General features: G+C 37.4%; 3 protein-coding genes across 4 annotated transcripts in view; 1 reads left to right on the top strand and 2 right to left on the bottom strand.

Annotated features, from left to right (window-relative positions):
- Positions 1-25,779, bottom strand: part of ptprna (protein tyrosine phosphatase receptor type Na) — a 37,034-nt gene extending 11,255 nt beyond the window's left edge. The window contains exons 1-17 of one of the 2 annotated variants that reach the window (XM_079619168.1): positions 25,433-25,779; positions 21,922-21,972; positions 16,839-16,949; positions 16,066-16,159; positions 14,559-14,712; positions 14,167-14,476; positions 13,611-13,736; positions 13,368-13,399; positions 12,551-12,822; positions 11,944-12,030; positions 11,674-11,753; positions 11,320-11,384; positions 3,018-3,227; positions 1,345-1,557; positions 873-1,020; positions 325-398; positions 120-197 (exon numbers count right to left, since the gene is read on the bottom strand). In XM_079619168.1, the coding sequence (XP_079475294.1) occupies positions 120-197; positions 325-398; positions 873-1,020; positions 1,345-1,557; positions 3,018-3,227; positions 11,320-11,384; positions 11,674-11,753; positions 11,944-12,030; positions 12,551-12,822; positions 13,368-13,399; positions 13,611-13,736; positions 14,167-14,476; positions 14,559-14,712; positions 16,066-16,159; positions 16,839-16,949; positions 21,922-21,972; positions 25,433-25,508 (2,181 nt within the window). In that variant the 5' untranslated portion in view covers positions 25,509-25,779. The remainder of the gene's footprint in view (positions 1-119; positions 198-324; positions 399-872; positions 1,021-1,344; positions 1,558-3,017; positions 3,228-11,319; positions 11,385-11,673; positions 11,754-11,943; positions 12,031-12,550; positions 12,823-13,367; positions 13,400-13,610; positions 13,737-14,166; positions 14,477-14,558; positions 14,713-16,065; positions 16,160-16,838; positions 16,950-21,921; positions 21,973-25,432) is intronic. The other variant, XM_079619169.1, reaches the window with a different exon arrangement.
- A 4,740-nt stretch (positions 25,780-30,519) lies between these two features.
- desma (desmin a) lies at positions 30,520-39,601 on the top strand. Its single transcript, XM_079619404.1, has 9 exons — positions 30,520-31,925; positions 33,578-33,638; positions 33,832-33,927; positions 35,262-35,423; positions 35,536-35,661; positions 36,721-36,941; positions 37,031-37,074; positions 37,812-37,912; positions 38,518-39,601. The coding sequence occupies exons 1-9, from the start codon at positions 31,375-31,377 to the stop codon at positions 38,557-38,559; spliced, it is 1,404 nt and encodes a 467-aa protein (XP_079475530.1). The 5' UTR covers positions 30,520-31,374; the 3' UTR covers positions 38,560-39,601.
- Positions 39,602-41,538: 1,937 nt separating this feature from the next.
- Positions 41,539-65,517, bottom strand: tmem198aa (transmembrane protein 198aa). Its single transcript, XM_079617949.1, has 5 exons — positions 64,850-65,517; positions 49,719-50,004; positions 47,576-48,151; positions 44,434-44,681; positions 41,539-44,290 (listed from the first exon to the last, which is right to left on the bottom strand). Exons 2-5 carry the CDS (start codon positions 49,885-49,887, stop codon positions 44,138-44,140), a joined length of 1,146 nt encoding a protein of 381 aa, XP_079474075.1. The 5' UTR covers positions 49,888-50,004; positions 64,850-65,517; the 3' UTR covers positions 41,539-44,137.
- Positions 65,518-72,089: the final 6,572 nt, after the last annotated feature.

Here is a 72,089-nt window from a genome sequence, read left to right as displayed (position 1 = left end):
ATATATATATATATATATATATATATATATATATATATATATATAACAATTTTATATTCCAATATTTGTTCAGTCTAAATCTTAAAATGTTATCATTACACTCAACATGTGTAACTTACCTGCCAGAAATCAGCAATAGTGTGTGGTAAAGGTCCTTGAGTTGCGATATAAGCAGGTAAACGTGGATCATGATCAATCTATGGGTAAAGACAGAAAAATTAAGAGTCTTTCCTGTGACATGATCATATTTTATAGAGATAATGTGTTTTTCTACCAGTATTTACTTATCCAGTATATACAGTATATTTATACGTTGCTTCTTACTATAGTGCTGGCATTTATGTAGTCCTCTTTGGAGGGGTTGACCTCTGCCTTTAGTTTCACTCTCGAATGGTCATCTAAAACAGAGTTTTTTAATTAAACATACTAAATATTGAAAAAAATAAAACTCATTTTGGTAAACCTTTATTTGTATTCCAGTTATATGATATGACGCCTTTCCTAATACTGTAAAATATTGATCACCGTCTCTTATGCTCACCAATACTGCATTTATTTGATTAAAGATACAGTAAAAACAGTAATCCTGTTAAATATTATTACGGTTTAAAATGACTGTTTTCCATTTGAATATATTTTCAAATGTGATTTATTCCTGTGATGGCAAAGCTGAGTTTTCAGCATCATTACTCCACTCTTCAGTGTCACATGATCCTTCTTAAATCATTTTAAATGTCTTTACTGTCACTTTTTCATCCAATTTGACGTGCCAACCATTGCTGAATAAAACGACTAATCTTACTGACGTTTGAACGGTAGTGTGCAGCATATGAATGAGATCACTGAAATAAGTGTTGGCGCATTGCTCTTACAGGGCACAAAGTCAGGATAGCGGTTCTTCTCCATGTTGCTCTCACACTGGGCGATAGAGACGGAGCTCGGCTCAGCCTGGTACGAACACAGAGCCTCCCACTCTTTCTGCAAACGGTCCTTATTCTTCAGATGGTCCTCCATATATGCCTGAACACCACAAATGAACTTCAAGCATTTCACTGTCTGCTTATAAAAGACTAGTTTGTTTAATAATAATAAAAAAAAGAGTCAGGACACAGCTTAAACCTCAGAGCTGACCATATGGCTAAAATAAGACGTGAAGACATAAAACCCTGTAATAGTTCTCCTTCTTACTTTTAATTTACTGCAATTTTGTGCATGTTTAAACACAGACTCAGCTTGTGCAAGCAGGTACTGCGACCTATTTACGTATATGTGCAATAATTCCTGTTCATTCGAGTATGATTCTTAGCAGAGTAAAGTCTGAAATATAATGTTGTGGCTCTGTACCAGTATCATGTGTCCTGTGGAGATGTCCATGTTGGACTGTGCAGGCTCTTCGCTCCAGGACGGTGTGCTGCTGTGAGAGCTGGGACTGTGCTGCGGCCCATCGCTGAACTGAGACGACACGCTGCTGACTCGAGATGTGTCGGTCCCCCGCCGCCCGCCTGCCTCCGGACGGGTGAACGATGACTTGGCTGCCATGTGCTGGCGACACAGCTCCTGAGAGATGCAGGGAAACCTTATCACTACTGACTGAGCATTGATATTTCAAATGACATTTTTTCAGATCAATAATCATCACTGTACAATTACCACTATCTCTAATAGCCAAGGCCAGCGTCGAATGAATTTAAATGCAATTACAGTGCTGATTATATGCCAGTTACACCTGATTAGCGTTTGCTTTAGTCATCCTAAAAATGCCACTTAATAGTCCCAAGGACATCTTTTAAACTTCTTGATATAAGGGGAAAAGATATTAGACACTGGTAGAGATTTTGCACTATCGTCTCTATCGGGGTTACGCTCACGTGACGCTGCTGTGCTGAAAGCTTATCATTTGCATGCGTTTTTAAGCATTGCGTTTTAAAAGCAAGTGTTTTTACACCGTTGAAGCAACAGAGAACTCATTTCGCTATAGAGTTATTTTTGCCGCCTAATTGGGGTTAAGCGGTTAAATACACTTATGTTTCTTTGCAGGTAAACAGTCGTTTATGTCTTAAGCGAACTTCAACAGTTGAGAAAGAAAACGTATTCTGGATCCGTGCAGTCAGTCTTAAAGTGACAGCAGCCTAATATCCCTGCTGTCGTCTGTGTCATTCATGTCGATCAAACAACAAAAGAAAATCTCTCGCTGCTCTTCACTCAAGCACTTCTGTAACTTTAATAAGAATAAGAATAAGTGTATATATAATTTACACAGTGAAGACTATGCAGGTTTTTTTTTTTTATTCATTTCATTACATTGCTTGAATTTTTTCAGGTAGGTCTATTTCAGTTGTCTTTGTTCTATTGTAGTATGCTTGCAATTAATTTCTTTGTTCTTATTTTATCAATGTTAACTTGTCTTCAGTAAGCTTTTCTTTTTTTGTACTTAGACTAGTATTAGTTTTTAGTGATATTGAAAATAGTGACAAGAATTATGAAAAAAAAAATTGATATCATAAAAACCTTATTTAAAAACAAAAATAAATACATTGTGATATTTATAATTATCATGAAATAAAAGTACTTATGTCGTAATATAAGATTTTGGTCATATCACTCACCCCTACTTCTATACAATTGTATATATAAAGAATCTTTAAAAAATGTATCATGGTTTCCACAAAAAACATTAAGCAGCAAAACTGTTTTCAACATTGATAATAATAAGAAATGTTTTTGAGTATCAAATTAGCATATTAGAATGATTTCTGAAGGATCATGTGACACTGAAGACTGGAGGAATGATGCTGAAAATTCAGCTTTACATCACAAAATTAAATTTTAAAATATATTCAAATAGAAGACAATACTGTTTTGAAATGAATGAAATTAAATGCCTTTTTATTGTCACTATAAACATGTACAATGAGATTTAAAGATTTTATGGCAATATATATAAAAAATGTAAACATCCTTCTCAGAAGCATTTGCATTTGTGTTGAAGCTTGTGTGTGTTTAACAGTGTGGGCTACCTGGTAATCAAAGTGGGTTTCCACACCAGCTTCTGGTCCCAGACCCAATTTGCCAGAGGCTAACTGACGGGCGTGGTGACGGAGACAGGCGACCGCCAGGGCGACGATCAGCACCGTGCCCACACACGCCATGGCCACCATTGTGAGGATGACACCGCGCGACCCCTCCCCTACCCGTGTGGCCTGGGGCAAGCCACGCCCCTCGCTCCTCTATGATGAGGGAGAGAAAAATAAACAAACGTGAGTGAACATAATGCAAAGAGGGCGATGGCACAGAAAAACGACATGAAAATAAAAGCATTTCAGACATCCCAAGGAGCAAGTGAGGAAGGTGCGGCGTTCGTGTGCCTTCTCTGGCACAAAACTGTGTCTCTCGTCCCCTCTTTTGTCTCTCTCTCTGTTTGTGTAAACAAGTCGGATGTCATCATGGACTACTAATTACCCTGGCAACCCAGGCACACGCGCGCAGCCACGTGCCACCCTGAAATAATTAGACAAAGTCACTGACCCGCCCGCCCCACTGAATAATTACCAGCAAGTAAACAATTAAGGAAATCCCCCACACAATGGAGGGGTCAATCACTCTGAGGAGATCTCTTTCATACTCTCCTTTATTTTTATTCAATCTCTCTCTCTCTCTGTCTCTCTCTTTCTTACCCGTTTTCACAATCTGTACTTATAGCACATCAAGAGCACAAGAAAACGAAGGGACGCAATGATTGCTGATGTCACGCAGCCCCTCTGCCCCCGTGTCTCCAACCCCTGCCTGTTGGTGTTGCCATGGTGTCTGGGAGCCTCAGCAGGGGAGAACAGGCCGTAGCGCTGCCATGGCAACAGCAGAATGCTCAATGTAATTCATGGCCATCACGGTGAGCGGAGGAAATGAGAGACGAGAGGAAATATGCTATTGTCAAAACGCCTACGCTATTCAGTGAAATTACATGTGGTGTTATCTAAAGAAGCCACCTTAGTATGTAACACTGACAGAAATATAGATATAATCTGTGTCCGTTTTAATTATAACCTTTGGGTGTTTTATTATTTCGGTATATTTGGTATGTCTAAAATGAACAATTACGTTAAAATTTACATTTACATTTACATTTATTCATTTAGCTGACGCTTTTATCCAAAGCGACTTACAATTGCTATATATGTCAGAGGTCGCACGCCTCTGGAGCAACTAGGGGTTAAGTGTCTTGCTCAGGGACACATTGGTGTCTCACAGTGGATTCGAACCCGGGTCTCTCACACCAAAGGCATGTGTCTTATCCATTGCGCAGTATCCAGTAAACATAGTCGGTTATGTCTAAAGTTTCAGTATTTTAGATCCGTGCAATCGCTCTTAAAGTGACAGCAGCCTAATTTTCCTGCTAATGTGTTTTTAATGTTAATCAAACAACAAAGGACGAATAAATAAAATCACTCACTGCTCTTGACTGAATAACTTTAGTTACTTTAATAAGGATTCATTAATAAGGATGTTTAATTTATAGTGAAGAATATGCAGTGTTATTTTAGATTTGCTTGCTTTATTATATTTCTGTACCTGAAAACTACTGTCAGACCTACCAGGAAAAACATGAAAAGCACAGTTTATTTAATTTGTATCGTTGTTATATTGTATTTATTTGTGCTTTTGCTTGTAATATGATTATTTGTTCTTATTTTATTACTGACTGTTTACTTGATAATGTTTTAAATTTATATTAGTTAGGCTAGTATTTCCGGCTGTGGTTTCAGAATTGGAAAAGAGGATTGTGAATATTTACTGGTATCTGCAATGTTGTTGTCATTACTGCCTGTTTCTGCAAAAACAGTGTCATGGCCGGAAAAAAATATTTATGGCCAGTACACCTTTTATTAAGTCACCGGCCATTGGTGTAGCAAAAAGATACTTTTAGGCCCCGTGTGCAAGTATCGGGAAACCTACAGTACATACGTTAATGGTAAATAATATTTTACCAAAATTACTCAAATAAAAGAGAATATTATCTGTACTAAAATAAACTAAAGCTTCTATAACTTTTAATTACTAAAAATACATGATTGCACTTTATTTCAATGTATCCTTGTTGTAGATACATTTAAGTACTGAGTAATATTAATTAACTACATGTACTTACAAGTTACGGTTAGGGTTTGGTTTAGGGATAGTTGCATGTACTTGTGCATTATTTACTGTTATGCATGGTAAGTACACTAAATTAAAGGGTAACATTTTATTTGAAGATGACAGTTACACGTTGTACTTACTATAGTAATAACAGTAAATTATACATAATTGCAAGTAACTACTAACCCTAAACCAAACCCTAACCATAACTCTTATAGTAAGTACATGCAGTTAATTAATAAAACTCAGTACTTAAGTACAATGTAACTACGTCATCTTTAAATAAAGTGTAACCAAATAAAGTGTTACCAAATTCATAATCACACAATTGCACTTGCTTAAGTAAATGTATGCTTAAATTATGTCATCAATAATTACATTTATACTAAACAAAACTAAACCAGAGCTTCTGTAAGACGACTAAAAACACATAATCACACAACTGCACTTGCTCAAGTAAATGTATGATTGATTCATTTAATTGATAGCTAAATGTATAACGTAAAAAGTCCAAAAATTAATATTACTTTTATCCAGTATATAAATTATTATTTGGCATGGAAAGAATAGGGGATTATGGCAAAAAGAACAGTTACTTAATTCCTCCGTTCATTTAAACAATATGCCTCTCACATCAACCAAAGATGATCAAAGAATTTAGTGTACAATCCACAATATTGAATAATAGTTGGCTGAAGACAACTGAACACAATCTTTTGAGGCAGTTTGTATGCAATACAGAGCTTGACATATATTACTTTTTACTCTTCCACAAAAAAAAAAAGGCTACTAAATCTCTTGTCGAACAACATGTAGAACAAAACAGGAAAAAATGCAACAGGAACTTTCGACAATCTATTCTTACGCGGGCTATAATTTCCGCACAGACACCCACTGGCTGTTCTGAGAAAGTGGACCAGACCTTCGGGCCTTCAGAACGGGCACTGCAGCCGTTAGAGCTGAGCTAGCAAAAGAAAAAGATTGAGTGAATAAGCACTTAAGTCTGACCACAAAGAGGTTAGGACGCCTTCCCTTCTTTTCTGTCCTTTCTCGAAATTCATCAACTATCCCCCCCGCTCCCTGTCCTCCTCACACCCACTCTCCCTCTCTTTCTCCTTCTCTGTTCCTCACACGTTTCATTCTATCCCTCTTGTTCCCACTCAAAATTCGGCCTTTTCTCCTGAAAAGCTGTAAGAATGTTCCGGAGAAGAGATTGAAGGAGGGAGGGGGGTGGTGGCGTTGAAGCAAGGGTGCGCGACTGGACGGAAGGACAATGGAGGAGGAGATAAGGGGTGTGGGGCGCCTCACCTGCTACTCCAGAGAGGCCCCCGAAAGGAAGACTGACAGGCTTTTAGAATGGAGCACGGGAGCAGGCAGGAAAAATGAGCTGGTTTAGGACAAGAGGACAAAGGCCCCCCAAGGTCTGAGCGGAGCGGGCAGAGAAATGAGGAGGCAGAGAGAAAGCGGGAGAGAAGGCAACTGATCTCAAGGAGAGAAAGCATGGTAACAGGGAACGAGAGAGTAAAACTCTTGCGGCGGAGGGGTGAAATGGGTCCGGAGAGGGCGATACGTGAGGAATAACCGTACAAGTGAGGTCATATTTACGTAAAGAAAAGTTCAACACGTACTCCAGTCCACACACACACACACACACACACACCCACACACACACACACATGAACAAGTCGCCACGAATACAAATGTGCATTTGAATCACAATAAGCTGCTAGCCGAGAAGCATAATTCAAACATCTGTTCCTCAAGAAGCGGGAAAATAGGATTCAGGGTCCCAGGACCCCCTCCTCGGTCCCGCCATGACCCCTCTGACATCTACCGCGCCCTTTGACCTCAGCCACAGAAAAAAGAAGATACACACACACACAAACACACACGTATGGCTGTGTGTGTGTTTGTGCTTGTTTGTTTTTGGAAGATCTCGGGGGCAAAGATCACCGAAAGCTTCGCACTCTGAATCACAATAGGCAATTCGGGCACGGCCGAGATGTCCGAGTGAGAAATGAAGCGCCGAGACTCTCGGTGATCTAAGATTTCATCAGTCTGCCTGTCCCATTATGTATCTTCTGCTCCATTCACTCCTTGTCAATTGATTTCACAATTCAGCAGGACTCCTCTTATCTGATAGACGCGCTCAGACTATGACTCGTCAGAATTCTCATCACAGCCGTCGTCTCTCTCAGCATTAATATTGCACAGCAGAAGGTGTGCAGTTTTCATTAAGTTTCCTCTAAAAAACCTTCAGAGAGTTTATAATGAAAGATTTTTCTGTCCCTTGCAGCTTTTTTATCAACAACATTTGTAATAGCACGGAGTGTAACAACCGTTCATTTGATTTAGCACTATCTAGGTCGAAACTAGAAAATAATGAAAAGAAAGTTTTGATTTTGGGGATATTTTTTACTATAAAACCATATGGGTAAACAATGACATTTATTTCAGACAGTTTTATTACTGACATTTATTACTGAGACAGTTAACATGAAAAAAATGTCCAGTTAATTCCGGTCACTGAGTGGGTCATTTTAGCAGTACGTAATAAAAACATTTGATGCGATAAAACTTATTTTTAGACCTTACAATAATGCCTTTTTATAATTAGTACATGAAACCTTGAGAAATAGTATGAACTTAGATGCACCTGCAATGACTACAAACGGATTACATCATCTCACTCATCCAGCCTGCTCTGCCCTGTTACCACAGCAACCAGTCCACCTGACATCACTATTCAAGACAATTCTTAAAAACAGGGTGTAACAAAAATGTTCCATCACACACATTCGTGTGTGCGCCACGCTGCATAATACTGAAGGTGTGAACTGTAACCAAACACATGTGGTTAATTGTTATTTTAGTATAAATTTTTAGAGATCTGAAATCTTATCATCATTTTTCAAATATTACCAAATAGTAAAAGACAAATTTAAAGATAAACTATTTTGAGTTCTGTTATTATGGTAAGATATGATGACACAATATAAAAGAAGGTTTTTGTTTAAATATTTGTATTCAAAAAAGTGTATATAGTAGTGGTGTCAAATCGATTAATCGCGATTAATCGCATATAACATACACGTGTGTGTGTGTGTGTGTGTGTGTGTGTGTGTGTGTGTGTGTGTGTGTGTGTCTATATTATATTTTTACAAACTTGTATGTTAGATGCGATTAATCACGATTAATCGGTTTGAAAGCACTAATATATATGTTATATATGTATACAATTAAACATTTATCATTTTGAGCCTTGTAAAACTGGAGGGAGAGAGAGAAAAAAATATTTGAATATGTTTTTACAAGTTTAGTCTGGTGCTGTTTAGTAACAGTATGAGTGAAAGTGAAACTTTGAGTGCTCATGGTGCATTTTTTTATGCACATTTAAAGAACTGATAAAGCCTACAACATATAGTGCAAAACACTGACTTCCACTTAAAATACAGCCTTATTCACAACTGTGTCGCAGTTTGTGACTAATTCAAGGTGTGTATGGGTGTGCAAACAGAAAAATGTTAAGTTCAACAATATTTATCGAGCTGTGATCTTTTCAAAACAAAACAAATGATTAAATGTATTGCAATTGGAAATTTTCACTTTTCTTTAAACAATTTCCACATGTGGCAAAGAGAAAAAAATATTTTCTGAAAAAGTGCTTATGAAATATTCTTATTTTATTTGTTTTATTATAATTTTTTTGTACAAATGTTGACTAAATTAAACCAGGGCGCACGATTAATGGCATCAGTACGTTGATCGACTAATAAAGCGTTATAGCCTATGTCTTTATGCATACATTTTTCACATTATTCATAATGAAAATATATAATAGAGTCAAAAACATCAGCTAAACATCAGCGTATATAATTAAGCATCTCAGCATTTAAAAATGAAATAAAGGCCAACAGCCTCAATAGATCTGGTATAAAACAGAACTCACCGGCACACATCTCGTATACCTCTTTACATCACACGCGCCACAACACCACGAGCAGGGCCGTCTTCAATCTCACATTTTCAAGCCTCCTCAAAGTCCACGCATCCCCGGTCGAACAACTTAAGCAAAGCATCAAGCAAGCGTTTCAAAGTAGCCGGTGGTTGACGTGAGAAACCAAAACGGAGGGAAAGAGTGGCATACATGTAGTGCCGGAGCGAAAAGGTAAATGAGTGAAAATAAATGGGAAGGACAAGAAAAGGGAGGGGAAAGAGAGAATGTGCCTCCCCGAGAGCTGTGTCCGACTCATATGAAGGCCTCGCTGCCTCTCAGCCCCATTCAACCAATGCCGCCACTTGTCACATCAAACGTCGTTGCCGTAGCGACAGCTCCACATGTTGCTGATGGTGAAATGGTGGGGTGGGGGAGGTACTGATGCCCTGGATAGGTCGTCCGTGAGAGAGAGCGAGAGCGAGAGAGAGAGAGAGAGAGAGAGAGAGAGAGAGAGAGAGAGAGAGAGAGAGAGAGAGAGAGAGAGGAGGGGGGGAAATGGGCTGAAAGCAACAGGAGCAGGAGGGGGGTACAACGAATGGGGTGTAAGGAAAGTGCCATGGGCCCAAAAAGGGTTTCGTAAGTAATATGGTTTGGCAAGGACACAAACACTGAGCCTTCACATCTGGAATAAGCTGGGGACAATACGGGCCAATGATTTATATAATAACACACTTCAATGGGGTTCTATATAGAAAACATTCAATATAATGAGAAATGTCTTAAATGATTGCATAATGCTTTCATGTTTAACAGGTTATTTCAATTTTATGTAGAAATAAAGTATGTTTATGAGCTGTTTAATTCATAAAATGTAATTCAAATTAAAAATAAATTACAACAAAGTTAATCAATTGAAATTGAATCCATAAAATGGTCCCATAAAGGGAACCACTAGAATGTTCTATTATGAAGTGCCTGACAGAACCATATATATATATATACTGTATATATATATACTAAAATATGTCAAATAATGTATTAGTATATTATATATGTATCGTCTAAGAATGGACTACCGTAATGCATATGGTTTAGTTTGGATATTTTAGTTGTTTTAAACTTATAAAGGATTTTCAGGATGTGACGTTCAATAAATGTAAATGTTCTAGGGTACAAACAGGATTTGTCATCAATAAAATTTCAAGGCAATCTCAGTGGGAGTCCCACAATTTGGGCATTGCTATGTATGTCACCATGGGACGCAAAAACTTTAATTCATTAAAGAAGAGAATAGAAATGAAGAAAGAGACTAAAGAAAGAAAGAAGCACAGAGAGACTAAACAGCCTAAGCAGAAAAGCATATATCCCCATAAAAGGCGGACAAAAAACAGTCAGGTGCAAGCAGGTCTCATTACTGAGGCAGAGGGAGAGAAAATTATAAGATAAAGGACAGGGAGAGTGCACACACACACACACACACACACACACACACACACACACACCGTGCACTTCAGAGCAAAGAAAGTGTCACAGCCCACAATAGAACAAGAAAGAATAATTAAAAATATGAGCAGCCGGATGCAACAAAAGACATTATTCTGCATTCAAGGGCCTGCAACAGCTGTACAAAGTGAAAGGGGAGAGAACGAGGGAGAGCAGAACGCCTCAATATGCACCGAGCACAAAAGCCACCCAAGAAAGTGGGGGAGCGAGGGAGAAAGGGACGGGGAGGGGTCAAAGGCAGAGGTAACAAAAAGAGAATGGCAGAGGGGAGAATGGCATGGGACAAGAAGAGAAAGAATGAGTGAGGGAGAGAAATGAGGCACAGCGGGGAAAAAACGCACGAGGATTTGAGACGGGGGAACGGTACAGTGGGGACGGTTCGAGATGAACGGTGACGATTTCAAAAACATTTCATTTCAAATGCCCTCCTTGTTCGGTTCAGTGTTAAACGCCAAAGTGATTCATGAGGACCGAGAATTTTACCTCGGTACGTGATCTGTACATAATAGACGGACAAAACTGTAGAATCCATGAATTTCAATGAGAATGTTGCCTGTTTGCTTGATGAGGACGGCTATGTAGAGAATAATAACCTGTGTGGCCAATTCTCTTGCTGACTGACAAGAGAGAATGCCTTATTGTACCAACCGGTTCCCATAATCGCTAATCAATAGACCTGCTGATCACACTGAATGTGTGGGTTTTTTTTTTTTTTTTTTTTTTTTGTGGTTGGAGGACATTCTTACCTCTCCCACTCCAGTCTGGATAATTTTCAAACCTGTCTCGCCCTCGAGGAACTTCTTCTCAGCTACTGCAATATAAAGACAAAACATGTTTGTGAATGTGTGAATTAATCAATAAGTGCCTTCTCATTCTTTTCCCCTTTCATCAAATCCTCTCTCTCTCTCTCTCTCTCTCTCTCTCTCTCTCTCTCTCTCTCTCTCTCTCTCTCTCTCTCTCTCTCTCTCTCTCTCTCTCTCTCTCTCTCTCTCTCTCTCTCTCTCTCTCTCTCTCTCTCTCTCTCTCTCTCTCTTTCCCTCCTTTTCCTCAGCCAGCTGGATGTAAATTTAACGGTCCAAACGAGAAGGCTTGTCACTCACCGGCTTTATTGGCCACATCCTCTGCGCTGAGATTTAGAGAGTTCTGTCGGATCCTGAACGTCAGGGCAGAACCAACCACGCTGCACACATGGACAGAGACAAACGGCCAAATGTTTTCTTTTATTCTCACCCTTTATTCACCAATGTGTTAGTCTCTCCATCCAGCAATGCAAACACACACACACACACGCACACACACACACACACACACACACACACACACACACACACACACACACACACACACACACACACACACACACACTTTACCTGATGTTGATGAAACTGCTCGTGGAGAGATGGATTCTCTCTGCCAGGGTCTCTAAGAGTTTCACCCCATCATACAGACTTAAATGACTGGAGGGAAAACACAGGAAGACATATAATACACTTGTTTTATTATGAGCATTCAAATTGACAAATAAATGAAACACATTTCAAGGAACATTCAAGCCATATTGACAGAAATACATCAGAAAATCACCAGACACACACTGGACTCTGAAAGAGGAAAAACTGATACATTTCTATATTTCTATTTCTAATATAAAAATTGAAATGGTGTGTAGATTTGATGTGGCCACCTTAAATTTATTTTACATAGAATAAAAAAAAATCTATATATCTTGCCATATATTTATATAAAAACTGCTCATGTCTTTTCCAGTCATAATTGCATAAATTATTTGACATAAAATAATAAATTATTTTATACAGATTGGACTCACAAAGAGGAATTTCCTGATTAAATATTTTAGAAATAAGAAAAAAATATATATTGACTACAAATTTAAATTAATAAATATAAATATATAGGTAAATGAACAGTACAAAACCATAAAAGGTTTTAGGAGCTTGACTGTGACTCCTACTGTACCTCTGATTAGTGACGATGTATCCATATTCCTCTCTGGTGTTTGTCCCATCCTTAGCGGTTTTCAGGATGTTGGCGGTTTTCTCTTTTAAGTCCAGGTCTTTTGCTGACAGGGTGGGTCCTACACTGTCTTCCTTAGGCACAGTGGCAGGGGCCGGTGTGGATGCGGGTCGAGTAGGGGTCCGCTGGGATGGTGGGGTGGAGGGCAGAGCTGAAACAGGTGAGGGGGGTTTGGCTCCTTTTTGTGACACCTTTTCACTGCCTTCTACAATTGTCTGTCGAGGAAAACACAAACTGTTACGTGTTGGAAAAAAATAACTTACTACAAATTATTCTGCATAGATTTTTTAAACCTGAAAATGCAATGTACAGCTAATTAATTACTCTTTCTTTACAATAAGGTTCATTAGATAACATTAGTTAACTACCTTAGTTAACATGAACTAAGAAAGAACAATACTTCTACAGCATTACTCTTGGTTAATATTAATTTCAACATTTACCAATACATTATTAAAATCAAAAGTTGTATTTGTTAACATTAGCACTGGGAAGCAACATGAACAAACAATGAACAGCTGTATTTAACAAAGTTAACAAAGTTAACAAAGATTTACTAATACAGAAAAAATGTATTTCGCATTGTTAGTTCATGTTAGTAAAAAATACATTCCAAACTTTTTCAAGCTTTATGATAAGTGGCAGTGTTATTTAAATAATTAGGTGACTCATTCAACTGTGTGTTAAAAGTGTTGTTTAAAAACGAAACCAGTGTTATTAGTGTCTTTTAGCGTTTAGATGAATCATTACATGCACCTACCTCTTTTACCGTGACTGTCCCTGGGGATTGATCTGAGGAACAGAAAGATGAGAAAAAAAACATCACACAGTGCTTTTGTCCCCCAAATAATCTAAATGGCATTCAAATAAAAACTTGACGTGCATGATAATAAGACCAGCTGCAGTGACTTCCTCCTATATGATTCAAGCAGTTTTGACGATGCATATGTCTGCATGCATGCCATAAGTACACATTTGTTTGTGTTGTGATGCCACTTCATACCTGTGTTCTCCATGTTTTGTAGCAGCTGTAACACTAGAGTAAGTCTTTTTATCTGCTGAGGGCTCAGGTCTCGTGGGTCCACCCCAAGACCCTTTAAAAGACTTGCCAACTGCGCCAGTTTATCATCTGTAACACAAAGTGTAACACATTCAAGAGTTCATTGTCATATATCCAGGTGACGTTGTTGCACCATACAATGAAATATTAACTCTCCAATCCCTCCCAGCAAACACTAACATCAAAAATTACAGTATTGCATTTCCTGGGATTTACACCATGACCTAGTGTTATATTAGCGCCAAAAGCTTCTATTTTAGATACAGGAATCCCATCTTTGAGTTTCACAAAAACATATTTGCATTGTTAAATTTAGGGAAGGAAATCTGTGAGCAAACAAGTTCAAAATACACATGCAAGATACAATAAACAGCTCCATAATATGCATTTACCCCAAATTCAAAACTAAAGCAAAAATGGCACGTGCAGATTTTAATAGTGAATTGATTACTATGACCACATCCTAACATACCATCCCCCAAAAAGGTGCTCTACTCACCATCAAGTCCGGCAAGAGAACTGTAGTCCTGAGGGGGTTTCTTGTTGGTGCGCTGGGTTGAGCTGGGCTGTTCCTGTAGGGTGTAGTCCTCTCCATATTCCAAAGGGAAATCTAGATCCTCGTAGTATGGAGCGGCGGGGAGGGCTGCTGCCCCCCTGTGACGGAACGTGGGTTGTGCGGAAGAGAGGTAGAGAGACACTGCATCTTCCAGGAGCTGGCGGTCTCTGTCTTTTTGCTGGGATCCAGTTCGAGAGGGTGGTCGCTGGTATCCCATGCTGCTGTGAGGATGGAGTGAATGGGTCATGTCCTCCTGTTAGAGAACAATGAGAAAATTAGTCTTTTTTTTAACTCATAAATCTGGTTTTCCATGCTACTTTCTATGGCAGATTTACTTGTAGGTATGAGTACGGGTCCATTGGTAGGGCTTGCATCCGGAGCGAGGAGGACTGGTGGGGGTCTAAGACCATGTAATCCATGTAGCTCTGAGCTGGACCAGGCTCCGAGTTCGGGCTGGAATAGACCTTCTTAGCTGCAGGCTGTGGCGGCCTGAAAAATTCAGTCAGTCGCATTAAATCTAATACCAGAGATCAAACATCTGAGGTCCGACAAGACCTCTGATATCAGGTTTTACCGAAAACACTCAAAGGAACAGTTGTAAAATATAAATTGCTTTCTCTTCTGTGTAACACAAAAGGAGAAATTCTGAAGAATGTTTTTTTTTCAATACAATCACAATAAATTGGACATTTCAAACCTCAAAAAGGATGCAAAATCACTTTAGAAGTATATCTAGGGATCGTAAATACACGCCTGTGCAGTACATTAGAAGTCTTTTGTGTGAGAAACACAACAATATTTTCATAAGTCATATTACTTGAAAATCTTGGCTGTGTCTGAAATCGCCCCCTATACCCTTAAACAGGGCACTATTTGAGGGAACAGCCATTTGTAGTGGTGTCCGAAACCATAGTTGACGTTATCGAGTGCACTCATTCAATCCCATAATGCACCGCAATAATGAGTGTACAACTGACGTACACTAAGCGGGTAGAGAATACCCATAATGCACTGTGAGAGTCTCGTGCTGACCAGAAGATGGCGCCCGCAGCTGAACCATCAATCCATCCATTTTCCAAACTGCTGGTCCAATGTGTCCACAGTGTAATACTGTATCATACAGGTATAAATCCCTTTTTAATGGATTATTCAATTGTTTAATTAAGTTGTATACATGTTAGTTTCCATGAAGGAGTTCAAGATCTTTTCAACTACTGGAGCTGCCAGTTTGCTAAGTTTCAAATGATTATTAAACAGCAAGCACAAGCGGCAGCCCTTCCGTCGCACTCAGTGTCCGAATTCACTCACTCGTTTTCTTTCACTCCTTCAAGTGGATAATATTAGTGGAGTAATGTAGGGAATAGTGAATGAGGGTATAGGGGGCGATTTCGAACACAGCTCTTGATATCTGTTGGAAACCGAAGGCCTTGTAGCAAGCTCTACTTTGAACATTCATGAGGTAGTGATTCAAGAATAAAATATTCTGTTGAAACACATTGATTGATAAGGTCTGAAACACGGTCTGAAAAATTAATTAAAGAATCAGACTGATCTGGTCGTCAAGTTCATCTCGACTCAATAATCCTTTACCAGCTCAGTGGAGGGAAGTGAATAACAATTAAAAATTCACAAAGCTCTTGTATGAATAATAAAAACTTAAATACAGTGCACTTTCATGATACTTTTATGGCTATTTTGTGCTCCAGAATCCATTAACTGTAATTGCACAGAAAAAAATTAAAATGTTGCACAGAAGAAATCATACAGGTTTGGAACGACATGACGGGGAGTAAACGATACTGTTCCTTTAAACTAAAAGTCGTATTTGTTTCTGGTACTCACTGTGCATTCTGGATCTTTTGGGAGCGTGTGTGAGGAATGCGGCTCAGCTCCTTAGCAATGATGCGCTGGGTGATTTCATCCTGCCAGGAGAATCCTGTCCACATGCACATAAACACACACATCATTACAGACACACGCGCCATTACAGGTGTGCGTTAGTGTGCATCGTGAGTGTATTTCTTCTTCAAAACAAGTCAGATAAAACTCAGATACTCAGTGTGTGTGTGTGTGTGTGTGTGTGTGCGTGCGTGCGTGCGTGCGTGCGTGCGTGCGTGCGTGCGTGCGTGCGTGCGTTAGTGTGTGTTAGTGTGCGTTAGTGTGTGTGTGTGTGTGTGTGAGGACACAAATTTGTATAATGACATGCGTATTACACTGGTATTACAACTTAAACGTGGTTTATGAGGACATTTCATAATTCTGAGTCCTCATAATTCAAATAGCTTAAAAAACGTAAAAAACAATGATTTATAAAAAATGTAAAAATGCAGAATGTTTCCTGTGATGGGTAGGTTTAGGGATAGGGGCAGTGTAAGGTGATAGAATATACAGTTTGTACAGTACAAAAACCATTACGCCTATGGAATGTCCTCACAAGTATAGCAAATGTGTGTGTGTGTGTGTGTGTGTGTGTGTGTGTGTGTGTGTGTGTGTGTGTGTGTGTGTGTGTGTGTGTGTGTGTGTGTGTGTGTGTGTGAGTGTGTGTGTGTGTGTGTGTGTGTGTGTGTGTGTGTGTGTGTGTGTGTGTGTGTGTGTGTGTGTGTGTGTGTTCTTACCCTGAATCATTAACTCTTTGAGCACTTCCTGCAGTCTCTGAAGAACAGGAACAGAGACCTGGTACTGAACCTGATCATGTCTGGAGCTCCGACACTGTCCAAAGATCTTGTCTGTAGTACAAACAAAAATGTATTATTCAGATTTAGAACACTGAAGAGAAAATTAGGAAAAACATTTTTTTTTAAATAATATTTCCACAATATTCTTATTAAATAGTGCAAAAAACCCAGCGCCTTCTCAACTAAGTTAGGTTGAAAAGTTACTAATGTTAGTATAAACAATGTCATCTTAAATACTCATACAAAAAATACAGTGTGTGACTAAGAGGCATATTAAAATGTCAGACAAAATAACCCATAAGAGAAAAATGAGCCAGTTTCCTGACTAACAAACACCCATAACATATTCAACCCACTCCACACACACTTTCATACGCTCACATCCCACACATACACCACTGACTCATCCCTGACTAAACCTCCAGTTGTGTGGTTTAAAAAAAGACCTTGATCCCTTAACACAGATGAGCTCTAAACATGAACCCGGCCATTTTCTATATCTCTGAGCGAGTCTGTCCATGAATATGACTCACAGCTATTTGTAGCACAGACGGAGATGTGAGAGCACTATGGGGGCGATAGATCAGTTGCCCTGGGGCATGGAAATACACAGTACATTATTACATCGCAATAGAAGTGCGACCGAGGAGAACTGATGTCACACCGCCGCTTTAGTAAAAGAAATACATACCGTACACAACACAAAATCATTGGTAACACTTTACAATATGGTTTATCATTAGTTAACATAAACTAAAGCATTTATAAATCTTAATGTTAATTTCAACATTTACTAATGCATTATTAAAATCAAAAGTTGTGTCTGTTAATATTATTTCATATATCTGAACTTACATCAACTATAATTCATGTTTTTTTAACTAACATTAACAAAGATTCATAAATACTGTAACACATGTATTGCTCATTGTTAGTTAATGTTAAAGCATTAGCTAATGTATATGGGATCTTATTGTAAAGTGTTACCAAATTGTACATTGTACACATATTTATTCATAACATACACTTTTTAAAGGTTGCAGCATTTTTATTGTATACTATTGCTGACAACAGAACATCGGTTTAGACCAACCCACATAAATACATAGATTTTGAGGCAACATTGAGGCTACATGCTTATTCATGAATGATGAAGCTTTATTCAATATGATGCTATAGCTAGATTTTCTTTTCCTGTTATATAATGTAATGTTTTTGATGTTACACAATGTAAAAAAAAAAAAAAAGTAACTTTTGTATATGATGATGTGGAGTTAATGATGTATTCAGTCATTGAGTGTGATTGGTAATTGCTGGATCTTCACAGTGATTGTTCATGATATCATTTTAAATGTGATCGAGCTTGAACAGTTGTATATGCCTGATGAAGGTCATGAGACCGAAACGTTGCTAATACATATTTTGTGATACTTTATGCAAATATTGATAGTGTGCGGGATTTCCTTTTGTTTTTGAGGCTACACACATATAAAACATACACATGTTTGTTAGAATCTATTCTTGACCAAATTACTATTTTGAAATGACAGTACAAGCGATGAAGTGAAGGTTTAGGGAATCGCTCTCTTTTTTATTTTGCAAACGTACACCTGAGGTCTATTATGTTTAAACCCATTTTGCCACAGAAATTAAACAGTAAAGAGTGTTGGTCCCACTTTATATTAGGTGTCTTTAACAACTATACTTGCATATAACAAAATGTTAATTGCAATGTACTTGTTGTATTCATTTTGTATTGCAAAACACTTTTGCTGCTATTGAGAAGTTCACAACAGTGTAATTATAGATGTAATTACAGAAATGAATTACAGATGTAGGTTACAATGTGGGGTATTTTTTTTTTATATAAGTAAAAACATGTACACAATAAGTGCATTGTATCAAATGATTAATTTAATTAGTACATAATAATTAAAGACACTGTGGATCCCGAGTGTCTTACTGTATATCAAAGGTTAATAACTATTTTATTCTCTCTTTCATTAGTGTCTCTGTACATATTCAGTGAAATACGAACACCTGCCTTTCAATTTGCAGAGCTGGGTCTGATTACAAATACATAATTATTCAGATTCCAAAAAAATGGAATTCTTGTAAACAGATTATATTACATTTTAAAATAGGCTACTTGTAATCAGACTACAGTTACTTTTCTATTGATTACATGATTACATGTTATTCTCAATGACGGTAAATTATTAATAATTCATTGATTCTACATCTTTTTTATCTTGTACATTTTCCTCACTAAAAGTCTACAGCTTATATACATCCAGAAGGTCTGCTCACACATTGTGCCTCTAAAACCCACACAGCATTTGGTCACTGGATTTACAGAAATCAATTCGCTTTAATAAGTGTTTTCTTAACACTGCATATCTAATCAGCTCTTAACAAACACATTCATTATGATTTGAATTATCACTCAGTGAGTCATTTAACCATGATGTATTACTGTCTTTGGGAGGCTTTTGTCTTTCAAACAAATTTACATCATTTCATATTTACATCCAATGTAAACTTTTTTTTTTTTTTTTGTCAGCTGAACCCCATTGCCATAATATATTTATTTAAAGGTCATTAATACAATTAAGTCAATAATAATAAATAATAATAATGAAATGCAGTTCTCTGATGTTGGTTAAATGACATGCAGGTAAACAACATTTTTTAGTAAATGTTTTATTTTTATTGTTTTTATTTTAATTTTTAAATTATGATTTAATTAATTATTAGTTTTTTTATTTTTTTTTTATAAAACTTCCATCATGAACCTGAGTCTGGGAAACCCTGACGTAATGCAATATTTAATGCTGGTCATGTGGTTGAAAACAAAGAATGGAATGTATTTTTTTTCTCTTTGTATGGTACAAGATTATTCTATAAGTCAATGTGATAAACGATTTAGGTCAAAAGTAATCTTAAAGTAGTCCGATTATATTCTACCTAAAATGAGTAACCTGCATTACTAACTACAATTTTTTTTGTTATGTAATTTTGAAACAGTAACTGACTAGAATTTGTAAGTAATCTACCCAGCTCTGTCAATGTGCGTGTTTGAAGGTGTAAAAAACCTTCAAACAGCTTTTCACTGAAGAAAAACAGTTTATTTATACACCTATGTTTCATCATTTCATAAGATTGGGAACACAGAAACCTTGACCGTGTACAGCTATCCAAGACCCAGATAACCGTCACAGTCTTTAAAACGCATTTTAAAGAGCTCCTTGTATTTGTGTAACCTCTTTTGAATTGGCAGGTATCCGTGTGGGTATATAATGTGCGCGTTTGTGCGTATGAGACGTGATTGTGTGCGTAAGCACCGGGTAGTGAGTCATCAGTGATTGTGGGGGCGTACACCCAGCTTCCATGGGCTTGATGATGTCACCGTTACCAAGGGGATGTGGAGCAGGGGTGGGGGGCGGGGGGATTTGATGGAGAGAGAGAAGAGCAGGTGACAGAATACTATGGTTTATGGCTGTGGTAATACAGACACGGGTAAATCCCTGAGAGGAGTACAAAATCATATAGATGGGATATGTGAATGATACCAGTTGGAATTTTCAGGTATTGCATTAAAACACACAAAGCGATATGGGTATACCGATACACACTCTTAAAAACAAAGCTTCCAAAAGTTTTTTTTTTTTTTTTTTTTTCAGTGATGCAATAGAAGAGCCATTCTGGGTTCCCCAACAAACCCTTAGTGAATAGTTTTTAAAAGAACCATTTTTTTTTCTGAGTGTAAAGAAGATTTTAATAATCTAAAGAGCCTTTATTCCACTGTAAAGGGCGTTTTGTGCAATAGAAAGCTTTTGTGGACGTTAAAGGTTCTTCATGGAACCAACATTCCCAATAAGGAACTATTTTTAAGAGTGAAAAATACATACAATAAGCATCACTGATAACTTCATCTAACGTCGTCTAAATGTTTCATACAGTGGAGTTCAAAAGTCTGAAACCACATTATTTAAATATATATATATATATTGAATCCTGCAAATTAACAGAAAGGTTTAGGATGTTGCTACATTTTTGCTGCATGTTTGTGATTCCACACTATTTCTAATCAAAAATGCACACTTCCGACAATGACTTTGTGAACTCCTTTGCACTGATGGTCAAATGTTCTTGTTTCAATGAAGCACAAGATGCGTTTTGGATATATCTCAAATAAATCGTGCTAAAGAACATCAAGTTTTCCGCTTGTTTACAGGTTTAACATGTACATTTAGGGTCCTAATATGCATCCTTTAGAGGTAAATAAGTTACACATGTGTACCTTTTAAAAGGATACGGCCCCAGTGACAGCTTTATGAGAGTGTACTACTTCTGAAATTCATTGAATGAATTAATTAAACCTTTTATTCAAATTGTTATACTAATAATATCAGTTGAAATGAAAAATTGGGTATCACTTTATTTTACGGTCCTGATCTACATGTAGGCTACATACTATTTACTTATTATAGCAATTACAAAAACTGTAATAACTACTAACCCTGAACCTATTCTTTACCCATGTACAGCTACTTTATATTACCCTTTCTTAGGTAAGTACATTGTGTACACAACACGTACTGTAAAATAAAGTGTAACCAAAAATGTTCTTAAATAATGCAAAACACAAGGTTTTCTATAGTGGTCCCAGACGTGTGAATCCTATTGTATCTCCACTTGGACATCTATAGGGATATCTGACGCAAATAACGTAAACATCCTCCTCCACACCAACTTGGTTACTGTTGACTAATATAAAATGAGTGAAATTTCCTGCTGCGTAAATTATTTAGCTGTGTGTATGCGTGTCTCTTGTTGCGCCGTAGCAGGATGTGGCAGATCTGTGCTGTCAAGCGATGATCCGGAACTCACGATTAGTCATCAAGAGCAAGAAATAGAGACAGGACACAGAAGATAGCACCGAGTCCTTGTTTTTTTGGACAGAGAATTACTGTATCTATAATGAACGACATCAAATATTGTCCCCGTATGTGATACTCACCCTCAGAGCAGAACTGCTCCCTAGAGCACAGCCTCTTCTCAAACAGGCAGCCTGCATACAAGAGAGAGAAAAAGATAAATGGAGAGATAATAAATATAAAGAAAGCAACTGAAAATAGAATAAAACATTTAGGGCCAGATTTACTAAAAGCTCGCACCAGCGCAAACCCTATGGAGTGAAAAATGAGCAAGAACACTCAATTCACGAATTCACAATTCAGGTGTGGAGCTATTTTAATGCGGCTGACCTTATTGCGTAAGCATTTATAGGAGTTTCCCTTTCAGATGCAAAATTAATGTGATTTATGGGTATTTGAATAAATAATGCAACGTGTTTTAGAGACAGAACGCGTTTTTTCCATTCCACTGCGTTGCTTTTCCATTGTTTTCCAATGTAAACACGCGCTAGACGGGTGTCTTTAACTGTTGGGCTCACATCTTTTGCAGCATTGAACGTTCTAAAACGTTTTTTTTTTAGTTCCACTGACCTACATCATGAGTTTTTAACAGCAAAAACACATTCTTTGTGAACCGGCCCTCACTAAGGTTTGCGGTAGTCGTTTTACTGGTATTTGCGCCATTAAAGGGGACTTATTATACCCCATTTTACAAGGTGTAAGATAAGTCTCAGGTGTCCCTTAGTGTCTGTCTGTTAAGTTTCAGCTCAAAATACCCCAGAGATCATTTATTATATTATGATATCATGTTGTAAATTCCTATTTTTGAGTGGAAGGAAAATCATGCTGTTTTTGTGCATGTACTTTTAAAGGCAAATGAGCTGCTGCTCCCAACCCCACTTTCCAAAAGAGGGCTGTGCCTCCGATACTTTGCCAAAAACGAAAAAATATCGGTCATGCTCACGTGACATTGCAGTTCTTCATTAGCATGAAAGTTCAATATCTGCATTCGTTTTATAGACACATCAGTCCAAACTTCTGATATGGTTTTTTGAGCGCACACATCCGAAGCACGCGCACAGAAAGCTGGTTGTCAGACGGAACGTCCTGAGTCTTAAACGAAGATCTCTTTCACGTTATTGCGCTTAAACTGTCCCGCACCTAATTATCATCGGCTCTGCTTGTTTGCGACACTATACGCTAATTTGCGAGTCATTATGGAAATGTACTGCTTCTGTGCTCTTTAATTTGTGCATTGTCAGAATCACCAGCAGAATAATCCACTCCCTTTAGCGCTTTTAGGGAATTTGCAGTTTCACGCAAATTTTCCTTTTTTAGTAAATCAGGCCTTACATTTCAAAGCAACTTCAAAGCATTTTTGTCTGTGGCGATAAATAAAAAACACTGTATTCAAGTAACCTTCATCTCAGCATGGGACTATGAACAAACCTGTCAAAGCTGACTCTGGCACAAGTGTTAGAGCTTAAAAACACAGTCCGAAAGCGTATAAACAATATTGAATCAAGATGAATCAATGACAAGAATCATTCATCCGTGATGGCCTATGATTGGAGTAGCTTGTTTCCCCTAAGATGCAGAAATCTGTGTGGGCAGAGAGAAAGAGGAGGGAAGCTCTGGGCATGTGCCGAACACAGCTGATCAAATAAAAAGGCAACATAACTGCCAGTGAGCATGACCTGACTATGCTTGAGCGTGTGTGTGTGTGTGTGTGTGTGTGTGTGTGTGTGTGTGTGTGTGTGTGTGTGTGTGTGTGTGTGAATCGCCAGGCTGGCCAACAGCACTGCTGTCAGGGGAACCGAGCAGGACAAACAAAGATAAAGAGTCAGACTGATAAAGCTGTGGGAGAATAAAGTAAAGTGGCATAAAAACAAACGTATACCATTTAAAAAGCATGGGGCGTTTTTAAATCATTCTGAATGGAAATATATACCGAAATGTGTTTTTATATATATATAAAATGTTAGCTTCAAAACATAACACTTCACTCTCATAATACTGATGAGCTCTATATATGAAGAGTGAAGGTTACTCAACACAATTTCATTAAAGACCTATTTTTGAAACTAAACACTCCAGTTTACCTCAATGACAATTTGATTGTGTAAATTGTGTAAAGTTTGTTTATTATTTATGGCTATTTTCCAGTAGAGCAAATGGACTCAGACAGATGATAAACCTCTTAGAAATAAAAAATAAAATAAAAAATTATCTGATGTCAACCTCTCATTTCCACTTTCCAATGATTACTTATCACATCAGCGAAGATCACCATGACCGTGTTTTACTCACACTGGATTAATGATTTAAAAAAGTGCCCTGAATTCCTGTATAAAACAAAATGAACAACCATTGACAGATTTTAGTCTCAGGCAGTGCAAATCTATACTCAAACTGGAATAATCATTATTAATTGTGTAAAGATAATAAGCAATATAAATGCACAAAATACTCCAATCAGTTGTCTGTATACATTAGTATCAAAAACCATTAAGTCGACTCTAAACCTAATTCTAAAAGGTTTTTCCTATAATCTTTACAAAGGCAACACTTGCCATTTTTCTTTAATATACATTTATAGTCCTCTGGTTTAAGCCTTTTTTTAAGTCTTAAACAAAACTCAATAATATAATGATTGGACTTGGCAACAATAAATATCAATCAGAGACTCATGAAACAAGGTGTGGGCAAATGCAAGAATGATGGACAATGACCCAAATAATTGATGCTGCATTTCATTTACACAAAACTATAGCCTTAACCATCCTGTGCAAAGGGTATCTAGTGAGAATCCTGCTGTTGAGCTCTACCATTCATAAATGTCAATAGTACCTATAACGCACAGATAAATTAAATACCAACAACAACCCTAAGAAAAACGGCGTTTATTAAGCAAACTACGACAGTGCACTCGAGAGTCTGTTAATCAATAGAAAATATAAGATTTAGTAGATGACAGTATATATTACAGAAATATTTGCAAATGGGTCACTCGTCCAATGTCGCCGAGGCGTGTCGCCAAGGATACAGAGAAGAGTTATTTCTATTGAATAAAAAGTAGTTTCCTTAACCAAATAATGGTTAGATAGAGGGGAGAGGATATATATCGGATGCTTTAAAGCCTAAATAACCTATGATAAAGTGGATAGATGCTATATAAACAAATATCAGCATTGGCCCTCTCCATGGTGCTGAAACGCTCTTCCTTGACACGGTCCATTCCCACCAGTTGCGCAATGAAGCTGAATACAGTTCAGTTTAAGTCTACAACACTTCTAATGCATCTTTTTGCGGAGAAATTATCACAATGTCTTGGCAAATACAATATGCAAATATTCTCACGACCAAACACAATATGCAAATAATCTCAAAAGTGATTTCAAAAGAATGGCACATGAACCATCTCATACGCGTCTCGTAAATCACTAAACTGCCTACGTGTAGAAGCATTTGTTGTACTGTATATAAGTAAATGTGGCCACATCGTAATTGTCATAGGCCAGAAACCACACCGATGCACAATGTCTATGCACAATGAAGCTGAAATTCTTTTCGAGATATTTCTCGAAGATTTTCTCATCTGCTGACATTACCTACCGTATTTGCCTGCCATTCCAAGCTGGCAGAATACGGACATCAAAAACAGGGCTCTCCATACTCGTGGATGCATCATATTAACTATCCACGGGATTGAAGTCAACACGCGTTGTTTTATCGCCCTCCGTCAAGAATTTAAATCCACATCTTGTCTGTCGGTGCCGCAGGCTTGTGCTAAACGCTTGTAGCATAAGTGATGGACGCGTCAGGTAAAACACATTAACTGTAGGCTTTCGTTTTAGGCAGTAATAAACATACAGAGGCAGTAACGAATGTACATAATTTGTGGTGCGGATCTGGAGCGGGAATCACGATCTTTCTTCACGGATGTGGAGGGGACCCGCAATTACGTCACAGGGAGCCCAGGAGATTTGTGAAGAGTCTTGCATGCAAAAGGAAGGAGGGGGCCAACAGACATCTATGAAGAGCGGGCAGGATGTGTGGCTGTCTGTTATTTAGCATTCACTATATTTTCGGCGACTGCAGAAGATGACTGAATCCTTCTGTTGGTTATGGTTTTCCTCCTCCCAGAAGGAATGAGACGAAAAAGAAATGACATCACATATCACTGAGGAAAGATTGGATGTCAAATGAATTTTTCCTTAAAGGCAAAATCCATGATAAATGCTATTGTTGAATTTGCATACAGAAACGTGTTTTCTATTATTGTCAGTCGATATGTTTAGACTGTCATTGAATGTTTTACATGAAACGTTCATTGGTCTCAAGTCGCAATCATTTTGTGCACGTGGAGTAGATTTGTCAGACTGCAATGTTTCTGTTGTTTTTCTAAAAAAAGGTCTTCATACACCAAGTCCTATATTAGGATTACAAACATATGACAAATCAGTATTTACTGTCTCCGATGTGCGGCATAGCCTATAACCACTTTTATTTTCACATTATTAATAATCAAGAAAAAGATGAAAATATACAAAGACCTTCAGGAGAACAAGAAGCTTCAACAAAATATTCGTAAGTAGAAGCAGATAACCAAAGGAAGAAGTAAGGATAATCACGTATACACATGGAATGATAAATAAAAAATAAAAGACAAAGATAAATGGTTAGGCTACAACACATTTGCTATGGCGAAATAATGCTAACAAGAGATCATTAAAAAAAAATGAAAACAATGGAATAAAGCTGATTGACCCTATAATCAATAGTCTTTACAAAATAATTCTTCACATTAATTCAGGAATCTATAACATTTGTATTGCTAGTTAATCAAAAGAAAAGAAAACCGTCATCATCATTTATATACGTCACCATGATCTACAACCAATTGAGACGGTAACAACAAAACACGTCATTTTTACGAGGATGTGCAGCTGATTAATATGAGCTGTGACTTTTTTTAAAATCTGAGCTGTGGTGCCACCAACTGTTCAGATATGGTCAGTGCAGTATTATTCTCATGCACCCTACGAGGGACAGTATGATATGTTATGAGTATTGCTTTACACATAAACACTGCTACAATACGATTAAAATAGTGACCATGCATATGATGCACATTATATATAATACTATATTTTTGCATGAAAATATTAATTTCACCACAATATTTAAAAAAAGTATTTTTACAAACTCTAATTGAACAAACTTTCTCTTTATTTGTTATTCTAATTTTTTTTAGTCAATTAATTTGGTTTTGTTCTGATTGTAAATGTGAAGGTCTAATGAAATGGTCTGGGACCCTTTCTTATTTTACATCTTTCAAACCGTGTCCCAATATTGCTTGTCATGTCGGCCTTTACCCCTTTTTACATGGCATTTCACCTTGTTGGAATGGAATCTGTGTATGTCTGTTTGGTTGGTTGCTAGAGCAGCCAACGGGTGTTTTTGAAAGAGGACCCACTGGGCAACTCCCACCACTCCCCATTACCCCTACCCATGCGTGGTTTCACATGTCCTGGCATTTAGACACCACATTCCCCCGCCATCTACACTACTAACTTCCCAAGTTGCCAAATTATATATATATGTATGTGATATATTCTTGGTGTAGAATATATATATATTCTAGGGTTAAAATTAACTTTCTAAGTGTAGTATATACTCTCATGATGTGCCAAAAATAAATTATATCATAAGATTCATGATGAAGCATTGTGGGAACATATGATAAATGATAATGTTGTTGTTTTTTGATAAGAAAATCTACCCTTTGCGTGACTGTCATGACAACTATGTGAGAGATGTGCATGGTAATGAATATGGGAATGTTAATGTATTTGGTCTTGGCAGAATAGTTCTGCTACGCTGCTCCTGCAGAGCAAGTACAGAGACTTGCGACTGCCAATACATTCGCAGACATTGCTGTGAACATGTAAGGCATGTTGTTGCTGCTGCACATGTAACATACATGAATTAACCCCATAGCAGATCTATACAGGTGGAGCTGGGGAAGGTGGAGGGTTTCTGAAAGATTGAAAAGTCTTCAAAGTAACTTGTGTGTAACATGAGATATTTTTTGTGGTGGTTTGTGGTGGACTTCAGAAAGGAAGTACACGAGTGCCCAGTCTGCATTTGTTTTTAATGTAAAGACCAATAATAAAGCAACAGAGAATGTTGGTATAATACATACACTTTATTAAAACCAAAAACACATAAAAGTCTCATAAAGTTTAAACATTTGGGGTGGAGAGGCAGGGGAGGGTGGAGATCACACACACACACACACACACACACACACACACACACACACACACACACACACACACACACACACAGTAGCTGATGAAATAGTGTTTATTAAACATTAAATTGTCATAATCAGCATAAAAGAAAGCTGAATGCTGATCTTTCAACCGGACCTTATGTCAATTTTCATTCATTCAGTGTTTTGAATTGAAAAAGGTCAAAACTGTGAACACATAACAGATTGTTCCAGTGCTGTTCCTGATTTACCACACATCTTACTGTAAAAATACTTACATTTAAATGTCAACAGTGTAAACCACACAGCACATAACAAAACCTAATATAAAATTACATACATTCTCAGCTCCTGACCAAACTACAAAGTCCTACTAAGCAGAAGTTGTGAGGGTATATTAGTGTTATAAATTGAAATGTTTTAAGTTTCTTGGGGCACTTTTTGACCACATGGACACCAATCACATACTGTACATTCCAATCTCAGATACATTCAGAGATATAACATATATGAAAGATTTAACTCATATTAGCATGAATATTTACACATTTGTATTCCGTATTAACAATTCTTAATAATTGTCTCTGCCCCATCAAGTCCACACTTTTTCCAAGAGGCCCGTAGGAAAGCAGTCTGGTGACGGCGCTGTGTGACTTCCAGTCTAATATTAGCCATGACAGCAGCAGCTGTGGAGCAACATCGCAACTTCTCATTCACTATGGTTATAGCCTGGGGAACGGGAAGACTATGGGGGTTGGAGCAACAGAGATCTTATTTGGTATCACATATATTTGATGATACACAGTTCGTGACTCTGATTTCCCAGGTGCAATGTAAGAGTTTATGACACAAGAAAAACAAAATAAGAACATTCCGTCATTGAAAGGATGATGTGATATATCTAAAATATTAAGCCTTCCTCACATGATGGCCTAATATTTTTATATAGCTTATCTGAAGACATTTAAAGACAAAAACATAAAATAAAACACATTTCACATATGCATGAAAGGACACCATTTAGCATTATCATTAATGTTACGTATTACTGTAAAAAAACACACATTTAAGGATTGTCACCAACACACATTTATAAAACACATTATATTATTATATAGCTTGATCTCAAATTGTAACAAAATTAATTAATAATAATGAAAAGGTTGTAATTTCTGTTTAATAAAGCAAACACTAAATAGGTATAGTTAACCATTTACGTGTGTGTGTGTGTGTGTGTGTGTGTGTGTGTGTGTGTGTGTGTGTGTGTGTGTGTGTGTGTGTGTGTGTGTGTGTGTGTGTGTGTGTGTGTGTGTGTGTGTGTGTTATTATTTTCTGTCTTGACATTTTGAAGTGTCCATTTGAAACTGAAAAACATAGGCACGATTATCTTTCCTTTTTTGGACATATATTTATTGAATGTGTATATTCAAAATATCTTCTTTTCTGTTCCACAGAGGATATAAAGTCATTCAAGTCTGGAATGACATGAAGGGGAGAAAATGCTGACAGAATTTTCATTTTGTGGGAACTATCTTTTTGAGAACCCTCTTGAAGACATATACCTCTGGTTGGGAATCATATATTTTTACAAGATCATTGGCCCGGTTTCATAGACAGGGTTTAGATTGAGCCAGGATTATAGTCCTTAGTTCAATAAGGGCATTTAATTTATTTAAAAAAAAAAAAAAAACATCACTGGTGTGCATCTTGAGACAAAACAATGACATTCATATTTTAAGATATGCTTTCAGTTAAAACAACTTAAACATGGATTTTAGTCTGGGACTAGGTTTAAGCCTTGTCTGTGAAACCGGAGGGTAACTCCTAAAAATATATTAAGATAAAATATTTTCCTTCCATTTATTCAATATTCCAAAATGCTGTTACAGAAGTGTCAAACAAACTCCATTTAAAGTCGTTGAAGAGAGGTCAGGGCTCAATGAAAGTCACTGATGCAGATGCATGTGTTTATTTGTACAACAGCAACAATCTTTTGAGCAGAGGAAAATATAGCAGCTAATTATAAATAAAATGCCTGAGCTTGTGTTCTAGTGTATGTATAACTATTTCACCTTAGCTAACGTTCTGCCAAGGTTCTCTCAAAGAACGTTTGTCCAGTACCGTTAATAGAATGTTCATTCAAAGTTCCCTGGTCTTTAATAATGTTCTCAAAACACAATACTTATATATACAAAACAATATTTATATATTGGTCATGGAATGTTGGGCATTCGTCTAACATTGTTTAAACTTTACTACCTGATTTTTTCCAGAATGTTCAGAGAACATTCACAAGTAAAAGAACATTTTGCTAAAATCTTTTTTTATTTTTTTTATTTTTTACATTTAAAAACCGGACATTTTTAACGTGCAGAGAACATTAATTTATAACTTGATGGGAACGTTAGCAAAACGTATTTTTGTTTGCTGGGTAGGAGCTCTATCGTTACTTTGAAGACAATATGTCATTATTAAATCTAATTTCAGATTAAAATAATATTTCAAATAGAAGAGAGTGGCTTGAAAGGGGAGTATCCAGTTATTTTTGCAAAGGTGAAAACTAAAGTTAGAATTAACATTGAAAAGAAAATTACAACTTTATCAGGTTTCACTTTATTTTGATTATCCCTTTAACACATTATATTGACGAGTTTAGACATGGTAGGGTTAGGGTTAGAATAAGTTGACATGTAGTTGTAAAGTTACTTATAGTCAGATAATGTCTGTTGGAGGAGCATCACAATAAAGTGTTAGGAGATAACACAGACAGTCTACTAATACTCTACTGAGAGTTAGTTGACATGTAGTTGCACAGTTACTTAAAGTCAACAGAATGTTCAAAAGGGACCATCAAAATAAAGTGTTACCCTTTATCATAAACACATCCAAATTTATCTGGCGAACCTTTCATATTGGACATATTGGACATGTAGAATTATCAATGTAATATTGATTTTACTGTGGTACAAGAGCTCTTCCTGGTAAGCAAAAGAAAAGACAGCACATTCTACATGACGCGACCTGTGCCATCTCATGCCCCATCCATTTGCTCCACCCAGCTGCTGGAAACCAGACCTCAGACAGCTGAGGAAGCAAGAGAGAGACAAGAGGGGGCCAATGTGTGGGGTGATAACAGAGACAGAAAAATGTGTGTGGGGGCAGATGGGGTGGTAGCTACACTATATATAGCCCAGCTTTGCCGTTGACCCTCATTCTACCGCGCAGAGCCCTAAGAGACCCAGCTTTTCCACACTGTACAAACCTCAGCGGCCCAGTCATGAGCAAGGCGTATTCAACTTCTGCCGAGACGGCTTCCTCTTACCGCCGTACCTTCGGCTCTGGCGTGGGCGCCTCCGTTTTCTCTGGCCGTGGTTCTTCTGGGTCCTCTCGTATGTCCTCCAGAGTTTATGAGATGAGCAAGAGCTCCGCTTCTCCCGTTTATTCCAGCCAACGCACATCCAGCTCCTTCGGTGGTGGCCAAATGGTCCGTTCCTATGCCGGTCTTGGTGAGAAGCTGGACTTCAATCTGGCCGACGCCATGAACCACGACTTCCTCAATACACGCACCAATGAGAAGGCAGAGCTGCAACATCTCAATGACCGCTTTGCCACCTACATCGAGAAGGTGCGCTTCCTGGAGCAGCAGAACCAAGCGTTGTCGGTGGAGATTGAGCGTATGCAGGGCCGCGAGCCCACGCGTATTGCTGAGATGTATGAGGAGGAGATGAGAGAGCTGCGCAGACAGGTGGAGACACTGACCAATCAGAGGTCTCGTATTGAGATAGAGAGAGACAACCTGGGCGATGACCTACAGAAACTAAAACAGAGGTGAGCACTACAAGAAATACTTAGGAGAAAGGATGCTTTCTGCAAACATTTCCATTCATTCAGATTCTTTACTTCGAATTCAAATTTGAAATTATATTTCTCAATGAAGATCGACAGCTTTGCGTTCATCTTCTTTGAAGTTTGAGATGATAGCTAGTTAACAGAGATCTGTGTCTCTCAAAGTAGTGAAGGAACATTCTCACAGCAACGTTACTAGAACATTCATGCAAAGTCATAACAAAAACGCTATTTATACATCCTCCATGCAACGGTTGGTTCTGAAATGCTTCAGTTGGATGTTTGTCTAACATTTTGTCACATCAGATAACATAAGAGCACACTTTATGGACACATAGTGACATTTATTATATAATACAGCACGTGGGGCCTGGAGGATGACACAGTGTAAAACAGGAAGTCATGATGCATGTCATTGAGTTGTGAATTTGGGAAAGGACATTCATGTGACATTTCTACTAAACTTCCCAGTAACATCCCACAGCATAATTGGTATGCACTGGAAAGAAATGCATACAGTAAATACCATGGGTGCCATGGCCAGATTTGTAAAGCACAAGCAGTAGACATGAAACAGAGACCACACAGGAAAGATATGGGTCAGGACCACCTCAGACGTTAAAGACAACATACCTTTGACGGGGTATATGGTAACCCCAAGTAGCAATGTAACTCGTGTAAGTGTATGATGTTGGAAAGAGTATAAGAGTGTTATTTCTATTTGCAAAAAGACCCAGGGTCGTATTGCACTGCTCAGATTAGACTGCTATTATTAGCCTCTTCAATACACCCCCAGCACTGCAGAGAATGCACGTCTCTAAAAATAACCCTTATCTTGCTCATAGTGTGTTGCGGTCTGTCTGAGTGCATTGCATTCAAGTGCCCCACAGAAACCACATCACGTTATCAGCACTGATTAACGATAACCGTTTAAAGCCTAGCGATTCCTGCGCATAGACATTGTTTAAAGTGAGCCTGATGGTGCGCTGACACATTGAGATTATATATAACTCATTATATGATCTGCAGCTTTAGCTATAAGGTCTGGCTACCCATTGTATGAAGAAGAACAAAACAAACAAACAACTAAAACATTCTGAGTATTGAAGCTCTCCATTACTTTCTAGTGGACATAGGGCCTTCAACTTTGGCATGGTTTGATTTATGGCTCTTTTCATCTCTCTGATGAAAATATCAGATGGCAACTGACTGCCAACAATTACATTCATGAAACCGGATATGTGCCACATTAACAACATGCCTCTTTCAAACGAGTCAGGGACATTTACATTCAACCCTGAGCTATACGTGTAACTCCAAGCATGTATGTAAGAATATAATGTTTCGTCTTGATCTCTGCGCATGAAGGAATGACAACTTCGCAAGCCGCTCTCAGCATATCTCAAAGACTGAGGACATGCAGGGCACCTTGGCCATTAGAACAAGCTCTGTGTCTGGCCACGTAGGAACTCCTGTATAACAAATTACAATATAAGACATTAAAAATCATCTTAATTTGAAATTGAACACAACAGGCTAAAGCATTTTAAGAAGGTACTCTGTTTTAAGTCGTATTTACTTCATGTATGACTTCAAATTAACATGAAGACTAATATAATCCCTGTATTCCACAGACTTCAAGAGGAGATCCACCAGAAAGAAGAAGCTGAGAACAACCTCTCTGCTTTTAGATCTGTACGTTATTTATTACATTTATTTATTATTTAAATATTTATTATAATAATTTATTACGATTATTTTACATTCTTAAATTTAGCATTGTTTAACATGTGAGTTTAACATTAAAGATATACACATATAAATACCAAAGCAATTCATTTTGAAAAATAAAAACTGAATTATTCCACGATTGCTGTGCTCTCTGTAGGATGTAGATACTGCCACTCTGGCCAGGCTGGACCTGGAAAGACGTATTGAGGGCCTTCATGAAGAGATTGCATTCCTCAAGAAGGTCCATGAGGAGGTTTGTATACTCTGAAGTTACATTCCTCAACATATTCCACGACTATATACGTGACTAACTGTTCATCTCTCGGTCTGCGACCTCCCTTACTCTCATACCCAGCATACAACACGTACAATGACCTTTTACTCACGAGGCTCTGAAGTCAAGTTCTTTAAATGCTTTGTCTGCTTTTTATTTGACATGTAAGGATAAAATGGTCACATGTGGGTCTGTGTGTGTGTGTGTGTGTCAGCTGCGCATTGACAGTGAGGGGGCAGTGTAAAGCTGTGCAACAGATGCATCCCTATAATTAAACAGAGACAGATTCTCTGAGACACAGCTGTGAGGAAAAAGAAAAAGGCCTTACAAGGCCTCACAGTCCTACAATTACAACAGAGATGAAAAATAATAACAGATGCACTCTTCAAAATAAAAGTTCAAATTTTTGCAACAATGCCATAGAAGAACCATTTTGGGTTCTCCAAATAACCTTTCAGCGATCAGTTCTTAAAAGAGCCATTTTTCTTAGGGTGAAGAAAATGTTAATAATCGAAAGAACTCTGAAGATTTTTGTTTGGCATCGTTCCATTAAGAACCTTTAACATTCATGGATTCTTTCCATTCAACAAACGTTTATTCATAGAGGAAACATTTTCTAAAATGTTCCTTACACTAAAAATGGTTCTTTGAATAACCGTTCACCGAATGGTTCATTGTGGAACCAAAAACGGTTCTTCTATAGCATCGCTGTGAAAACCCCCCTTTCGAAACCTTTATTTTGAAAAGTGTTTAAAGAAACATATGATTTCATGGATATTAAAGGTTTTTAAAGGGATAGTTCATTTCAAAATGAAAATTATGTCATAATTTACACATCCTCAAGTTGTTCCAAACCTGTACCAATTTCTTTCTACTGCTCAACACAAAAGAAGATATTTTGTTGGTAATCAAACAGTTGATGGACCCCACTACTTTGGAAGTCAATGGGGTCCATCAACTGTTTGGTTACTGACATTCTTCAAAATATCTTTCTTTGTGTTCAGCAGAAGAAAGAAATTCAGACAGGTTTGGAACAACTTGAGAGAATATTCATTTTGAAAGGAACTATTCCTCTATAATGGAACCATCAATGGCAAAAAATAACCTTTATTTTTAAACGTGTTTTATAGTCTCATTCATTAACATGCTGGGTTCCATAGAACAAAGTCACTTTTTTCACCATTCCTTCCATGAAAATGAACAGTTCACGTTATGGGTGGATGGACACCTCATTTACTCTCCATATATAATATATATATACTCTCTTATAAAAAAGTGCACTCTACATTCATGTCTCTGTGTTTACCGTTTAGGAGATCCGTGAGCTGCAAAACCAGATGCAGGAGAGTCAGGTGCAAGTCCAAATGGACATGTCCAAGCCTGACCTGACTTCCGCCCTCAGGGACATCCGTGTGCAGTACGAGGGTATTGCTGCCAAGAATATCGCAGAGGCTGAGGAATGGTATAAGTCTAAGGTCTGTATCAGAGGTTTTAGAAATATGCAGACATACAATTCAAATGCTATATTCAGATCTATGCATCTAGACTGAAAGGAGTTTGAGCTAAACTATTTTGTTCCACCCACAGGTGTCCGATCTGAGCCAGGCAGTAAACAAGAATAATGATGCTCTCAGACAATCCAAGCTGGAGACCATGGAGTTCCGTCACCAGATCCAGTCCTACACTTGTGAGATCGACTCTCTCAAGGGCACCGTAAGTCCATAACCCTTAAATGCATGAAGGTTTTGCTAATCATTATTACATGTTTGGGTCTTGAGCGACCCGGATCTATATCTAACACGGATGGATGAATCTCTACCTGATGCGATTGTATTAAACTCTCCTGATATTAGAGTAACAATTACAGTAGAATAAAATAAAGCATATTTTGTTACCTTTTGGAGCTTGGAAGGGTTCAGTTTGAGCAGATGTTTTATACCATCATCACTGTCCTCGTCAGAGCTCATTTCCCAAAATATTCAGCATCTGGATCATATTCACAATCTCATACATATTCTCAAAACTATTTTCAACACCTTCAAAATCAATATTTTGATCGCTGACAGCTTCTTTGCTGATGATACTTCCTATTCTTTTCTTTTCTGCCTGCGGTAACTATGAGTTTAAAAACGTCACTTCATCACTGTGTATCAGACATTGCCACCTTGTGGAATAAACGTGAATTGCACTTATTCAGTCATCAAAGATTCAATTGTTGTTGTGCAGAAATAAAATATACTTGCACTGTTACACACCTCGGGTTGCTAGCGACCCTATACAATTTTTAGGAAAAAATGAATGGAAAAACAGGCATTCTTTTATAAATGTTTTCTTGTTATATTGTTTATAATTAATTACTTGAGGAATACGAAGAAGGTTGATGTCTAACTTAATGAAGAGGAGGGTAGTGAATGACGTCCCGGGTCACTAAAGACCCGAGCTATGCGTTTAAGGGTTAAAGATCCTGCTCATGGGCTCTAAACCAAGTTATTATTTCTCCGCCAAAACAAATATTAGCTCAGCCTCTGCACACCTGAATTCACCTTATTACTAAATCTTTAATATGTTTCCCCTGGTGGTCCATGAGTAAATTTGATTCTGTAAATAACCAACAGTAATGGCGCACTGTAATCTACTGAGCTCATAATTATTACTCTACTCAGTTCATCTCAACTACGGTCTTTCTTTTTCTTCTGTACATCAGTTTCACTCATACCAACTCCTTTCTTTATTCCCCCCACTTTCTCTACCTTTCCGTCATTCTGTCTGTAGAATGAATCTCTGATGAGGCAAATGAGGGAGATGGAGGAAAGGCTGGGTCGCGAGGCCGGTGGTTATCAGGACACCATTACCCGTCTCGAGTCTGAGATTGCAAAAATGAAGGATGAGATGGCTCGCCATCTCCGTGAGTACCAGGATCTGCTGAATGTTAAGATGGCACTGGATGTGGAGATCGCCACCTACAGGAAGCTTCTGGAAGGAGAGGAGAGCAGGTAAGACATAGAACATTGTGGGAACATTGAGAACATTGTTCTCAACTGATATAACAAAAATAATTTAATATTATTAATCTTGTTTTCAGGATCTCTCTGCCTGTGCAGACCTATTCTTCCTTGAATTTCAGAGGTGAGTTATTTAAAAGAGAAACTAGCCTACTTTCACACTCCTTAAAGGGGTAGTAGGCTACTCACCATCATGTCGTTCGAAACATATGACTATTTCTTTTGCGAATCATAGATGTTTCAAATAACTTTTTTTTGTCCACACAATGAAAGTAATTTGGGTTCCAAACTACTTAGGGTAACACTTTAATTTGATAGTCCACTTTAAACATTCTATAGGCTAAGTAACTTTGTTAGCTAAGTCAACTAACTCATTAGAATATTAGACTGTCTGCTTAATATTTGCTAACACTTTATTTTGATGGTTCTCTAACAGACATTCTACTGATAAGTAACTTTGCAATTACATTTCAAATTATACTACTACCCTAACCCTAACCTAACAATGTTAATTCTCCGAGAGTTAGTTGGCATGTAGTTGCAAATTAATGAGAGTTAGCTGACATGTAGTTGTAAAGTTACTTATAGTTAGTAGAATGTCTAAAGTGGACTGTCGAAATAAAGTGTAATCCAACTTTTAACATCAACTCTCATCTTCAAACTCCTGACTTTTTCATCCACAAGGGGGGGCAAAACCATGTTTTTTAAAAATAGGCCTACTTCAAAATCTCCTTTTGTGTTTTGAGTACCTCAACTGATATCAGTAATGCAAAAGATGATATCAGTAATGCAGATGCAGTATTTATTTACTATGTGAGGGTGAGTTTAATGATACCGAGGTTGTGTATTTCGTTGTCATAGAAACCAGCCCAGAGCAGCACCACCAGCAACAACAGCGTGGATCTGAAGTCCACTCTAAGAAAACAGTTCTGATCAAGACCATTGAGACCCGGGATGGCGAGGTAACATAAATACACAAACAAACACTTGCTAACAGACTAGTAACCACCTGATACAATTAATGTGCCAGTAATGAAATATATACAAACTATCCAGTCTCAAAAACATGTATTATAAACATGCACATATGTACTGTATATAATCGTTATCATCCAAATAATTTTCTATTTTACTCTAGACTAGGACAACTAGTAAGGGCATGAACGCCCTCAGTGCTCAGTGTGTAAGTTAAGCTATATGGCCTGTTTCTACAGTCCTTTCCCCAAACACATTCCCCAAAAAATCCTGTTCCCTATTAACCAGCACTGGGTTGCACAACAGAATACTCCATGTATCACTGTTAATATTAATATTCTGCTCTGCTGAATAATACAGAGAGTGTTTCTGCACAGCACATATGGAGAACTTCATTTGTGAACGAATGTGTCTTGCACAAACCCAGTATTGATTTGCTGCAGGAAAAGGGCTGTTTTAACTTATTGAAAAACCTCTCCCAACCGTCTCTGTTTCTTGTAATGGAGTATCACTTTTTTTAAGCACTTTTGTGTTTTTCCAGCATTTATGTGCAGCATGTGTAATCATTCCCTTTTTTTCCCAATCCCTTCAGGTCGTCAGCGAGTCCACGCAGCACCAGCAGGACATCATGTAAAGCCTATGAAACAGATTGAATTTCATTGAATCCCTAACTTACATTTTCACAGATGGCCTCAGGCTTTTTATGCACACACCCAGTATTATCATGACCCATTACTGCATGTGTGGATGACGCACAAAGACAAAAGGAAAGTGAGCTGAAGAACGAGAGGGAGAACGAGCGAAACGGCGCAATACAAATACTGTCTGGAGTGTAAGTGGAGTCTGAAAGTGGCCAGTTGATCTCAGAGTTTCTGTTTATATGAATGTACGTGTGTGCATGTGTGTGGTTGGGTCATAATGGGAAAATCTGAGAAACTGTTCCACCTCTACAAAAAGACAACAATAAAATGCTCTGTATTTTCCTCTTATAAAATTGAAGGCTTCTGTGCTTTTGTATTAATCTCATACATTGAATGAAGTAATAAGTAAATTTCTGGGTAGACAACAACACTCAGTAGGCTATAGGCTACCTTAAAATCTTGGCTACAAAACAGGTATTGAACGTTTCCACTATTATTGCCCGGGCAAAAAGCTTAACATTGACATTTTGTCAATTCGGAGTAAATTAGATATTAAATAGCCTTACATTATGGAACAAACTATAACTATAAATATAAATATTTTACGGTGTCCGTGATACAGAGTAAATACTTAATTAATTACTTAGTAGTGGACGTTGTAATAACATGTAACAAAATGTAATTAACATGTTACTAAGTTATGGAACAGCCTGTACTTACAGATTGTAATTATGCACATGTAATAGCAGCTACTGTTACACATATGTAACAAGCCGAGTCAGTTACATACGTGGTACAAACTTGGTACAGTGTAATTATATAAGTAAGTACTTAGTACTACACAATGTAACAACAAGTACTTAAATATGTTAGGCTACTAAGGTCGGGGAAAGCCTGCAGGTACACATGGTCATTTTGTACATTCTGTAGCATTACACTTATGTAACATAAAATAAAGTGTATCAGGATTGTACTTAAGTGCACTTCATGTGTATCTACCTTATCAATCTTAATAAACCCACTAGTTCACAGCTTAAATACATGCAGTAGCTTCTTAATTACATTAAAATGACATAATATTACACAGGGATAAGCTACGTAAAATAAGGTGTATTAAGATTTTACTTGTACTTCATGTGTATCTATAAACCTTATCCATCTCGGCTTGTTACATATGTGTAACAGTAACTGCCTATTACATGTACATAATTACAATCTGTAAGTACAGGCTGTTCTATAACTTAGTTACATGTTAATTACATTTTGTTACATGTTATTACAACGTCTGCTACTCAGTAATTAATTAAGTAATTACTCTGTATCACGAACAGAGTAAGTGTTACCAAAAATTTAATTAGTGAACTGCATAAAATTACAATTTACAGTTTGCTAAATGATTAAATGCAAAATTTTGCGGGTGCAGCCATTTGTAATTTTAATGTGTCTGGCTCATTTCTTCGAGTTATTTAGCTAAGCTGTACAAAACAGTTAATTGCCGTATGCTCCTTAATATTGCAAACTGGTATTTCTTACCATATTATTTTAATGTAGCCTATTGTCTTAATTATAAACGCGCTGGTTTGTAGCGCAAACAGTTTTACAGTTTACTGCACTTTGATATATTCTTCTGGTTATTTCCCTATAGCGGCTAAAGTTTTGGCCTTTAGTTGCTTGTCGCTGGAATCTTATCGCATTGCATCTGGTTAGAACACGTGTAAAAAGGTGAAAAAACATGTGAATTTTAACATGTAAAATATGTGTATTTCACGTGTTAAAGGCGTGTTGTTTGCGCGGTAACAACGTGACGATTTTACACGTGCGTGTTTGCGTTGTTAACGTGTTAAAATTCATGTTTTTTTTGTTGTTTTTTTAACCTTTTAGCCTTCCATAAGCAACACCAAACCAATCAAAAAATCACAGCCTATCGAAGAGCGTGTGCATCTCTCTGCAAGCGCACTCCACTCGAATAGATAAGTAGGCTACATAATCAAATTCATAATTATTACACCATTTTAACATAATTAATAACACATACTGAGTGACTGATACAATCTTTGTCATATAGAATACACTTGTTTCTCACTGAGTTCACAGTTTGATTTTACCTTTCATGTATTTTTAAGATCTGAGATAAATTATCCATTGTCGCTTTCATATGGCTATAGACCTTATGTAGCCCCGCCTCTTTTCAGCGCTGCACTCGTGTTCTGTCTTCCGGTTTGTATTTCCACAACAGCATGAAAGTAAGATCTTACAGATTTATGAATGAACCGCTCGTTTAAAAATATTCCTGCTCTACTGACATTGGTTATGACATCCGCTTTAGACATTACAGTGCTAATGGTAACTTTCAGTTTCTCTACAATAAGTTAATCCACTTCACCAGCTAATTAGCCTATACTCTTCGACAGCGATGCCATAGAAATATGCAGAGTCATATCAAAGACAGAAATCCATATGGCTGCGTGCTTGTTTCTATAAAGATCTATAAAGGTCATGCAAAATTATATTCAATTACGACACAATTGAATTGAATTAAAAAACAAAACGGGGAACAAACTGATAGGTTAAGCAATCACGAAATTTCATAGTAAAATCCAACCTTCTAATTCAGCATCCAGCTGTTTGTTTCTGAGCCGAAGGCAGTAGCATTTGTGCAGTTACCTCACTTTACACGGACAGGCTGAACGCATCATCATAACCTTAATGAGACTCTTTTATTAGCATTAACTTTGACCTTTAAAAACCTCCAAGGCTGTTGTGTTTCAGGCTTACATGTCTGTTTCTGTCAGTGCAAGGAAGGTTTGAAAATAAAAATGAAAAGAGAGGGGAATGCAGCTATGGGAAAATCAAAACCATTTTGTATACATGAATTGATACAATATACTGTATATACATAAACAAACAAACTAATTAAATGCAAGTTTGGTTGTGTACTATGGCACAAAAGGACCACAAAGATGTAGACACAAAGCTGTATAAAGTCTTTACTTATCTCCGGGTTTAGAAAAATGGTTGTTATATTGTTAGTCAATGGATTGAAGATTCTCTGCAAGAAACTCAAAAGTACAAAATAGACTATAATTGGGAGCATATAATCACAGTGAAACTAGCTACAGATAGTGTCTTCTAATCAAGAGAATCTAGACCACCACAGAAAGCAAGTATTCTGAGCACGCATTCATAAATGAAAGAGAAGCGTTACCAGCTCAGCCTCTCTGTCTGAGACTCAGTCAACATAAACCAGACTGCCATTTTACCTTCTAAAAGATGAATGTAGCCATTGCAGAAAAGCAAGGAGATATTTAAATGTCATGTTTAAATAATTTACTAGTTAAAACTATCCGAAAGCTGATAAGATGTTATTATTATTATTATTAAACCTTTATTTTTACAGGCAAGTCATTAAGAACAAGTTCTTATTTACAATGGCGGCCTGACAAGTGGAATAACCACTTAGGGAAAGGGAAGGAGGGCTAAAATAAATACATTAAATACATACAAGATACAGTTTAAAACACAAGTGAATCAAATAGAGTACAAGTGAGCTTTTCTGTATCTTGGAAAAACTGCAGTTCGAGACATCTCAGAGAGATTAAATGAAACCACACAGATGAAATCACATCTGTAGCTTTTTTTCCATCAATTTGCAACTAAAATATTAGGATGACAACAGTAATCCATTTTAAAGTGCTTTTTCATTTTCATCTGTGTAAATGAATTCTACCCCTGCAGGGATATGCACATTTATTTCAAAAAATGGAAAATTGTGTTTTGCATCACAGAGCTACTTGTGCATGTTTTGTCTTTATTGCTGCCGCAAACCCGCCAGTAACTAGCTCACACAATTTAATATGTTTCACCCTATGCCTCAAAGGCATCTGTGTTCTTTGCCATCTATCCGCCATCTTCTTCTTTTTTTTAAACAGCAGTGTGTTAAGAGAAAAATGGACACATACACATGTTTGACTTCAGGAGCACAACATTTATGGTTATCAGTACTGTACAAACACATGCTTAGGAATAATAATAATAATGGTCAACATCAATTTAATTACATACAAAGCTCCACTTGAAGTCTTCATCTAATAAATTAGAAATAAATTATTACAAATGACTATCAATGGGACAATTTAAAAAGACAATTCTTCAGCACACAGATGTAACCACTGATTAGAAAAAGAAAAAATTAATCAAAGCACTAGCAATAATACAGAATCGGATGTAAGCATATATACATTCAGACAATGTACAACATTTACAAGAGAGCCAAGCTGTCACTTTAAAAGACAAGGTAAACAGAGAGGAATTTAAGCCTTTGAGCCCTTTCACTACTTCAGAGTGAGGAAAAAAAAGATTAGACTTTGACTCTTCATTGCTCCCACAGCCCTGATAAACATAGAGGGGAAACTGAGTGTGAAATCACCCTGCATCCAAATATGAAGGTAAATCAAAAATTAAGACTTGACTTTCAGACTCACAGTATGACAAATGCTTTCACGCACACACACACACACACACACACCGCCGTCTGCGTATACACACACTCTCTCTATATCTCTCCTCTTCATGCTTTTACACACTCAGAAATACACAATCTTTTTCTGAGAAGTCCACCATTGTAAATCTCTTCCAGCCTTCTTAGGCATCTTTCATTAATCCCTTTCAAAAAACTCTCTCATAGTAGACAAGGACACTTTTAAATCATCCACACGATTCACAGCTTCATCGTTGGGGCTCCTCTCGATGCCACAGCCCCTGAGATTTAACTGGGAGCAAACCAAACAGTTTTAACTAAGCCTTAAATGGATACAACATGTTGAAAAATGTATATCAAGAGCAATGGTGGCACTTCCCCCACATGCATTGGCTAACAAAGATAAATGCACAAAACATTTCAGTATATGCTTGTGCAGTCGGCTCAGATTGAACAGAGATTGTTTTTTACCATACACAGTTAGACAGAATTTGTGTAGGCCCTGACACAGAGCAGATAAAGCCATTTGAAACGGTTATAAAGAGATAAACACTTCCCTGCCCGTACTGTAAACATAATGTTATCTGAAACATTTTTAAAAGGTCAGAAATTAACAGCAAGTTTAAAATCTGTCAACTGGATATACGAATGGTCTGTCTAGTATGCCGTGCATGTTTTATGACAGTTTAGTCGCTTAAAAGCCAAGGCCGTATTTGGTCCCGTAATGGATCTCTTTTGAAATGGCTGCTGTGGTAATGAGAACATTCTTCTCGGACGGAGTGAAACAGCAGCCTAATTATGGGAAGAAGAGCCTCGGAGGAGCAGACACACATACCACAACCATCTTCAGCAATATAAAATGGAGTTAATTGCAAGAGAACAGAGCCCTACATTGTATTGTAGGTAAACGATCCATTTGCTGCAACTTTTCTGGCATTTTAATTTGAAAAAAAAAATTATGGGAATACAGCAAATCCATTTGGGAAAATCCCGTCAGCCATTGTGACGGCTGAGGTAACCACATGCTCTAGATTTGATCCGGCCGCAAGTTCTCGGAATGGTTCGTTCAGTGCAATCTGTGTTCCAGTAGAAGATCAGCCTCTCACTGCGGGGCCTGTATGGGCTGTTAGGGGCACTTGGGAGCCATAGTCATAGTTCAAATCTACAACATGTGAGCCGCCCATAAACTTGCCATGAGAGTAGACCCTCCTCTCCGTACGTCTGTCGCGGAAGTTCTGGATGTAACTCTAAAAGAGAGAGCGAACATGTAACCAATCTCTGATTAATTGTAAAGATAAGCATAGAGATTCATATGTCAGGTTTTGCAGATCTGGTTTCAAGATAATGTGAACTGGCAGATGGGTTTGTGGCACGAGAAACAAACGCTTACCGGAGAAAGCACATCTCCATCGAAGCGGCGAATGGTGTTGGGTTTCCGGCGGTGGGTGGGCTCTGGATGCTGGAGTTTGGGTGGAGGGTTGGGGGGATGAGGGATGGTCTGAGGGGGGTGGTGGTACTTCTGTTGCTGTGGCGGCTGTTTCTGTGGCTTTTTCTTCTTTTTCTTTCCGCACTCCTTTCTCACTTCCTTTTGACGAATTCGCATCAACTGCACTCGTCTCTGCTGGTGATTGATGAAGACTTTAGGAAGAAGAAAAGCAAGGGATTAGGTGTGGGAGAAATGTTCTTATATGTCTTAAGTACATCAGCTCACAACTGCAAAACAGAGGCGCTATTCTACACACTAAAAAGACACTATGCTGTGTGTACTGGCTGGGTTTCTCAAACAGTGGTCCAAAGCCAAGCTGATAAACAAACCGTTGAGTGTTTTGACACATTCTGCTCTGCACAAGGCTAAATCGACATTCTGTTCTCTGTCATTATTAAAAACAGACGGATTATTTCTGCCCATTCAGTCACTCTGTTGTGCCTCAACAGCTTCGTGGCCCATCTGTCAGGGAATTCGTGTAATGATCCTTCTCTCTCGCTCTCCCCCTCAGAAAACACTCCTCCCACCCTCGTCTCTATTCTTCTGCCCCTTCCTCATCACGGCCCCCTCCCCCATTCCACCAAACAAGGGCCCAGCTTGTAACCATGGCAACCACCCCAGCGCAGTTCACTGTCTGTTTTCCCAGTGTGCACTTTAATTCAGAATCTCAGCATAACGTTTTTGTTTAGCCTTGCACTGACAAGGAAAAGTAAAGTATATGTACTTTTAATAGAGAAATATTCAAGGTCCTGTCGATGTCTGGCAATATCTTACTTCCCTAACTATTGTGTGTGGTCTCATCAGTCATAGAGAGTGTGACTTCTACCCTTGGAAATTTCATGCATACCCTCATGCAGTGCTAAAGATGTTGGTGGTTGCTTTCTACAAGACAGTGATGAAGCAGTTCAAAAGTCCCCATTCATGGATTTCAGGTCAGGCCTTCCTATTGAGTCACTCTGAGACTCTATGGGAGCCTGTATGGACTATGGAGGGCACAGCTAATCCATTCTGATCTCCACAGGATCACTACCACTGGAAGTAATTAACTAGGACATCCATAAATAGATAACCACCAAAAACCTCATCACCCCTAAACTCCCAGGATCCACGAGGGGGGATTTCAGAAAGACACCTTGTTTTAATGAAGTCCATGTAGGGACATCCTCTTAAAGGGATAGATCACTTAAACATCTAAATGCTGTCATCATTTACTCCCCCTCATGTACAAACTCATATGGCTTTCTTTCTGCTGCAGAACATAAAATAAGATATTTTGAACGTTTCGGATTCTTTTTCATGAAAATCAATCTCCACAACTTTTAAGATCCAAAAAGGACATACTGTAAAGGTAGCATGAAATTAATCCATATGACTCGACTGGTATATTCGAAGTATATTCTGACACACAGTTAGAAATTGAAACCTGTATTCACTTCTTTTGGAGCTTGAAAGTTTTGGACCCCACTGAATTTCATAATATTTGAAAAAAATTGTTCCACTATAGAAAAAATCGAAGTTTGAAACGACATGAGACATAATGACATAATATAAATTTTTGTGTGAACTGTTTCTTTATAAGAACTAATGGTAATGTTACTGTCACACCAGTGGTGTCCAATCTTGACCCTGAAGGGACACTGTCACTATCCTGCAGAGTTAAGCTTCAATCTAGGCTTGCTGCGATAGTTGGTGTTGCCGGTGTTACCGTTCAGCCGCAACACCGGTTAAATCACTTGCCCCCACCGTCGTTTTGATTGTTCATAGTAATAAAAATAATTTAGTTCAGTTAGAGAACAGACACTACTAGGGACGCATCGATACCACTTTTTCCAGAACGAGTCCAATACTGATACTTTCATTTCTGCACTTGTCGATACCGATACCTGTATTTTTCACTGCATTTGTAATTGTTTTATATATTGGGTAGAGAAACCATAAGCATATGAATCATATTAGTTTGCTTAAATTGCTTAGCAAATATATATATTCACTTTAGTTATTTTCATGCTTAATTAAGACTGATAAAATGTATTGTATGAATTTCTGTTACTTCAGTTCTATTGCTTACATTTTATCTTTCATTTACTAGCACAGTGCATATTTACAGCTGCTCCAGCAGGACTAAGGATTGGGTCAGCGGTTCAAATGTCTAGATACCAGTGATATATTACAATTCTCTATTCCAATTTTGATACTATAAAACCTACTAGCCTAATTAATCTAAATTTAAAACATTATTAAAGACAAGTAAGCAGTCAGTAATAAAAAAAAACATCTGTTTTACCTACCTGAAAACCCTAAAAACACAGAATTTGAATGAAGTAAGCAAATAACATTCATCAATTAAATATAAATGGATCTTTATAAAGATAAGTGAGTGATTTCTTTGTCCTTTGTTTGACTTCGAGCAGCAGGTTTATTAGACTTCATTTTCTGCGTTTCTCCCCGTCTAGTGCACAGTTGACCACACAAGCAATTCAAAGTATACTCCATCGACCATGAGCGCGAATGGACGTTTTTGAAGTGCATCCACTACCTAGTGAACAATTTTTTTGAGCAATTTGCACATGCCATGTTGTCGGTGCGCACACAAAAATCTGTGCTGATGACGTAATTTAGGTCACATGAACTGTCAATGAGCCGGAGCGGAAAGCGGACAAGACAAGTATACTTCTGGCTTAAGCCACAGTTTTGTCCCTTTCACTATATATGAAGTTCCTAAACGTAAGTTAGGGAGGAGTGAGCCAATCTAATCTTTCAATCATCAGCCGAGTACAGTATATAAGCAGCCGCTTACCTCTCCCTAGCATCAGCTGTTCCAGTATCCCTCCACCTCCCCAAACTCCACCTTCATCTTAGGTACCTTGCCCCTTTTAATCATCATATCCTACATTTTAGCCACTGGGGGGGTATATCAGAGCTCGAGTTGAAGCTGCTTCATCGAGCCCCTCTCCAGTGGACAGCAAGCCAAATAAGTTTAACCTAATATCTTAAAGATTTTATGGGCAAACAAATTCGTTAATTGCCACATGCTTGCCAGACTTACCTTCTGTGTGTGAATATCCTTCAGCTGTGACCTTCCACTGAATAAGAACACCCAGCAGTGCCAGCACAGGCCAGACTCCCATGACCACCCACGTGAACCAGCACACGGGGCGAGGTGGGTCCACCTTCACCCTCTCATAGATATACCGTGTCAAAGCGAAGAGCTCGACAAAATAATCCACAGTCACAGTCACCACAGCTGATCCGAAGACGGCGGTGGAGATGGTGGTGAAACAGCGCTGCCACTGCAGAGTGAGCACAGCAAACAGCATGCCCGAACCCAGCAGCACACCCAGGGGAAGCCACACTGTCCGCGGGTGGTAAAACTCCTCCAGAACCACCAGAGAGGCGAGGGCGACCAGTAAACCCAGGAGAAGTCCAACCATGAAAAGCCCCACGCTGCGGACCAGCATAGTGACCAAACCGCATAACGTGCCAATGCCCAGGCCGATGCCCACACTGGCCTCCACACTTAGTTGAGTATCCATGACCCTCTCCTTATAGCAGAGCATGAAGATGACAATGGAACCAAACATTAGACCCGTGAGGAACATTACGGCCTTGAAGCAGCGGTACCCTACAAGTGAAGAGGGGTGGAGAGGGAAGGATAGGGAAGGAGCAGGTGGGAAAGAAAGAGATAGTTTTGGAAGAGAACATGATATTACTATCGCAACAATGATAATCTGTTGACATTTTTACTCAATATGGATAATTCAAAAAGCCCATCACACAGCAGAAATCAACACGAAAATCAGTCCGTTTTCAGCTTGCACGTCCATTTCCTACCATAAAGTCTATGCTACAGGTTAAGAAAGCTCTGAAAAGCTCATTTGTACCATTTAATTTGAGAAAGGCTATAAACAAATACACACTGGAACTGAGAAAGTCTTCACAACAAAATGATGATTATATGATATATAATATATAACTATTGTATGAAATTAGTATATTACTATTGTATATTAAAAAGGGCTTAATGTAATTTACCGTAATATTAGTGTTATTATTATTTATTTTTTAAGAAGTCATCTTTCATCCATGTTTCCAGTCATTTTGTGCAGCATCTTACTGTAATGCAATGCTTTGTTGAAAATTAATTGTTATACTTTCATTTGAATAGATTTTAAAAGATGAATTAAATTGTTCAAGTTTAACAAATTATTTTAATTATAAATAATTGTTGATGAAATAATTTATTAAATAATTTCAAAGATTACATTCAAAGATAGCTTATTCTGCTAAGTTTGTACTTGTGGAATACATTTCCTTGCCCGTTATTGGTATAATATTAATATTGTGATCAACGATATGGGGGTAAAAACATGTTGAGAAATGTTTTTGGCCATATCGCCTATATATTCAACGAGATACGGAACAAGACCGTTGTCGGTCGCTGGGCCTATTTTTAGAGATCAATCATTCCTGAAACAGGTCAACTTGAAATCCCAGGCATAAACATTTTATTTGGAAACATTTAAGTGGGATCACCAGAATTGCATTGAATAAAGGTGTTTGATGCTCTATGCCATTAATGTCCATTCCGTTGCTACAGTTACAGTAAAAAAAAAAAATGCTTTTAAATCGACAGGAGCCTTTCAAAAAGCATTGTGCTTTTCACTGAGAGGTTATCTGCTTTCAAATGATGCAATTAAAAACTGTTGATAATGGCCCAAATTGGCAGCAGAAGGGCAAGAAGAATACATAACATGTTTTAACATTTTAAGTCACATTGAGCCTGAATGCCACAGACAGAAGAGAGTCTACTGTTGTTCGTCACAGCTTCTCTCTCTCTCTCTCTCTCTCTCTCTCTCTCTCTCTGCAAGTAATGGGCAGTGAAAGCAAATTTCACAGTCAAGTGAAAGTGATAAAGCTTATCTAATAGAGAGGGACATAGATTTGTCACCCTTGTCTGGTTGTCACATTCAGACGGTTATTATGTGAATTAAATTTGGCTATAACAACCACAGCTGAAACCATGTTTGTGATAACGAGACAAAAACATACCCATGCATTCAGGTCGTGCCAGAATCTGGGCTCGTTCTGAGTAATACTATCTTATGTAAATCTGCGTTTCTCCAAACCAGTCTGATCAACTGTCTGCGATCTTCTAAATATAATCAGTTAATGCATCCTTTGCAACCTACCGAAGAAGCAGTAGATGATGCCAAAGAGACAACACATGGAGCAGACGACAGACGGGACCACCTCATAGCGCCGTTCAATGTCCTCATCACAGTTGAACAGACGCTCTGGACTCCCATCTTGAGAGGGTGGGGAGAGCTTAAAGGCCAGAATCTGGGCAGTGGACGTCATGCTGTCAGTGTGTGTTAGAGAGTGTTACGTATCTTTACGGGAGCCGAGGAAACAGGGAAAGTGGGGTCATGTGGAAGGTAGAGGGTGCAGAGAAGGTTCCCATCCACAGCAATTTGCCTGTTCAAAGAGATAAGAAGAAGATGTGCAGATATTAACTCATGAGAGACAGTTTGACTTTACCTGTCAAAATAAACATGGCATAGCCAGATCAAATTTTAAAATTCTCTTTGTGACAACAACATCAGACAGTCCAATGCCAGACAGCTGTCTGAATCCATTCAACTCTTGCGTCAAGTCATATTTTCACTTCATTTAGTTGTATAGACTCTTTACACTCATTCAAATATATAGTGGCATTGCCTGACATTTTAAAAACTGAAATTTGCTATGGATAAATAACCTCTAGCGTCAACACACTGGCACAAAAGAGCCCTCAAAAGCTTATTCAAACTGCCTCAGTACACATAATCAGCGAGAAAAAAAGTATAATCTAAAACTAAAGAGTGCTTTATATTATCTCAGTGGATGTATGCGCTGCTGTAGTTGACAGCCATTTAATTAGCTAGTGTGTACTTCAAAGAAGTATGCGAGTACTTGTTAATGCACAAGCCCAAAGGACAGAACAAAATATTCATGTTTTACAAAATATGAATTTAAGATTTTCCACAGAACTCCTTCATTTTACATTAAACATCCTAACACAAAAGACTACTCTGTCAATGAGAGAGTTTGCTTGCTTTAAACAAATTTACTACAACAAAAGTCTCCATTACACCATTAATGGTCCATTGCTACAATATGGTTGAAGGGGGAAAACTGCCTCATTTCATTTAATGTAATGTCGGTTCCCTCTACGATTCAGAAGTTAGGCAATATACTATATAAATTTATTTTTCATAGGATTCCAGTATGGTTTAGTGCCTTTTGGGATGGTAATTTAATTGCTGAAGTCTGAATCACAAAGCTACATTTATATATGTTGGTTCCCTCTGAATTTCAGGCAAACTTTTTGATTCAGACATCAGGCAAATATATTGCAATCCCAAACTGCAACAAACCCTACAGGAAGGCAATGAATAAAAGTATAAATTTTGAATGAATTTAATATTGACAGGAAAGCTTTCAAATAACATCTCCACTACTTTCAAAAACACATCTAATCTCTCTCTAGTCGTGCTTTGATGCTGGCTTGAAATTACATTTTCCAACTTAAAAATCTGTTGAATGCAGGGAAGACTAAAATTATAATCCCGCAACACATATCTTTGACTTAGACTCTGGGGAATTCATTAGTCAAATTCAAACTAAAATCTCTCAGATATTCGACATACACTTAAACTTGCCCTTTGGCATTTACTTTAGATCTGTCAACTTTAGATCTGTTAGATTAATGAACGTTGACATTATTTTCATCAGTGACTAAACATATGAACTGAAAAGTCAGGCAGTGGTTTTAATACATGAATGTGAATGTAAAAGCACCATTTCCAGCAACACCAGTCCTGTTTATTTACATCCTGGCGCATATTTCAGAACAGTATAGTTCTTCAACTCTGTGACAGAATGCTATAGAGGTAACCTCATATCGGCAGATTCGGCAATGAAGCTAGAGTTTATCAATGCAAGTCGTTTACTACATGCAAGAGAAGTAAACTTTTGTGTTATGAGAGATTCTCCAGTGCAAATGAATGTCGTTTAGTGCAAGAAATGCTATAGAAAACAAAGCCTTTATATCTAACTGGGATAACAATACCTCACTTCCTGTCTGTTGTCATAACAACAGTGTAATTCTGGGATGCCACTTGGCTAAGATGAGGGAGAGCGACCTGCCACCATGGCAACAGCCATGAGAACCAATCAATGTTTAAGCCTGCCTTACAGTTTTCCCAGTGCTGGTGAGTTCTCTCTCCCCTTATGGAAACCCTTCCCCTTCTGCACCCAAGACGTACTAACAACTTGGCCCACTAGGGAAGATGTAGGAAGAAAAAGAGAGAAATCAAGGAAAAGTGATCAGAAGACCAAAACAAAACCAGCTTAAGCTGATATCTGTGATTGGGAACCACTCCCTGGTTTCTGCTGGTCCAAGCTGTACTGTATGTGTGATAGTAATGTTACTTGATCTAACTCTGTTCTTTTGCTTTCGTAGAGTAAAAGAATTGTGGACAAAGATTGGATTATTTTATTTGTTTTATCCATACCTTAGTGAATTATTTACAATTCAAATATATATATGATGTCTGTCAGTATTATTGGCTTATGTTCAGATATTTTTATTTAACACAATACCGCACTTCACAAATTAATTGTAGTCATCAAAACTTAAAAAGTGAACATTACTCAGTATTTTAAATGAGATAATAGAGAGAGAGAGAGAGAGAGAGAGAGAGAGAGAGAGAGAGAGAGATCATTTTATTAAGCCATGTTTGCCTTCATCCATGCATGGGTAAACTTGCAGCACAGTTCAGACAGGCTTGTGTTACAACAAGGAAAAATAAATCGATCTGGACCAACACTCCACAACAACTCTCGGCACTCAGGCGAAAAATTCATCACTTGGATGGAGAGACAGAAAAGGATAACTTTATGTGAAATTTCACCACTGGAACAGCCTGAGAAAACCACTTTCAGGTATTACTCCATCTTCATGCAAAGAGCATTATTCAACACAAACGGTGTCTGAAGAAAAGAAGCTGTCTTCAACCTCTTTCCAATCACTAAAAAAACTCAAATCTCTGTTGTTCTCTGTCTACCTTCTGATGGTACCTTTGGTATGTCCCATTGCACTTCAGATCATGGGCAACGAGTCGTTGTCTGCCTCAGGTGTAGATGTCAGTCATGATGTACAACAAAAGGCTCTATTGAGCTTGCGACTTCACATGAATATTTTACACAGACCGCCAAAAGGCCCGCAGAGAGAATGTCAGCTCGACCTGAGTATATATTATGCACGCGGTATGTACTGTATGTGCCCTGCTCATTAGATGGAAAATAGCAGATCAATGTAAACAGCTGCCCAACTGAACAATAACAGACAATATGATGGGCTTGAGTACAGCCTATAGAGACTGAGACTGTCTCTGAAACTATCTGCCTTGCTTGAGAGCACAAAGAACGACTTGGGACAAAAACCGGAATGTGAAAAGCCCAGATCTATGCTACAGACAGACACATGTGTCAGCATATAGGTTAACTGTAACAGCAGCCACTATGTAACTGGTAATCCTGAAAATGCATCATGGCACTATGCACATCGGGCAAGATTCACAGATGACAGAATAAGGCAAAAACTAATCCAGCTGGAAACAAAACCAATTGTTTATTACATGAGCTGAAAACAAAATGAGCTAAATCCTAAAAACAATCCCTTAAAACAGCTACTTTCCCACTAAAAGGGATAGTTCACCCCCCAAATTCTGTCATTTACTCACCTTCATGTCACTCCAAAACTGTATGACTTTCTTTTTTTCTGTGGGACATATGAGAAGATATTTTGGGAATTGTCTTGGAAGTCAATGGTCACCCAAACATTCTACAAAATATCTTGCGTTCCACAAAAGAAAGTAGGTCAAACCGGTCAAAAAACTGAATTTTGATTTAACTATGTGTCAATTAAAAAAATAAATGACTCTTAATGACAATATATATATGATTCATATGGATTCATTTTACAATCTCTTTATGAACTTTTTTGATGCATAAAAGTGCCAGTTGCGTAGCTGCAATGAAGGAACAGAAAGCTCTCAGAGGTCTAATGTGTTTGGAACGACATGAGGGCGAGTCATAATGACAGAATTTTCTTTTTTGTGTGAATCCAAGTGTATATCTCTTTGAATATACACTTTTCTCAAACTTCTTTGAAAATTCTGTCATCATTTACTCACCCTCTTGTCTTTCCAAACTTTTATTAATTAATTTCCTCAGTGGAACACCAAATAATATATTTTTAGGAATGTTTTAGCTGTTTTTGTCCATATTATGAAAGTCAACAAGACTTAAAACTGAAAAAAGTATAATTTATCCATATCAATTGACTTGCATATTCCAAGACTTCGGAAGCAAAATTATCACTTTGTATGAAACATTTAAAATACCTTTTAGTTCCGTTTCTTTTTTTCTTCGGCAGAACGACATGAAGGCAAATTAATGATTTTCATTTTCAGGTAAACCTGTAGGACTCCTATTTGCATGTGAAATGAATGCAGAGAAGTGCATTGTGGGTTTGCGGTCAGATTCAGTATACGTAGTTGACCCTTTCTGACTCTATAACAGCCTCTTTACAAAACATTAAGCTGTGACAGGATCACAAAATAATCTGTGCTTAAATGCGTTAGACTGAAATCACCAAGAATATCGCTAAAAATAAACATCAGCCACTATTTAGACACTTTAGACTGGAATCCATTGGAAGGATACTTTTATCATTAAATACTTTATGTTCTAACTGGAACAAAAAAATCTACTAAATGGAAACACGCCAAAATGTTTGCAAAAGGTCTGAGAGTGCTAGCTCTTAATGGTAGCTCAAAACATAATGAAATTAACCAAATAATTTCATAAATCAAGGGGCGAGAAATGTGTAGAACTTCGTGAATGAAGGTTGTTTTAATTTGTTCTGTGAGAGCATATTCTGCGTTGGCCTAGATTGCTCACATACACATTTATTTCAATCCCACTATGACTGAAACACGTCCAAGAGCTGTAGAAAGAAGCCTCAATAATCCTTCCACACACCACACTAAACTCTGAATTACAACACCCCATTCATTTGATCCCTGCAGAGCACTTGCAGGTGTGGAAGGTGGCATCTGACAGGTAAAATGTACAGCTCCTGCTCCCTGAACAACCACTTACGTCTGGAACGACAGCAAGAGAGCAGATGCCAGCTGAGAGCTTTGGGCAATGGAGATAAAGTAGCATCCAGCTAAAGTGTCCATTTCTTATCCCGCTGCAGTCACCATTGTGGAGGTCTCCCTAGCAATGGTTGCCAGGTTAAAGGGACAGACAGTCGTGTAGAGAAATGTGAGAGGCTGAACGGATGGGGTGGGTGAGCGTGCAAGAGAATGAAAGAGAGGAAGGGTGACGGCGTGTGTCAGTGTGAGATAAAGAGAACGGACACGTATATTTGAGGGAGAAGGGTATGCGCGTTTGTGTGTGTGAAAGAGAGTGTAAAGGGAGTGAGAGTCTATGTGTGTGCGGTTGGACTGAGTGATTTAGCGGACAAGGCGATGGCCTGCTAAACCTCGTTAATCTTGTTGAGAGCTTCTGCTCTAAATTCCATTAGCACTGGACCGGCTTTCTCCTTCTGGTGACCTGAATGATGTTAGCAATGTGATGGGTGTTTGTATGCAATGTGTACATGGTCATGTGCAAACCAATGTGTGTGTCTTTCAGTCTGGCATTCTTCATTTTTGTCTACTGGCGGTCGGCTGACTCGGCTCTAAACAATGACTAACCCTACAGCGGCCCCACTGTGTGTTACCATTCTGAGTCAGAGATGGATTCAAACACAGCAGCCAGTCAACTCTAAGAACACCATGACTACCATATACATGCATTAAACACAGACTGGACCGATTCTGTGACATATTGCTTAAAGGATCATTTCTCACCTTTATTTGTTCCAAACCCATAAGACTTTCGTTCATCTTTGAAACACAAATACGATTGTTTTTAATTAAACCTACAGTAAAATTATTTGGTCCCTTCAATGAAAGTCCATTGCACCAAAACTGTGACCCCTTAATAAGTTAATAAAGAGATCGAAGAAGAAATCCACTTGTATTGAGCTCCAAGTTTTCTGAAGGGAAAATATCGCTTTATAAGCAGATTAGGCTTTTATTCACAATACAAATCATTGATCAACACACATACATAGAGCACAACAAATATGGTAAACGGAAGCTCAATCGTGCTTTCTTGACGCCACGAACCAATGAGGTTTGTAACTCTGTTAACAATATGTGATGTTCTCAATAGGGTGATCAATGTTTATTATATGAATAAAAACCTAAATTAAATCTGATGGGTTTCACTTTATTTTGATGGCCCCAATTCTGTTGACAATAAGTAACGTTGCACCTACATATCTACAACTCTCATTAGAGTGTTACTAGAGTAGTATAGACTGGTAAGGTTAGGGTTAGAATAAGTTGACATACTTGCAAAGTTACTTATTGTCAGGAGGAGCATCACGATAAAGAGTAAGCAAATAATACGATTTAAAGGGTTAGTTTTCAAAAATGAAAATTCTGTCAGTAATTACTGACCCTCATGTTGTTCCAACCCCTTAAGACTTTCGTTCATCTTCGGAACACAAATTAAGATTTTTTTTATTAAATCTGAGAGCTGGATCACTCCTCCATAGGCTTCTATTGTAATTGAAACTTGCCGGCCCAGAAAGTTAGTAAAAACATTGTTAAAATAGTCCAAGTGACTACAGTGGCTCAACCTTAAGTTTATCAAGTGACAAGAATACGTTTTGTGTGCAAAACCCCCCCAAAATAACGACTTTATTCAAGTATTCATTTTGTTCTGTGTGGGCCTCTGAGTGAGTTCACGTAGTGTAACAGCACAGCGATTAGTACAAGTAAAATAATCGTGTTGTTGATGGACATGCACTTGTTAATGCTGATGGTGAGGAATTACAGTTGCAACAATCATAATGTACCTAAAACTAAGTAGCGAATCACTGAGAAACGTCCGGCTTCTGGGTTGTAAGTCAGAACGTATGCTCACTATTGGCCGACGCTGGTCATGTGTGTGATGCATGTGATGCTGGCCAATAGTGAGCCTACGTTCGACGTACAACCCAGAAGTGCTGCGCTGTTACACTACGTGAACTCACTAAGAGTAATTACTGACATAATTTTCATTTTTGGGTGAACTTTAAGATTTACGGAAATATGTTCATAGTTTAAATTAATTGTGTCTCTCCAGAAGACTTGGATAAAAAACGCTGGTTTCACATGGATTTATTTTACGATGTCTTTATGAAGTTTGAAGTTTTGGTGAAATGGACTTTGAATGGAGGGACAGAAATCACTAAATGTCACTAAATATATTTTAATTTGTGGTCTGGACTGACATGAGTGTAATGGATGACAGATTTTTATATTTGTGTGTGAACTATCCCTTTAATGGTGCTTTTCTCTGTGTGTGTTTTTTTTTGTGTGGGGGGGGGGGGGGGGGGGCATGGTCACTATGAACTCTAAACGCCAATTTACAGTATACTGCATCAATATACACTTCGTCTGGTTTTTCGCTTCCTGCCTTCTGCCGATTGAACATGTTAAATCAGCGTTCGTCGGGTCATGGAATCTCTAGCGAAGTACTGTAATCTGGTGATTATTCGTGTTGGTCTGCGTCTGTCGGTTCATGGAATGAAAGCTTTAGCGTAAGTTCTGGCGGGAAGACTCAATTGTTACGTCACTTATTACCTTCTCATCTATCCAATCATGTTCTAATACTTGTAGTATAAAAGATCGGTACTTACACACATCTGAGTTTGCAGATGCTTACGCTTTCATTCACCTCCATCCTCCCAACCACCACCACCATGGTCCCTTCCCATCCATCCTCCCCACCACCACCATGGTCCCTGCCCATACCTCCAAGGGGGTCGGCTGCGCCCCTGCCTTCGTCTTCAGGCAGGAAATGCAGAGTTTGGACCCTCGGATTGCGAGCTATGGACGGGGCCTAAGAACTTTATATATCACAATATTTGCTTGCTGGGCTGTTAATAAATGTATACTTGTTACGGTATTTTGGCTCCCGAGTCTTTTGGTATAACTGGTGTGGACCAATAACAGGGTGTGTGAATAATTATCAAAGTTAATTTTTTGGTGAATTATTCCTTTAAGACTGCTTTGTTTGTGTGTGTGTGTGTGTGTGTGTGTGTGTGTGTGTGTGTGTGTCAAACTGATTATGAGCTTGTGATTATGAGTGCAATCATCATTAGCAACATAATCACCACCTTAGAGTCAATGCAACTGACTTCAGATTATAACTGGCCTACTCAATTACACAAGTATACACCAGCCTTGTACGCCAATCCAACATTATCCACAATTTATATAAGTATGTATATATATATATATATATATATATATATATATATATATATATATATATATATATATATATGCTGAAGCTACAGTGTATATATATATATATATATGCTGAAGCTACAGTGTATATATATATATATATATATATATATATATATATATATATATATATATATATATATATATATATATATATATATATATACACACACACTGTAGCTTCAGCATGGGGGTTAATAGAGCACTCTTTGCTCTTGGCACACAGTCAAGCTGGGAGGCCCCTTTCACTGACAGGACAAAGGGTTTCTTAGGTTTCTGATAAAAGCTAGGGACTTCAAAGAATACATAGCAAGAAAAGTCAAAAGAAAAAAAGACATAAAGAAGCAGTGGTATTTCACACTTCTGCTCTGACAATTCATCATCATCTGTTCATTATTTTCATTGTTTCATTAGGGGTCCCTTTCCCTCTGATTGCTCTTGATTGTGCTGTGGGTGGATCTGTAATCAATGGGCCTCGGGCACAATCGGTCGTTAGCATGTAAATCTGAGCAAACAAATGAAGTGAGTACATAACGTAATTACGCCGGAGCCGTGGCTTCACATTACATTTGTCCTAATACACATGTGTGGCAAGCATATTCTTATGCACACACACATAAAAACAAAACGAGCTTTCAAAAGGGCTGGGTGACCTCTGCCACTGACTTTGTGTCCAAATCAAATGCTTTGGTGATTTTCCCAGGCTGCTCTTCGGGATGATACAGAGCATCTATTGAGCTATTCTTGGCTTGGCTCTGAACAGAGTCTCTGACAGTCCACTGGAGCAGAAGTGGATAGAGTAAAGACAGGCCCGAGGGAAGAGAGTGTGTTATCCGCCATGTAAAAAATTCTAGAAAATAGAAATAAATAGAAAAGAAAAAATTTAAATTTAATGAGAGATATATACATTAAGTGCATCATTCTCCCTTGCAGCCCCCCAAAAAAACCTTCAAAAAAATGATACTAAGCAGAAATAAAAAGGTTCTGCGCATGATAAGAACATCTTGTGTGTTAAAATCACGTTCTTTTTGCCAAATCCTGCTTATAAAAACCTCAGAGCTTCTGAAACTAAAATAGTCACAGATGGGTACAAAAGAAGAAATTAGAATTAGAAGAAATCAAAGGGGAAAATGAAAATTAGAAATGAAAATTACAGTGTTTGTTATAAATTATTTATCTGTGCACATCATTATTTTTCCAACAGCATAAAGCCTACCATTTGATACGCAAATTTTTAAGGCCTCTAAATCATATCAACATGATCAAAATATTCTTATCTTATATTATTTTTTAGCAAGTAAAATGCCTTTTAGGATCATTCGAAAAACATCTCCCTTCAGGTCGTGGTCTTTACTGACTTCCATTGAACAACTTTCGTAATATTTTGATGAACACTTACTGCACTGATGCGACTTAGGTTTCCTTAATAATCCATAAATGTTTTACTGTTAAAAACAATTCATTGATTTACATTACAAGCTATCCTCTTACTTTTTGGCCATATACTGTAAGTATCAGCAATTAACATAAAAATCTGAATAAAAATGTGGTGTTTTTCCTCTTTGAGCAAATCTCAAATAATTTTTCAAATGTCCAAAATATGTATAGTTATAAAGAAAAACATAACAGATAAACAAGTGTAATCACAATAATTTATTCATTGCAAAAATGTCAAAAGCGGTACCAAAAGAATTATATCATATGATTTATATTGGGTTTTTTGGTGTATTTTATGGTTCTATTGTCAGTCACAGAATTATACTGTGAAAACGCCTTTTCACCCAAAAATGAAAATTCTGTCATCATTTACTCACCCTCATGTTGTTCCAACCCTGTATGACTTTCTGTCTTTACAGAACACAAAAGAAAATATTTTGAAGATTGACTTGTTGCCATTGACTTCACTTCCATACTATTTTTTTCTCTCAAAACGTTTATTTTTGGGTGAACTATATATTTAAGGAATTAATTTGATTAATTATTACTCAATTCTAATTTGTTAAATTTAATTAATAATATTGCTTGTAATCTGTTGCCTCATTTTAATTAATTAAATATAAATAAAATCTATGTTTTATTTTTTACAGTGTAACATTTAAGGAATTAATTTGATTAATTATTACTCAATTCTAATTTGTAAAATGTAATTAATAATATTGCTTGTAATCTGTTGCCTCATTTTAATTAATTAAATATAAATGAAATCTATGTTTTATTTTTTACAGTGACTATCTCTTTAATACCACGATTTTAATATTCATCAATAACGATTTGGACATGTACACCTATACAGTTCACACGTAAATAATGTACGTTTTAGTGCTGTCAATACATCAGTATTGTGCGTTTCAGTGTCTAAGGGAATGTAAGTAAATGTACGTGTGGTAGAACCACACTTTACGTAAAAAAAAAATACATACAAATACTCATGAAATCAAGCTGGGCTAAAGGTTTAATAAACGTATCCATTTAAAAAAAAAAATACATTCTGAGATTATTTCATATGCCAGGCTTAAATTAATGTGCCATCATAATCTTTAATCTAAGTAACTTCCTTTCCTGTCAATCAAATGAGATCGCAAACCACAATGATCAATTGCCGCCGGACAAAATCAAATCATGCCCTATATTTTTTCTTGTTCAAGAAGCCCATACATCACAATCCATTTCATGCTGACTTTAATGATACAATGCACCAGGACGAGGAATTAGCCTCTTTTGTCACTATTTTATTCTAGCCTTTATAACAACCGATTCAACCAACACCAAATCCAAATCCAGCAACATCTTCAACATATAAATGCCCATTTCTCTTCTCTGAACGGATTCCTTGGAAACCTCTGGTGATTTTAGCTGGGGATGAGAGACGAAGATCTAAATGGGCTTTTCTCAGATTAAAGTGTTCTTCCTCAGCCAAGTCCAACATGACGACTACAACCCAACACCAGAGTCTACAAGCAAACATTAGCTTAACCGTCATCTGTTGCTTAAACCATCTGCTGACCCATTAAAAGCTTCGAATTTGACTCCAACTGAAAAATGAAGTTTTCAGAACAAATTATGCATCATAAATGCAGCTGAAGGGAATTTATGAAAGGCGGGATAAAATTATAAGATTACTCCAGTTCAAGCTCAATAGCTCATACAAAAATAATTTCTTTCTTTTTTTCACTTGAGAGAACATTGTGAAGCCAAACAAAAGATAGTCACTCATCTCTTACATCCACAGCAAATAACACAGGGTGTTGCACTAATTTAAACCATAAATCTAGCATGGCAGAGGATCAGTAGAAAGATGTATAATATGCACTGGGGAATATTTTGCCTGCTCTTATATCATTACATGACTCACCAAACATCTGCTCTAATGTATCTATGGAGTACACGTTTATAGAGGCATTCAAAGCCTTTTAAAAGCCAAGGATGTATATAAAAAAAAGATGAGTGATGTGCCTATGAGACAATTACAATCTGCCAGTATTCTTTCCCACGCACAAAGACACGTTGCTTGCAGAAGGTAGAAAAATGGATCGGAGACAAATACGAGATAAGAATGGAAAGCGATGATAAGTGCAAGAACAAAAGAGACAGTGAATGTAATTACAGGACAAAAGGATTACAGACAAACTGCATGAGCATTTCTTACCTCTTGTGAACAGTATACTCTATAAATAGAGGTTGTTTATTGCCATTGAACCTTTCCATTGCACTAAATGTTCTTTATCATGGAAAAAAAGGTTCTTTAGATGTTCTCACTAAGAAAAAAAAATGGTTCTTTTAAGAACTGTTCACTGAAAGGTTCTTTGGAGAACTAAAAATGTGTGTTTATGGCATCGATGTGAAACGCCTCCCTTTTGGAACCTTTGTTTTGAAGAGTGTAGCTAAAGTTAATTCTCTGCATCATGAAAGTCATGGCAAAGGCATTTTTCTGAAAATGATTAGAATTTAATACTTAAGTCGTGTTGATTGAAATTGATTTTGGTTTATTTATACAGCTTCATAACGTCTCAAGTGTTGTTGCACGGAGAAACTATAACTGCTTTGCAGAACAGCAGTGCAATGGATTAATGGATTTATCATCGACTCCCTCTTGCTCTCCCACTCACCTTTGTACATGTCTTTTTCCGTTTTCTCTCACTCTTCCCCTACCATCATGGATTCTTCTTTCCGCCGTACCAAAATCTATTCATTCTTTGCATCACTATCTCTCTTTTTGAACTTCGTCTTACACTCTCCCTCAAATCAAATCCAAACATGTTTGGTGTGCTGCAGCCTGACTCAATTAGACATGGATCTCTGAGGGCCACTGCTGCTTCCTCCATCCATCTATTATTACATAATAGTCATCATTACGGAAAACAGCACTTGGCTTTCATACAACTTCACTCTCTTCACACTTCTTCCACCCCACTCATTATTTGAACCTCTCTTTCTGTGCATTGTTTCACACAGCTGTGCTTTACGTCTGAACATTTATATAATTGTATTGGGAATCCTTGAACAAACGAGGAGATTTCTCGTTGTGACTCTACTTTTTTTCAAATAGTATTTTCCTTCAATAGTCATGCTTTCTTGTTTGTGGAGAAACAGAGCGTTGTTTCCTTGTTCGCAAATGTTTCATAATGGATGGGTGGTTGGAAAATGGCCAGCCTTAGAATACATTAATTCTCTACGGCACATTAGAGGTGTTCAGTAAATCAGTGCAGGAATAAAAGCTTTTAGGAAGTTTTTTTTTATTTTTTATAAAAGCTCTGTTTTCCATCTAAAATAGATAATGCTTAAACCCTTTTTAATTATTGACGTGAAATCCCACTCCCCAAAACAGAAATCTGCCACAAAAAAAAGTTACATAACACTCATTTACATTCACTGCAACATAAAATGGTGAATGACTTACTTTGAAACCATTTTCATTTAGAAATTGCTAGTAATTTTTTATGAATTACAAAGAAACAACAAGAGGAGACTCAAACTGTATGGTGTCAAGAAAAAATCATGACTGTGTTTTATCAGGCTGTTCTGGAAAGTCCAATCAGGTACGGGATCCAAGCATGGTAACATAATACAATAAAAAAATAGACTTTCTTACATTGTCCAGACTGCGATTAAAATAGTGGCGTTGAAAGACACGCAGGATACTGGCTGATCCTTCTCACATCCTACATCCTGAGTGTGCGCTTCTGCCTTCAGGAAGAATACAGAGTGCCCATATGTCGACTCAACTGAACTGGTTTAAAAACTCTTTTGTGCCTGCCTCCATTAGAATCTTAAATGGCAAGAACAAATGCCTGTTTGTCTCTGGTTAGCACTGATTATTTAACATTTATTCATATTTACTGTTGGTTAATTGCTGGTTTTATGGTTTATGCAGCAATTATTTGTGCAATAATAGTGGCTTTTTTAGCTGTGCAATATGACCCATATGTTTTGCTCTCCTGTATGGACTGTTTATGTGAGATGCATGCGATTTATTTATTGTGTGATTTGAAAATTCAGCATACACTAAGCCCAAGAAAAATTCCCCTAAGGGGACAATAAAGTATATCGTATCGTAAGTAACACATTGAATTAAGCATGACATTTTGCAGAAGAAATACTGAAATGGTATTTTTTTGTAAAACGTAGGCTATACTTCAGTAATCTTCTTTGTTTTATTTGTTTTTTTAGAGTGAAGAGATAGAAAGCAACCTAATACAAAGAGGATGCAAATTGTTTCAATACATGTGCTCTTATTTACATATTTTCCCATCTAAATATTGTTGAAATGAGCAGAAATAGATTATGACTGGGGGAAAAAAAGGTAAGAAGGCTTGAAGGTTTTCAACACTACACGGCAAAGTGTCTAAACCAAAAACCTTTTCTGAAAGCAATTTCAAAGAGCAGGATTCAGCTGCTGAAAATATAGACTAAAAGAGGTATGAATTGACACCCATTTTCTCATTTTTCAAATGATTGAAATCATTGACGAAATCTAGTCAAATCATAAACTGAACACTTCAGACTTGTTTTAGGCGTGTGGGTACCATTACATAATTTTACCTTATAGAAGTTAGTTACACAAATATGAGTTGGCTAATAAAAGAACAAGGGGAAAACAATGCAAGCACTGTCTGAAATTTAAAGTTGTATAATACCCTCCAGTTTAATAACGTATTGTCTATCTAGAAATATTTTACTGGTAAAGTGTGGGTACAGAATCACTGTACAGTGACGCCATAACACAACAATAAGCGAGTTCTGTCGCGAGAGACACACGTGACTTGTTCCACAGCTATCGAACGTGATTAATCCCGCTTGTTTTCACGGCGGATACATTAATAAGTGTTTGTGAAAAACGTTTCTCCACAACCAAGCACAAAAGCAGAGTAAATTGTGATTGCAGCTTGTTGCTGCTCCCATGACACAGTCCTCAGCTGTTATATACACTATAGGAGAAAAACAACACCATATGGGATAATGTATAGGCTACAGCAGCGCGAGAAACAAAAGAACACACACAATGGACTGAACAATGGCTCAACGACAACGACTCAGCTGCCAATATTTTTTTCATCGCGTAGATGAAAATGGCAGAAAACATCTTTGAGAAAATATTCTTAAAAACATTTATCTCTTGCACTGCATTTTAACAACGTAATTCTGTCCACCGTATTCAAACGCATTTTGGACAAAGGACTGGACAAACCCTCCAACATAGGCTACAGTGTTTAGCATTACCAGCAATAGGCCTACTCTTGAAAAAAAACTTGAATAATTATTATTATTAACGATATATTAAGGTTCGCAAACTTGATTACAATAACAGCGCAAAATATTAATAACAAAGGACGTAGATGGGGGAAAATAACAAAACTTACCGCTGTGACAGCTCGAGATCAATGGGTTTAATTGCTTACACAAAGCGCTGATAACTCAGTTTTAGCATCCTTTGTGGCGAAGGTTTTTCCCATTCCGAGGCATTCAGAAGAATCCGGTTTGTGATCTAATAAGACAACTGGTGTGTCACGAAACACGATGTAAGCCTATTGTATGGAACTGGTTCACATGTGTTTAAAAAAAGTCCAGATGCTTTGAAACTGATTCGGGATCATGTCATGACAAATCTGCCTTTTTAGTATCCCTCCGGATTTCCTTTCTTTCTAGTGTATATCTGATGGCACTCAGTGTTTTCATTTTGATTCACATGCTCCGTGTCTTTTTGGAGTGTACCATTCGCTTAAGAGTGGGGGGGAGGAGCACAAAGGGGCCCTCAGTGAATTAAGCCAAAGTATTGTGCACCCCATTCCGTGTATTAGTTGTTGTTGTTTTTTATGATCTATATATACATTTCGGGTGTGTGAAATTGTATTGTAAACAATGTCACTGTGGCAATGCAAATGCAACACAGAACTTTATCGTAGCCTGCTGTAAACTGTTGTGGCAACAAGCTGAAAATGCTAAAAATTGCTATTCGCAGTTTGGGGTTGACAACGTTGTCACAATGTTTCTGTTTCCTCTGTTGCAACTCCACTGATGTTCTGCCAACGTCACATCCTAAAGCGATTATCTCCTTAAAAAAGGTCTCTGTCTCAGCTAAAAAAAAAAAAAAAGATAATTTTGCTAATGATAATCATTTTAAAATGTTATTTCTGAAAGTTCGCTAAACGTCCAGGTGTAAAAAAAATAATAATAATGTAAGTGAACATTAAGGGAACATTCGATTGTATGCAATGGTTCCAACATTCCATTCAAATATTACGGGAACTTTACGACCTCACCATCCAAATGTTTTTCAGAAAAAAACTATGAACGATGTATGAATAGGCTAAGGTTTTTGTACGTTTTTTGAGAACATCTTTAAAGACCATAATCCTGACCGAACGTTAAAATAATATCACTGGAGGAACTAGCCAAAGTTCTGAAAAATACCATTTGATCTGGCTAAATGTGCACATTAATAGATGTCAGATGGTTAATAGATGTGTGAGTAGCCTATTTGTTTAATTTCCATGTCAGAGAAATTATATTAGTATTACACAGGCTAATTTAGGCATTGCGATGTGGCCGGATTCACAAAACATTCTTAGAAATAAAAATCTTCTTAATTGCTATTTTATTATTGTTTTCTAACTTAAGAAACAGTTAAGAATATTTTGTATTCCCATAAATTCCTTCTCAAGATTTTTCTTATGTTTTTCCTCCCCATTTTTCTCAAGACAATTAAAAAAAAAGTTTTTTTTGTTTTTTTGTTGTTGTTTTTTTATCATTCGTAAATAACTTCTTAAAGTTATAGGCTAGGATACTTGCTAACCTGTCTTATCCCCAAAGGGTATATGACTTTTAAAGAAAAAAGTTTTTTTTTTAATCAAGTTTTTAATGTTGTTTATGTCAATGTGGTGTTTTTAATATGTTTTAAGACAAACCATGTGCATATTCATAAGTCAACACCATTGCGGCGTATTTTCAGAAATATGTTGTTTTGAGTTAGACAAAACTAATGTCTCAAAAACGCTGTTTTGAAATTGTGGTGTTTCTTACGTCACAAACTACCTTGACCAATCACGTAAACTTGCGGGCGGGCTTTAGCATATCATTACTACGTCCTGAAGCTGTGGAGTCTCAAGAGAAGCCAATTTTATCCCAGTATATTTTTCTGTTGATATGAAAAATCGGGTACTGTGTTGATTTAACACTAGGGATTTTGCTGTGTAGGCTACATTTAGCAATACAGTGGGTGAATTATGCATAATATGTATATTACAATTGTATGAGGAACTATGGCTATGTCTTTCTACGCTGACGTTCTGAGACGTTCAAAAGCATTTCTAATTATGTAGATTGTTAGAAGGCACCAAGGCAGCCGTTTGACTCTGAGAATAGCGAATGGGAACATAGTTTGTAACATTAGCAACACATTATTAGCTGTTTGATAACATAGCCAAGCATAATCATATTAATTATCATTATGTGTCCGACTTGTAGAGAGCGACAAATAAAAACATTAACATTCTGATACATCAACTTGTATTCAAGCCTTTTTAATTCACTCTTCCACTTCTTCTGAATCAGTTTCATGGTTCAAACACATATGGCTAAATTAAGCCAGTATGCCCACCTGCCACCATGCAGCGTTTACTACAGTAAAGTTGACGAGTGGACCAGGTATTCTGAGCTGGTGTGAGCGAGTGGAGGCGGGGCTAATTTGCATGTTAATTCCTCTGCATTCCTCCTACATTATACTTTCTTAACTTCTCTCTTAAGAAGATTTTCATGACTTTCTCATAGTGCAGTGAAATTGAGACCATTTTACCAAACGCAATGAGACATTTAAAATTATACCAAACAAGGGGAAAAAACAATAGATTCACAAGATACATCATATGTGGTAAATAGACATTCTACTGTAGGCTATATTTATATTATAGAACTTTCTGTGACTTGAATCAGGGGGAGGTGAAGGGAAGGGAGGGGGGTGCATAGATAAGCAAGGAGAGAAGTTTGGACAAGGTTGTGTCATACACTAATTTTCCTAGATCTTCTCTAGTGAGTTTTATTGTTTTATTGCAGGGTATTTGAGCTTTTTTCTTAGCAGGAAAATCAAGTCTTAACGTGGATTTACTTTTAAACTGTAACATATTTTATGTTTATGTATTTTATGTGCAGGATGATGTGCTATTATAGGAAATAAATGAAACCATTTGCTAATTTAGTTGTTATACAAAATGTCAAATATTAAAAGAGATGTAAGTTAGCCCTAACATGGAATATAAACCACAGGAAATTAGTAAATTACAGGCTGATCTTGAATACCCTTTCTATCAAAAATTCTAGAAAAGGCAGGATCCTCAGAACTTTTAAGAAATAAATGGTATCTGTGAGGATTTCCAGTCAGGATTCAGACCGTATCACAGTACTAAGACTGCTCTCATTAGAGTTACAAATTATTTGCTCTTATCATCCGATCGTGGTTGTATCTCTCTATTAGTGTTACTGGATCTTAGTGCTGCATTTGATACTATCGACCACAACATTCTTTTGAGTAGACTCGGAAATTATGTTGGCATAAGTGGAATTGCATTGGGATGGTTTAAATCATACTTATCCGACCATTATCAGTTTGTAGCACTAAATGAAGAGATGTCATATCGATCACAAGTTCTGTAAGGAGTACCGCAAGGCTCAGTACTAGGACCGTTGCTTTTCACCATGTACATGCTAAGGAGATATCATTAGGAAGCATGGCATTACGACGAAACTTACCAATTCACAAAATTATCGGAATGCATAGCTGCTAAAAAAATTGGATGACTAGTAATTTCCTACTACTTAATTCTAAGAAAAACTGAGTTTCTAATTATTGGACCAAATACCCCTGCTTTCAATAACCTAGAGCAGTGGTTCCCAACCCCATTCCTGGAGGCCCCCCACATTTTGCATGTGTGTCAGTCAAAGGAGACATGCAAAATGTGCAGTGTTGGGGGGCCTCCAAGAACGTGGTTGGGAACCACTGACCTAGAATAATGTCTAACACTTGATGGATGTTCTGTCAAGTCTTCTACATCAGTCAGGAACCTGGGTGTGCTCTTTGATGCCAATCTTTCATTTGAAAGCCACGTTTCTAGCATCTGTGAAGCCAAATTTTATATCTCAAAAATATATCTAAACTATGACATATACTATCAATGACAAATGAGGAACAGTTAGAATACGTTCATGACCTCAAGGCTAGATTATTGTAACGCTCTACTGGGTGGTTGCCCTTCACGCCTAATAAACAAACGCCCATTGGCTGAACGTCTCATGCATATGGCACACTTTTCTGGAAACACTTGATGAGTTTAGAAGTCGCAATCTGATTGGTTGAATTTAACAGGATGTCCGGGAGACATGAGTCGCCTCTTTATCAATCTGCCTGGAAACAAATATGACGCCAAAACCCGTGGAAGAAGAAAGCCGCTGTGTTTACAACTGTGACAATGAGCGCTTACCAGATCAACTAAACGCTGGATTTTCAAAAGTATGTGAAGTTCGTGGCTCCATTGTTGCAGTAAACTTGCACAAAGTTCTTGAATGAATCATTTATTAGATGCACGCCGGTCTGTTATTGTAGGGACATCGACATTTTATCGCCACGCCCCTAAACATGACGCGGCACAAAACGAACTGTGATTGGTTGCGTTACATGTCAGTCAAACATCCTCTTGGGCGGTCCTTGTAAATCTTGCTAATTACTTACAAAGAAGTTTAACTAAATGGTTTAGCTCCCACAGTAGGCTTCTTAAGCGAACTCTTAATGCATTATAGTCCTTCACGTCTATTGCGATCTCAAAATTCAGGCCAGTATCAAAATCAACTGTACACCCTTTTCCTATTTAGCACCTAAACTTTGTCAACTACTTGTCCTTTTCCTGTAAAATATTTTAATAAAGTAAACATAAGGATAACATTTATATTGTTAGTAAATATTTCCAGATGATAATTTACTGGACTGAAGATTAACCATACATAATATTTCTGAAAAAAAATTAAAAAAATTAAAATGTGAGTATCAAATGAAATACATTGAGGAATATGTATTGGTACATCTCTCAATCATGTGTATTGCACTGCATGTTTTGCTCCTAGCAATAAAAACTCCAGAGCTTTGATCATAAAACTAGGATTTAAATGTCATCTTAAAAGACATATTAGGCTACTGGGAGCTATAGAGTGACAACTGATATTTATATACATTTTTATCTAAGTCTGCTATGCTGTTAGTCTATAAAGATCTCATTGATTTACATTACAAGCTATCAGAATTTCATCTTACTTTTTGTCTGTATAATTATCAGCAACTGCACCAAATTGCACATTTCTACTTTGAATAAAACTGAGGTGTTTTTTCCTCCTCAAGTATCTTTTTCTCCTCCTCCATATTCTCACATAGGCTATTTAGTAAATAAGCAAAAACAAAAAAAACAAAACATTTTTTTATCTAATTATATGGGTTAGACAAACTGTTCCATTTACAAAACATAAAGCACAAATGCAATCTCTCTCTCTTTAGATTTTTTCCCACATTTAGTTTTTACATTTCTGACTATTATTTTCAGACTTTACAGGCTCAATGTATTAATTAATTATAATCCTAGCCTATTTCATTTTACTGATGGGTTTTCAAATTACAGTGGATATTTTTAATATCAAGAATATAACAATATATGTTATTACCTTGCTTGCACTTTAACAAATGAATTAGGTGCGCAGGTCGATGCTGCATTTCTGGCTTTTCTACTTTGATGCAAAGTTGTAAACATCGTTGCAATAATAATAATAAAACATTAATAATATTTTTTTTAGAAAGCAGAGCGTGGTACGTTACCAAAATGTGACAGCGGCACTTTATTGAACGGAACTTTATACCACATGGAAATAATAAAGTTGTGACTATTGCTTTACTGATTTTATGTGTTTTATTATCACAAGAATATAAGATAGCACTTTTCTTATTTGTTTTAGGAAATATTTATCACGGTAAAGTTTTGACTTTCAGTTCTCCCTGGCGCTGTCTAGTGCTGAAACAGGACACGCTTCAGGAACATCGAAATTTTTTTTAGGCTCGTCCAAATAGGCACAGACGAAATGGTCGAGATGTAAAGAAACCTTCGTTTATAAAAATACTGTTTCTGTTCATCTGTTGTTGGTGCAATGTTGGCTATAATAGCACATTAGTCAGGGTTTCAGAATCGGGGTTTCAACAGGCTGAACAACGAGACATTTGCAGCACTACTGCCCTCCTGCGTAACAGCTGCATCAGCACAATAGCTTTCTGACTTCCCGTTTTCAATAGGCTACTGTTTTCCTGCCACCTCAATGCTCCAATGCTCGCGCAACTGCAGGAACGTAACGGTGACGTATATACTCCTAAAATGGTATTTTAAACAGTCGCTAAATCGTCCCTTTTTTGTACGAGGTTAGAGGTACACTAGCTTTTCGATTTCGATTTATTGAAATCAGACAAATTTACCAACAAAACAGGCATCAAGGCCACAATATTAACAAACAGCAGTCTACATGGGACAGTGGTTGAATTTGAAAATCCAAATGTAAAGACAATAAAAGCTAAATAAATAATTACTTAAAAATATATATTAATGATAATAAAAAATAATAAATAAAGTAAAAGTAAGTCTACATATAAATGACCAAATCTGCACAAGGGGCATAGAAATGGCAGTCAATTCGTTGAAAAAAAAAGGTTCCAAATATCTACATTTATGAATGAAGATTTAAAGGTTGTTAACCAGATTGTGTTGTGTACAATCTTTCTTGAGCACACCAAATTTAACATGTTTATAGCTAAATGGTTTACATGGTTACATGGACGTTGATGCAGGACATTTTGCTGTAGGCCTACAGTACATCTGAGACCAGAACAGCTTTAAATAGTTACAGTAAAAAGAAAAAGAAAAGTGCTCAGTTGTTTCAATCTCATTCTCAAAATTTAGGCAAAAGCATTTGGTGTTGAAATACCACTTCGAAACGTCATCATGAATAAATATCTCTGAACAGATACACGTGCCCCCTCTGTTGGTGCTACATTGAAACTTCTGGGAAGTAGGTTACAGATGTTGTTTCTAACTTGTATGAGTTTCTTTCTTCTGCTGAACACAAAAGAAGATAGTCTAAAGAATGTTGGTAACTAGACAGTTGACGGTAGACTTCCATAGTATTTTTTCCCTACTGTGGAAGTCAATGGCTATACCGTCAACTGTTACCAACATTCTTTAAAATATCTTATTTTGTGTTCAGCAGAAGAAAGAAACTCTACAGGTTTGGAACGACATGAGGGTGAGAAAATCATGACACAAATTTCAATTTTTGTATTTATATTAGAATACATATCTTTAATGGCACGTTATGAAATGCTGCATCATGCTTGATTTTGTACATTTGCACATTTGTCAATTTAATTTAGATTATACCATACATATTGATATTGTAAATGTGTTTTAAAGAGAAGAATTACCCTTAACAAAAGAAATGCATGAGAAAATGTACATGAATGACTGAAAACTCACAGGAATGATTCAATCAAGGGTTGTCAGACAGCCGTTGATGCTTGTATAATTCTAT

Source organism: Phoxinus phoxinus (genome assembly GCF_949152265.1).
Source record: "Phoxinus phoxinus genome assembly, chromosome: 7".
Taxonomy (NCBI): Eukaryota; Metazoa; Chordata; class Actinopteri; order Cypriniformes; family Leuciscidae; genus Phoxinus; species Phoxinus phoxinus.
This window is presented reverse-complemented; position numbering and strand designations above follow the sequence as displayed.

What these genes read in the sequence shown, in the direction of transcription:
- desma (XM_079619404.1), top strand. Translation starts at nt 31,375, where the DNA reads ATGAGCAAGGCGTATTCAACTTCTGCCGAGACGGCTTCCTCTTACCGC. An exon ending in TCGACTCTCTCAAGGGCACC is followed by an intron (nt 35,662 to 36,720) that starts GTAAGTCCATAA and finishes TTCTGTCTGTAG; the next exon opens with AATGAATCTCTGATGAGGCA. An exon ending in CTGGAAGGAGAGGAGAGCAG is followed by an intron (nt 36,942 to 37,030) that starts GTAAGACATAGA and finishes TCTTGTTTTCAG; the next exon opens with GATCTCTCTGCCTGTGCAGA.
- tmem198aa (XM_079617949.1), bottom strand. Translation starts at nt 49,887, where the DNA reads ATGACGTCCACTGCCCAGATTCTGGCCTTTAAGCTCTCCCCACCCTCT. An exon ending in CATCATCTACTGCTTCTTCG is followed by an intron (nt 48,152 to 49,718) that starts GTAGGTTGCAAA and finishes CTTCACTTGTAG; the next exon opens with GGTACCGCTGCTTCAAGGCC. An exon ending in ATGGAGATGTGCTTTCTCCG is followed by an intron (nt 44,291 to 44,433) that starts GTAAGCGTTTGT and finishes TCTCTCTTTTAG; the next exon opens with AGTTACATCCAGAACTTCCG.